This window comes from Prionailurus viverrinus, chromosome A1 (assembly GCF_022837055.1).
Source record: "Prionailurus viverrinus isolate Anna chromosome A1, UM_Priviv_1.0, whole genome shotgun sequence".
Classification (NCBI taxonomy): Eukaryota; Metazoa; Chordata; class Mammalia; order Carnivora; family Felidae; genus Prionailurus; species Prionailurus viverrinus.
The window spans coordinates 94,100,800-94,172,888 of NC_062561.1; positions in this window are offsets into that span (position 1 = coordinate 94,100,800).

The following is a 72,089-nucleotide window of genomic DNA, read 5'->3' on the forward strand; positions in this document are numbered from 1 at the left end:
TCCTAATACATAGATGGACATACAGATTGATTGACTTAGTTTACCCTTCTCCATCTCCAGTAGCCCCATCCCAAGGCCAAGCCACCTGAACTAGGACTGTAGTCTCCTGTCTCCATGCTGCCATTTTGATCCTTCCTTTACCCAGATTCTCCACTCAAAGGCCAGGGCAAACTTAAAAAATAAGTGATTTTTTCCCCCTCAAACAAATCCTTTAATGGCTTGCCTTCTGTGGGATAAAATTTAAACTCCTTATCATAGCTGCAAGATCCTGCATGATCTGGCTCAACCCATCTCTAACCTTATCACCTGTGTTTGTAATGCTATTCCTTCCTTCCAAATTGGCCTCACTTTCCACTCTCCAGATGGCTAGCTCCTTCCACCCTTTCTCAAATATAACACAGTTGCTCTGCCCCACTCTATTGCTATTACTTCTTATTTCAGATTCCTGTTGGTTTCTTTCATGGTATTTACCACAATTTACAATTATGTCTAATAATTCAGTGTCTTTTTTTTTTTAATTTTTTTTAACGTTTATTTTTGAGAGACAGAGAGAGACAGAGAATGAGCAGGGGAGGAACAGAGAGAGGAAGACGCAGAATCCGAAGCAGGCTCCAGGCTCCGAGCTGTCAGCACAGAACCCAATTCGGGGCTCGAAACCACAGACCTGAGCCGAAGACAGTTGCTTAACCGGATCATGACCTGAGCCGAAGTCAGTTGCTTAACCAACTGAGCCACCCAGACGCCCCTTTCTTTTTTTTTAATATAGGAAGTTTTTTGCTTTAAAAAAATTTTTTAAGTTTATTTATTTTGAGAGAGACAGAGACACCATGCATGGGGGAGGGCAGAGAGAGACAGAGGCACAGAATCCCAAGCAGGCTCTGTGCTGACAGGCCAGAGCCTGAAGAGGAGCTTGAACTCACAAAACTGTGAGATCATGACCTGAGCTGAAACCAAGAGCTGGACCCTTAACCGACTGAGCCACCCAGGCACCCTAATTCAGTTTCTTTCTTAACAGCATTTGCCTGTATTTCCCATTCAAATGCTAAATGCATATAAGCAGGCACGCGTCTGCCTGGTTCATCATGGTATCTCCAGCATCTATTCCAATGCCTGATACCAACTAAGAATTAAATTAGACATTTGCAAAATAAAAACAAAAGATTGGGCAAATAAGGTACAAGGGTCATAAGAGTGTACACACCATTTTCATAACTGTCAAAATCATTATGTACCAGCAGCCTTATAATGATTTACGAATCAATCCTAGCTGTTGCTTTGTGTTCTTTGGGATATAAAAGTTTTTTTCACCCAGCCTGTAAATATGCAGCATTCTGGGCTTTCAATTTAGTTTTGTTGTGCATTGAGCACCATGCCTGAAAACCCCAATTAACATTTTGTTCCTCATAAACAAGTAGATTAGAACATTCAGAATCCACCCTCAAGACTCTAAAGTAAAAGGAATTTCCTGAGTGTACAAGATCCCTTGCTGAAACAAATCAGAGTCTAGCGCACTGAGAGTCTGAAAGCACGTTCGACAGCAGGTACGACCGAAGCAATCGTTTACTGAACTCTTATAATTTGTCAGGCACGGAAGTGCCTCCTTCCTTGCAGAGTACAAATAGCCATTCCAACTGCCCAATGGGAGGGACCAGTATCCGCCCACTTCATGCCCATTTCAGGGGTGAGGAATCTAAGCCTTCAAGACTTGGCAAATGTGACCAAGTTCACAGACGGGTTATGTAGTAAAGCCATATTCTTACTCTTTCTGCTAGTCTTCCTCCCCAGCCCTGCAGAGACAAAGACATGACACATGTAGGGACAGAACTTAGGTCTCTTTTCAGTTCAGATAATAAGAGATAATGCAGAAAAAAATACAATGGGCTCCCAGACTCCAGCCTTCTATCTTGCAATTATCCTGTCCATTAACAAAAGTGGATCTTCTACAGTAAAGTTATTTTTCCCCCAATTTACCTCACTCATTGTTATGCAAGCCCCATAACCCACAGGGCACAAAAATCCTGAGGGACTTTCTCATGTGTGTATCATTAGGTCTTTAGAGTTACTCTTTCCTTTTCCAGAAGGCTTGGAAATGATAGGCTGATGACAGCTGCACTCCTGTAGCCCGGAAATGTGTTCACTGGGTCATTTTTCAGAATACCCCCCACAGAGAACACATGGGGCCAAGAGGCAGGGAGGCAGATGGGCTCCTTACAAACTGCACCTCTCAGCCCCAAACTAGACAAAGAGGAAGCCTGGCAATTAACAGGCACTAATGAGGCTAGAATTACAATTAGTTTGAAGCAGATTCCCTTTGGCCTATATTTTACTGTCTACAGAACCATTTGTTACTTGCCAGTTCTTCATCTTTTCAGTCCGTTCACATCAGAGCCAGCAAACGAAGAATTAAGTCAAACCATCATAACTGACAGGGACTTTGCTCCAGACCGAAAGGGAACGAGACATTGCTGATTATTACATATGGCAAACTAAACATAGGTATGTAGGGAAGTGTTACGATTTAAAGTTTGATTTCCTGCTTCTTTGGCCTGTTTTGTGTATTTATGAACAGCGATAGTGAACATTTATTGGGTACTTTTGTGGCAGGTACTCTTTACATCTTTTATATGTACAAACTTATTTAATCATCACATCAATCATAGGAAATGCTATTATTATTCCTGCCTTACTGTTATGAAAACGGAGACCCAAATTGTTAAAAGAATTTGCCCAAGGTCACCACTCAACCAGAAATTGGCAAAATTCTGAAGATGTGGTGTATACGTACAGTGGAGTGTTACTGGGTGATGAAAAAAAATGAGATCCTGCCATTTGCAACAACGTGGATGGAACTGGAGGGTATTAGGCTAAGTGAAATCAGTCAGTCAGAGAAAGACATACCGTATGATTTCACTCACATGTGGAATTTTGAAAAACTCAACAGATGAACACAGGGGAAGGGAAGGAAATAGAAGACAAAAACAGAGAGGGAGGCAAACCCTTAGAGACTCTTAAATGAAGAGAACAGACTGAGGGTTGCTGGAGGGGAAGTGGGGGGGATGGGTTAAATGGGTGATGGGCATTAAGGAGGACACTTTTCAGGATCACTAGGTTCTACTCTTGAAGCCAAGACTACACTATATGCTAACTAACTTGAATTAAAATTTTAAAATAAGAAAGAATTATACCTGGAGAGTGTGACCCCAAAGCCTGAGCTCTTAAACCCCTAATACTGACCTGCCTTACACAGACACCTAGTCACTTATCTATACATATCAACCTAAGGGCCCCTAATTCTAATCACTGACTCATTTTGAAGCAGCATTCTGAGCTCAGTTTTGAAATCAAGACTATCTGGAGTTAGAAAGGGCCCTAAAGAGACATATGGAGGAAGAGGTAGGTTTATCCTGTCTACTTCAGACACATAACCTACAATTAGCGGAGAGCTGTGACAGTAATATAGATTTTATTTGGTTGCAGAACTGTTCTAGCAAACATCCCAGGTGGTTCCATGGGACATGCCTGGGAGTGTACCCATCATTTCTCCTCTCGTGCCACCAGAGAGGACTTTGTTATGTGACCAAGACTAACTGCCAGTAAGGATGGGGAACAGCAGGGCCCCCCTACTTTGGAAGAAGGGGAAGCCAAGTTTTGATGGACAGGCATGTGCTACATCATTTTTCCCGTCCTTGTGTCTATTTTCTACAGTCATGGCAAATCCAATAAGTACTTTTTTTTTTTTTGCATGCTTTCGCCCAAAATACTATAGTTCTGCAAGCTACAGATGACGTTACTAACAAAGAGCTGAGAATTCTTATGGAAGGGAATTTGAAAATAATGTAGGCTTTTCTACATGCTGTGAGGTGGGGCATGGTAACTGCTGGAACACCAAATAAATGTCTCAGAGAATCTAAAAGAAAGAAGCAGCAAGTTAATATGATTATAATCTCTTAATGAAAAGACAACCACCTGCTGAACTCAATGCTTGAAGTCCCAAAGCCCCTAGACCTTTCAAGAACTTTCCAAATTGTGCTTACATACGTGCTTTCCTGAGCTCTTAACCAAAAATAGAGAAGACAGTGGGTTAAAAACCCGTTTCAGCTGCTTGCCAGTGAAAAATGGCATCACGCAGCCGATGGTTATTTTTGGAAAATCCACTCTCCTCTGGAGATGAAAACCAAATCAGATGGTTTTTCCACTTGATCAATTTGCAAGTGTAGAAGTCGGGGGAGGTGTGTCTCAGTAATAGACTCTAAGTAGGACTCCTTTAAAAATTTACAATTTGGTAAGAAGTGGGGTTTGGCTCACAAATGTTGGTACAGTTTTCATCAGAGTAGCCCATCTACCACTTTACATCCCCCCAAAGACCCAACTCCTGACTCGCAAGGGCTTCTTCTCTACTCCTTTCCATTTCTCACTCTCCTTTCTTTCTCAGAATCATTTCAAGTCGTCCTTTTTTTTCTCTCTCTCTGACCGTAAAAAGAATGGACACAAGCGCTCTCACTTTCTCCAGGATGCTCTATCCAACCAAGAACAAGGACCTGTCTTTTCCTTCACCATGTCCAGAACAGTCTTAATTGCTTACTAACTACTGCCTGATAATAGTGTCATGTCTGGGAAGAGAGCCCTGGGTCTGAGGAAAGAACCTAAGCTGAAGTATTAGTCAGCTATAGAAAAAAATAATGCTTCTTCCCTAAAATGGAACATTATATGGTCCTTTTAACAATCAGATTTTCAAAGAATTATTGATGAGAGCTAAAAGTAATAACTACTCATAGGAACATTTATAAAATGGCGAATCATAAAAATATTGAACTCTCGCTTTATAATTTAAGGTTAAAGAACAGTAAGCTTGGCATCCCTCAGTGAATCACACAAGAAAACTTGTAAAGATTCATCAGTTTAAACATAGCATGCTTTTGACGGCCCTTGAGAGGAAAGGCCATATTCGGGAGGGTAGTTTCCTAGCACTCAGTGGTTATCTGCTTTGTGAAGACAGTAATCTGCCACAGCGCAGCTCATTATGTTGTGAATTAAATTGCACAGTGAAAAAAAAAAAAAAAAGGTACAACTGCTATATGATGTGTTCCAAGTGGATTGATAATTGTATGTGGGCAGCATTCCACCTACTTTTATTAATAGCATTTCTACTCTTTCCTTCCATTGCCTATCTTGTGACATGAGTGAGATTCTCACTATAATTTTTGCTTATGGGAAAATTTGGGTAATTGAAGTAAGGATCAAAAGGGTACTAGTGCTAATAAGAATAATAGCATTGGTATTACTCGAATACGTCCATGAACTATGCCAATGACTTCATATATTTTATCACACGTGATCCACATACCAACCCCTACTTGAGAGACGAGAAACTAGAGTCACTGGTTTAGATGAATTTCCCAAGATCTTACACATGGGAACCAGGGACTCTGGGGGTTGAACTGGGGGACACTGAGCCCACCACCCATGCTGCTAACTCTATAGTACACAGCCTCCTAATTTTAGTGAGACAAAGAAGAGAGAAAATGTCGTGAAAAATAAATGTCTTACAGGGGCACCTGGCTGACTTAGTTGGTGGAGCATTCAACTCTTGATCTTGGGCTCATGAGCTCAAGACCCACACTGGGAGTGGAGGTTACTTTTAAAACAACCTAAATGAATAGGGGTGCCTGGGTGGCTTAGTCAGTTAAGCGTCCAACTTCAGCTCAGGTCATGATCTCACGGTTGGTGGGTTCAAGCCCTGTGTCGGGCTCTGTGCTGACAGCTCAGAGACTGGAGCCTGCTTCAGATTCTGTCTTTCCCTCTCTCTCTGCCCTCCCCCACTCATAGTCTGTCTCTGTCTCTCTCAAAAATAAATAAGCATTAAAAATAATTTTAAAACAGAACTAAATTAATAAATTTCTTATATTCTTACAGGTCTTTCCACTTAAGAACATAAGAAAAAAAAACATAAGAGAAATTTTGCCAGGAATCAAGGCAAATCTTTGCTCTAATTCTAGACCACCATTCCCAGTGGCCATTTGAAATCTGTTTATTGACTGACAGCACTGGTTTACCTTTAGAAATAAAAAGCTCTTCCACTTCAGCACACAAAAGAAATTCAAAAGGAGGATGTAAATTCAGATATTCCCAAGCATAAATATGACAACCTCTCTGGTAGTATCTTCCTTGCAAAGAAGAAAGTTAGAAAAGCAAATAGAAAAAGCATGGCCATAACTTCCAGCTGATTCCAATTAACATAGCTCTTGAAAAAAAAAGTAAATGGTAAAATAGGCCACAAGCTCGAATTAGAGATAGCAAGTCTTGGAAAGCATTCACATTTTCAATGAAAAGACAAATTAAGCATAAAATAAACATTAGCCCAATGGTTCAAACTCAAGAAGAAATAAAAATGGGTCAAGACCAATCAACTGTAAGCACATGTCATCTAGACTTATGGGGGAAAAAATGAAACAAATGGAAAAATCGTGCTGAAAAGCATGATCCACAAACAACGAAAGGAGACAGCACAGAAGTCAAGGGCAAGGTGAATAATCTGTTAACACTGGCCTATTTCCCCGATTTCACTGGAGTTTTTTCAGAAAAAAGCCAAGAAGCGACACTGCACTCAATCTGAAGGCCCATAAAAGTAAGAATACCCCCCAAAAGGTGAAGTCCGTATCTACTGAGGGGATAGGAAGCGTCAAGACAGAGGAAGACTGTCTGCCAGCCAGAGGGGTCGCTGGGAAAAAGGATCCACAAAGAACATCATCTAATATTCAGAGGTCTCTGTGGCGTGGGAGTTACAGGGAAAGGAGAAGGTTTGTGGTGAGTTCCAACCATCATTCTACCCTCAAACCTGGGGAGAGGGGGGATGAAAATCACAGAACAGGCAGCCGGTAGGAGTCACATTTTCCTCACCCAGTAGGGTCCTGTTAGAAAAAGAAGACATTCACCAGGCCACAAAAGGAAGGGTTTGTGTTGAAAAAGAAACGAGAGAGCTCTTTCAACATAATGTGAAGGATGGGCTGTCTTCAGCTGTTTGTGAACCTTAGCTCTTTATAATGGAAATACACAGAAGGGGATGTGTTCTTTTTCTGTTGGAACCTGAGCGATGGAAGCAGCAATTCTGAAACCTCAAAATATTGCCCTGGAGGCTGAGGCATCCTCTTCCTTAGCCACATCCATTCAAGCATCAGCCCCATCAACAGACCTCTTTGGAAGGCTGACTCAGTGACTGGTACGGGGACAGGGACATGGAGACGTCAAACAGCCACAGGTCATCCTGAAGAAGCTTACATGTGTCGGAAGTGCTTAGTCATGATCTGAATGAATGCCCTGTCCCTCCAGGTAAAATGTGCCAAATGCTGATAAGGAAGGAAAGGATCCTGACTTCTCAGGGGGAGAGCGTCAGCCATCCAGGGAGGAAAACCTGAGCCAGTTTCTGAAAGGAAGAGTTGCCCCAGTCACATCTTCAAGGAGGAACACAATTTCTACAGGGTAGAAGAGACAGGGTAAAAAAGCATACTGAAGGGACACAGAGCACCAATTAGGACTCAAGATGAAAAAATAATACTAATTAGGGAATGGAGAAAGAGGAAGGAGTAGGTTGCTTTGGCTATAGGTGACCAACAAAGGGTGATACAAAGCAGGAAAGGGAATATGGAGCTAAAAGACACAATTCCTAGAAAATCAATGCAAGTGAATTTGACAGGGAGGCACTAAATGTTTTTAGTTTGGGGAATGATAGGACCATAACTCAACCATAAGGAAGAAGTGCTCAGTAGCTTGGGGGAGGAGAGAATGCAGGTGAGGAGAGAATGCAGGTGAGGAGAGTCATTATCCGCTGACCTCAGGCAGTAAGAGCTACACTAGAAAAACAACAACAGAGGGAGAGGGGACTTAGTGGCTGATGGAATGATCCCACTAATAGCCCAAATTCTTTACCCCTCTCGGTATCCAGACTCTTCACCACACACCATGGCAGTGATTCCCACTCAAACGGTGGGGTGTGTTTCCTCGCCTCTTGAATCTGGACTCTTCCAGTGAAAGGAAGCACAAGGAAGAGTGTGCCAGTCTGAGTCCAGCCTTGGAGAAGCCTTGCACAATTCTGCTGGTGCTCTGTACCTTCATCTAGCCCAGCTGGTCCGCTGGAGCCAGCCAGCTATCACCTCAGCCAGCAGAGCCCAATTAAGGGAAGTGAGCCCAGCCAAGATCAGTACAGTGACCTGGCCAGCCCCCATCTAACCCCAGATTTAGGAGCCACGAACCTACTGGGTGCCAGTAAATAACGTTGTTGTTGTTGTTGTGAGTGTCTATTGTACAGCATGATTGGGGCACTGGATAACTGACACTGTAAATGCAAAGAGAAAAAGGGAGGAGGAGGGCAGATAAAGAGGGCAATACAGGAAGGAATATATGAAATCAGTAGGGTTTGTGCTTAGGACAGTAATGGTAACCAATAGGGACAGAGGATCCCCATTGGAACAGCCTCTTTTTAGACAGTTGCCTAACAGGCTAAAGAAGCATGTCCAAATATATAAACCAGGGGATGACAAACCATACCCCATGAGGCAAATTTAGCCTGTGGCCTCCCTGTTCCTATAAATAAAGTTTTATTGGAACACAGCCATGCTCATTTGATTACCTACTATCCAGGCCTGCTTTGGCACTACAACAGAAAGTACTTACTTACTATCTGGCCCCATACAGAAAAATATTTGCTAGCCCTTCATAAACAATTAAATTGTTTAATGGTTTTTAAATTGTTAAAAAATGTAACAGTTCAATGTGGGGCTTCAACTCACAACCCTGAGATCAAGACCTGAGCTGAGATCAAGGGTGGGACGCTTAACTGACAGAGCCACCCAGGCGCCTCAGAAATCATTTCTTATAAGAAGAGAGACCACACCTTCAACACAGGCAAACTGTGTCCCTTATTCTCTTTATTATGTTTACGGTGTAGTAATATCCTTGTGGTATTAACAGTGTGATGTGTATCAAGGAGAGAAATACTGAATAATTCAAATGATGAAAAAGTGGTCCGGCAACACTCCCAACAGAATTAGCCTTCTTCTTACCTGTCTCCCTGTTTGTGTCACTAGTGTTAGTACTAGTGAGGCTAATTAGGTTAGTACTGAAAAGAGCCAGCTTCACATCAGGTGTGGATAAGTGCAGAGAAAGTTCTGCTTTAACTTTAGCAAAGAAAAAAACAGCAGATAAGGCTTTGAGTCATTGGTTATACAGTCGAGGGACAAAATGCATAATAATAAATACTTATTTCAATTAAACATAAATATTATGTGTATGTTAGGTGCTTTATTCTATTATTAAATGACTTGTTTTTTTAAAAAGGTTGCAGAATCCCTCTGCATTTTGTCATCATGAAGGAGTATGTGTCATATGGGGGCTGGGGACTATAACATAAATCTCTGCATCTAACTCATTCAGAGGACATTCACAAGAATGACCAGAAATCAAAGCCACTGTGGGGCCTAAGAGAGGCTGAGGGTATAATGGGAAATGTATGGGATTTGGAGTCAAACTCCTGTTCCAGGGGTGAGCACCTCTTAACACCTCCGTGTCTCCATCTGGAAACTACTGCTGTGATAACATCTGTGCCCAACTTATTCTAGAGGGCATTCATAAGAATCAAAGCAAAAGGCATATCCAACACCCATTATAAGAAATCAAGTGCTATTCCAATGTTAAGGTATCTATACAGATATTTATAAATGTGCGAGCAAATGATGTCAGGAATTAAATATGCAGAGTAAAACCCTAAATTCTAGAAGACACTTATGACATTTTAATCAACAGAAGGCTTCTTTCACCGCATTCCAACAAAAGGGAAAATGTATGAAAGAATCTCAACCCTTAATAAGCTGGATTTCTAAAGCTGGTGCCTAATTTATATGCAAATCACTGAAAACATCTGCCAGTTGTTCCAAGCCCCATTTATGTTGATCACATTTCTAATTGTGGTTTCTTGGTGAGCCAGTTGACTCATACAAGCACATCAATAAAAGCTGACCTCTATAGGAAGTGATTCGGAAATTATGTGGGAACTGTGTTGTGATTGATACCCCTCACAAGTTGCTAATTAGCTTTCAGAAATCTCCTGGAGGTATTGATAGCTTCGCGATGTCACCTAAATGGTCGGTTGTTCATTCAAGAGCACCGGTCGTGTGAGTAGAAAGAATCCCTTTTGGTGGGTTTTTTAGCTCTTTGGTGAAAAACATTGTGATTTAATTCCTGGGGTGAGTTTATATAAATACACATAAAGAACAACCTTTATGAAAAGGGCCAGATGAGGCCAACCTTATGAAAAGCGCTGGGAATCAGGATATCTCAGTGTAGCCACTAATTAGCCACATGTCCTGGAGAAATTCACCACCTCTCTGGCCTGTTTACTTATTTATGAACCAGGGCTCCTAAATCCACTTCCATCCTTAGACTGGGGCAAGACGGACCTTGCTCTGGGCCCAGTTCTCAATGTGTTTGGCCAAATGCTCTCTTCTCCCACTTCCAGTGAGGTGGGGAGACCATGGGGTCAAGGTAATCCATCGACCTGAAGATGATACTTGGCACTTGCCTTCGACTCCTGAGACCCTCAAATACTCTGCCCAAATGCAATAATCCTATCTCAAAGGTCAGTATAGACCTCTTCTCTGGGTCCACCCTCCCAACAGAAGGACACACCCCATCATGTACACCCAACTGCCAAGGGACAGCTGTTGGCAGACAGTGCAAAAAGAATTTGCAAGGCCCCTTGCTGTGCACGACTGAGGGAAGAGACAGGGTAGGGGTGTGGAGGTACCATGGTAGTTTCCCCCATGCTGCCACATTCTGGTATTGAACTCTGGGAAGTTGGAAAATTCCAGATTCAAACTGGGACTTTTAGATTGTTGTGAAGGTGGTCTTGTCCAGGTAGGAGGACAGAACATCTTTCTTACAGTGTGTTGGCCTCATCTATTGTCTTTAAACATTTAGACAATTGCTATGTGTGGGTCTTCATGTCTTTTCTTGCCCTAGGCCCCACAAAGGTTAGTGGTATGCCTGCCAGAGCAAACCTCTCTAAGGTCCCTTCCAGCTCTAACTTCTTTCAGAGGAAACTGAAGAACACTGAGACTAGAAGTTTCTCTGGTTAAATGAGACTAGAAGTTTCTCTGCTTAAATCATCCGTTTGGGGCGCCTGGGTGGCTCAGTCGAATAAGCGTCCAACTTCTCCTCAGGTCATAATCTTGTGGTTCACGAGTTCAAGCCCCATGTCAGGCTCTGTACTGACAGCTCAGAGCCTGGAGCCTGCATCATATTCTGTGTGTGTGTCTCTCTCTGCCTCTACCCTGCTCGCGCTCAGTCTCACTCTTTCTCTCTCTTTCTCAAAAGTACATAAACACACACACACACAAAAAAAAAAACTTAAAAAAAATCGTCCATTTGTTCAAATGACTCCTTAAGCAAATTATTCAACTTCCCTATGTATCAGTCTCTTCTCATATTAAAAAATCATGTTGTGGGGGCGCCTAGGTGGCTCAGTTGATTAGGCGTCCAACTCTTGATTTCAGCTCGGGTCATGATCTCAGGGTTTGTAGGATGGAACCCCACATCTGGCTCTGCACTGTTAGCATTCTCTTTCTCCCTCTCTCTCTGCCCCTCCCTAACTCATACGCATGCTCACACGCTCTAGCTCTCTCTCAAAATAAATAAACTTATGTTGCAAAGTAATACTGAGGATGAAATGACAAAATCTACTGAAAATTCTGACACTTAAGGAGGACTTCAACATATGCTAGCTCTTTGCTATGGGAGAATGTGAGATTTACAAATGGATGAAGCAGTCCAGTAGTCATGTGCCTTGGGATTTACCCTAAAGACTTGAAAACCTCCACCTAAAAGCCTGCACACAGATGTTGACCACAGCTTTATTCATAATTTCCAAAGCTTGAAAGCAACAAAGATATCCTCCAGTGGGTAAATGGATACACACGAGCTATCAAGCCATGAAAATACACGGAGGACACTTTAATCCACATTGCTAAGTGAAAGAAGTCAATCTGAAAAGGCGACAGGATTCCAAGTATATGGTATTCTGGAAAAGGTAAAACTACGGAGACAGTACAAAAAAAACCATGGGTTAGGGAAGACGGATAAGTGGGCAGAACACAGAGTATGTTTAAGGCAGTGAATAAACTCTGTGTGATACTATAATGGCAGATACGTGTCATTATGCATTTGTCAAAACCCATATCATGTACAACATTGAGATCAAACTGTAATGTAAACTATGGACTTTGAGTGGTAATGATGTGTCGATGCAGGGTTATCAATTACAATTCGTGTACCACTGTGGTACAGAGGGCTGACAGTGTGGGAGGCTGCAGCGTGTGTGGGAACAGGGGGTATGTGGGACAGGTCTGTACCTTCCCACCAATTTTCTGTGAACCTAAAACTGCTCCAAAAAATCATCTATTTTTTAATAAAAAGGGATGAATAAATTCTATCATAAAACATACCTACTGTCACCCACTTCTCCCTCAACAACAATGAGCTTCTGCTAAAAGAATTATTCCAAAGATCAATAACGATGCTTTTATCTGCAATGAGGAACTTTAGCTCATCAAAAAAAAGAAAGTCATTCAAATTATGAAGCAGCTGTTCTTTACCAGCTGTTTGTGGATAATCTCACCAGCAGTGTCAGACATGGAGTTCCAGAAATACAAAGATGCTAAAACAGCAGTAACTCAGAGCATAGTTTACAGCAAGGAATTTAACGCTTGGAGGAGACAGAGGACGGTGCCATTGCTCGACATAGGGGTGTTTACCAGTTTTGAACCTGAGCTGACAGAGTCAGGGGTTCTTCTGCAATAAATCTAGTGACCAGTGTTTGCATACTACTCTGATGAACAAGTGGTTTTATGTTTAAAAGTCATCAATATAAAGAATGCATCAGTTAGTGAAGGCCAATGGAATTATATTTGTGTCCAGTTCTCAGTGCCCTTGAGGAGCTGAAGTGACTAATGCTCTGTGGAGAATATGCTGAGCATAGAGGGAACAGAATTAACCCTCTTTTTTCAGCCCTCTCTTTTCAGACCTCTCTTCCGAGGAAAGGGTGATATAGAATGTTCTATTCTCCAGTTGTCCAATACCCCCATATTCAAGGAAATCCCCAAGTTTTTAGGAGAGAAATATGGAAGGAAGGAAGGAAGGAAGGAAGGAAGGAAGGAAGGAAGGAAGGGAGGGAGGGAGGGAGGGAGGGAGGGAGGGAGGGAGGGAGACAGGGACGGAAACAGGGAGAGAGAGAGAGAGAGATTGAGAGAAACTGCTCTTCAAGTCTCCTCATAGCCTGATGCATTACTCAGATGAGGGTGATGCCTGGAGAAACAGGCATAGTAAGAAAACCATACCCTGGAGCACACAGGCGCCAAAATAAAGACACACCTAAGCATCCCAGATATATATAAAAATTCAGCTAAAGCAATGCAATGCTTCAAGGATGAACCAGGAAATCAACCTTGAAAAATATGCTCACTTTCACTGGCAAAATCTCAGACTTCCTATAGGAAACAGTCATTGTTTTAATGTTCAGTTGTTGAGTTGATCTAGTGGAGGTGTTTTTAAGGTTATAAAGAAATAAATGAAATTTTGTGGATGCTTGGAACTAGATTATTCCTCACTGGGAATAAGTCCTTCATGATAACACAGGATCTATAATTAGCCATGTAAGAAATAACCATGGATCAGCCTCCCTTCCCACTCAGCACTGGTCAAGCTTTAATTAATTGACCAGTTTTTGGCTCAGCAACTGAAGTCTGATACTGAGTATTTGGAGGGGGCCCAAGAAAGAACAATGAAAATGATTAGGAAGTATTCCCCATGAGGAAAATGTAAAGAAACAGGGCTTATTTAACCTAGAAAAAAAAAAAAAAGACTCAAGGGAAACTTAGTAATTTCCTTGAATAGATTAAAGGCTAATATAAGAATGACATGAACATGATTATTTTTACTGATAAGAGTTTAAGAGATGATACTGAAGCAGAAAAAAATTAAATTTGATATTAGGGGAGCTGGTATGATCTGTGATATATTGAAAATTAAAGGAATAATTTTTCTTACATGCATTTAAGAAAGTAATCCTTTAGTGATGCCTTGTACCTTAGGGAAAAGTAGATAAAGTGGGTCTCTAGAAGTCCATTGTCTGAAATGTAAAGTATTTTTAGGACAAATAATTCAGTACTACTACCTCATGGGTATCCTCCACATCAGAGTCTATACATAAGGATCCCAAGGATTTTTAAAAGTACACCAAAAAATCAAAAAGGAAAGAGTGGCTTTGAATGACACATTAGACCAGATGGACCTAACACATATACTTACAACATTCCATCAAAAACAGTGGAATACACATTCTTTTCAAGTGTATACGGGACAGTCTCCAGAATAGGTCACAAGTTTGGCCACAGAATAAGTCTCAATAAATTCAAAAAAACTGGTATCCTATCATGCATCTTTTCCAACCACAACAGCATGAAACGAGAAATCAACCACAAGAAAATAATATGGAAAAAACATAACTACACGAATGCTAAATAGCATGGTACCCAACAATGAATGGGTCAACCAAGAAATCAAAGAGAAAATAAAAAGCAACTGGAGACAAATGAAAACGAACACACAGCAGTCCCAAATCTGAGATGTAGCAAAAGCTGGTCTAAGATGCAAGTGTATAGCAATACAGGCCTACCTCAAGAAACAAGAAAAATCTCAAATAAACAAGTTAATCTTATGTTTAAAGGAGCTAGAAAAATAAAAAAAGACTGAAGCCAATAAGAGGAAGGAAATAATAAAGATAAAAGTAGGAATAAATGAAATAGACTAAAATGACAATAGAAATATCAGTAAAACCAGGAGCTAGTTCTTTGAAAAGATCAACAAAACTGATAACCCTTTAGCCAGACACCTCAAAAAAAGAGAAAACTCAAATAAATAAAATCAGAAGTTAAGGAGGAGAAATAACACAGACACCACAAAAATGCAAAGGATTGTAAAAGAATATTATGAAAAATTACATACCAACAAATTGGACAACCTACAGGAAATAGATAAATTCCTAGAAACATATAATCTTCCAAAAGTGAATCAAGAAGAAAAAAAAAATTGAACAGACCAATTACTATCAATGAAATTGAATCAGTAATAAAAAAACAAAAAGAAACTCAAACAGAAGTCCAGGACCAGATGGCTTCATAGATGAATTCTACCAAACATTTAAGGAGGAGTTAACTCCTATTCTTCTCAAACTATTACAAAAAATAGCAGAGGAAGAAAAACTTCAAAATAAATTCTATAAGGTCAGCATTACCCTGATACTAAAACCAGATAAAGACACTACACAAAGAAAACTACTCTGATGAACATTGATGCAAATATCCTCAACAAAACGTTAGTAAACCTAATCCAACAAAAAATTAAAAACATCATTCACCTTGATGAAGTGGAAATTATTCCAGGGATGCAAGAGTAGTTCAACATTCACAAATTAAACATTTTGATACATGACACTAACAAAAGAAAGGATAAAAACCATATGATCATTTCAATAGATGCAAAAAAAAAAAAAGCATATGGCAAAGCACAACATTCATTCATGGTAAAAAAAAAAAAAAAAACCTCAAAAAGTAGGTTTAGAGGGAACGTACCTCAACAAAATAAATATCACATATGAAAAAGCCACAGCTAACATCATACTCAATGGTGGAAAACTGAGAGCTTTTCCTCTAAGATCAAGAATATGACAAGGATGTCTGCTCTCATCACTTCCATTCAACACAGTACTAGAAGTCCTAGCCACAGCACTCACACATGAAAAAAAATAAAAGGGGTCCAAATTGGGAAGGAAGAAGTAAATCTGCCACTATTTGCATATGACATGATACTATATATAGAAAACCCTAACAACTTCACCAAAAAAACAATCAGGGCTGTTAAGTGAGTTCAGTAAAGTCACAGTACACAAAATTAATGTATAGAAATCTGTTGCATTTCTATACACTAATAATGATGTAGCAGAGAGAGAAGTCAAGAAAACGATCCCATTTACAGGGTGGGGGTGGCTGGTCAGTTAAGTATCCAACTCTTGATTTCAGTTCAGGTCATGATCTCACAGTTCATGAGTTGGAGCCCAGAGTTGGGCTCTGCACTATCACTGCGGAACCTGCTTGGGATTCTCTCTCTCCCTCTCTCTCTGCCCCTTGCGTGCACATGTGCACACACTAAGTAAATAAACTTTTTTTAAAAAATTAAAACTATGCCACTTACAATTACATCCAAAATAACAAAATACCTAGGAATAAACTAAACAAAAGAGGTGAAAGACCTATATTCTAAAACCTATAAAACATTAATGAAAGAAATTAAAAATGACACAAAGATATCCATGCTCATAGATTGTAAGAACCAATACTGTTAAAATGTCCATACTACCCAAAGTAATCTACACATTGAATGCAATCTCTATTAAAATACCAACAACATTTTTCACAGAACTAGAACAAGTAATACTAAAATTTGCATGGAACCACAAAAGACCCCCAAATAGCCAAAGCAGTCTTGAGAAAAAAACAAAGCTGGAGGTATCACAATCCCAGATTTCAAGATATACAACAAAGCTGTATCAAAACAGTATGATACTGGTACAAAAACAGACACACAGAACATGAATTTTAAAAAATAGTCATTGAGCCTGGGTAGCTCAGTCAGTTAAGCACCTGACTCTTGATTTGGACTCAGGTCATGATCTCACAGCTAGTGAGATCAAGCCACATGTCAGACTACACACTGACAGCATGGAGACTGCTTTGGATTCTCTCCCGGGCTCGCTCTCTGCCCCTCTCCCACTCTTTCTCTCTTTCAAGATAAATAAACTTAAAAAAAATAGACAAATCAATGGAACAGAATAGAGAACCCAAAAATAAACCCAAGCTTATATGGTCAATTAATCCATGATGAAGTAGGCAAGAATATACCATGGAAAAAAGACAGTCTCTTCAACAAATGGTGCCGGAAAAACTGGACAGCTTCATGCATAAGAATGAAACTGGACCACTTTTCTGCACCATATACAAAAATAAACTCAAAGTGGATTTAAGACCCAAATGTGACACCGAAACCATAAAACTTCTAGAAGAAAACATAGCCAGTGATTTGTTTTAACCATCGGCTGTAGAAACACTTTTCTATATATGTCCCCTCAGGCAAGTGAACAGAAGCAAAAAAAAATTAAAAATTAAAAATTAAAAAAAAAACACTATTGGGACTACATCAAAATAAAAGCTTCTGAATGCCACTCTCACTTGGAAAGAGCCTGCCAAAGATTGAAATTAACAGGAGAAACACAGAGATAAGAGGTGGAGAGAGACTCATCCTAGAGCCCCAAGGCCACACATTTACCTTGGTGTTTTTAATCATGTGAGACAACAAATTCTATCTTTTTTTTTAAACCAAAAGGAGAGAATGTAGAACTTAGGATTACACGTTTAAACTATGACAAAAGTAATTTATAAAGTTAGGAGCACCTGACTGGGTCAGTTGTAAAGCATGTAACTCTTGATCTCAGGGTCAGAAGTTCAAGCCCCATGATGGGTACAGAGCTGACATTTTTAAAAAATTTTTTATTTTTAAAATAATGTGTGGAGTGAAACACACAAAATAAAAACTAAAAAAGAAATGTAAAAACCATTTTGTTTGGTTCACAAGATATTTTTTAAATGTCCTTTTTTGCTTGAGGAAGATGAGGGGAGGAGCAAGAGGACAAATAGGAGACATAATCCAATAAAAAGGTCCAGAATGGAAGTGGTAAGGCAAGGGGGCAAAAAAAAAAAAAAAAAAAAAAAAAAAAAAAAAAAAAAAATGGCACTCACATTTCTGGCTTCAACAACAGCAGCTTGAACTGTTTTATTTATAGAGATGGGGAAAAAGTAAAGGAGAAGCAGGTTTTGAAGACCAAGAGTTAACATTGAGAAATGTAAAAATCTTTCCAACTATGAAGGTGAAAAGAACAGAAATATAAATCTAAATACCTAACAAGAAGCCAGCACTGAAGATAGAAACTTGGTAATACTGTTAAATTGACAGTATTTGAAGTGTCTAGAAGGAAAGAGCACAAGGGGAGATGGGAAAGACAGAAGGGGAGAAAAGCCCAGGATGGAGTCTTGATAAGCTTTTCACATTATATGAGGACAGAAAGGGGGTGGGCTAGCATCACAGAAGAGCAGCCAATAAAGTGAGGGAGGGGGTGAAATTTAAAAAGAGGGACCCTGGCAAAATCAAGAGATAAGAATCAAAAGGTTTTAAAAATATGTTTACAAATTCTTCAAAATTCTTCTCTTCAGGTGAGCTTAATTTCCTTACCCTTAAGCATGGGCTGGACTTAGTGACTCACTTCTAATGAATAAAATAAAGCAGAAGTAAGGACATGTGACATGGGAGACTAGGTGATAAAAAGACATTTCAGCTCCTGTCTTAGTCATTCCTTCTCTCTCTCTCTCTCTCTCTCTCTCGATCTGTCCCTCTCTCTATCTCTCTGTCACTCACTCCAAGAGAAGCTAGCTGCCATGTCTTGAGTTTAGCCATGCAGTACTATGGGGATTCCCAGGTGGCAAAAATCTGAGTCCTCCAGTCCACAATCATGTGAGTATGGCATCTCAGAAGTGAATTCTCCTGCCCCAGTCAAGCCCTCAGATGACAGCAGCCCTGCCCTCATGAGAAACCCAACTCCTAGATACCTGACCCTCATCAACTGTGAGATAATAAATGTATGTTCATTCAAACCACTAATTTGGGATAATTGGTTAAGAATAGACACAGGGTTGCCTGGATGGCTCAGTCAGTTAAGCATCTGACTCTTGATTTAGGCTCAAGTCACAATCTCACAGTTCATGGGTTTGAGCCCCATGTTAGCCTCTGTGCTAACAGTGTGGAGCCTGCTTGGGATTCATTCTCTCTCTCTCTCTCTCTCTCTCTCTCTCTCTCTCTCCCTCCCTCCCTCCCTCCCTCCCTCCCTCCCTCCCTCTCTCCCTCTCTCCTTCCCCTGCTTGCACACACTCACTCACTGTCTCAAAATAAATAAAATAAAACTTAAAAAAAATTTTTTTAAAAGAAGGTAACAGACACAAAGATACTACAAGAAGGCAGGAGAGGTATTGTATGTTGCAAAGCTCAACACGGTGTAATGGGGTGGGAGACAGGTTGGAAATGTATCAAGATGGGAAAGAATGATGAGAACACAAAGTGGACATTTCTTCTGAGAAGTTCAGCATGGCAGGGAAGCAGAGAAATTGGGCAACAAGCTGGCAGACCACTAGAAAGACACCAGAAGCAGCAAAGGCCATGGAGGTGAGCAGCGATGAGATCCAGAACCACAGTCAACGGGCTGATGAGTGACAGAAGCAAATAACTTGTTCCACTGAAACAGGAAGAAGGCAAGAAGACACGGCCAAAGTAAAGTACCCTCTTAGATGTTTTTAACACTAGTTTCTCAGTAATAGGAGGTAAGGCAAACCCATATTCCCAGTCCCCGGTGGGTAGACATCTGGCCTCTAGTAGAGTTCTTCACAACGTCACCAGGGACATGGTGTCCTGCCTCTCCCTGAAGGAGGGAACTGCCTTCCTGGGAAGCTACTCCTGGAACAAGGCAGCATAAATCTTCATTCCAACACCAGAGGAATATCTGAATCCTTACGCTGATTCAGAAAACTAAATCTTCTTTTAAAATATACCAAATTTGGGATACCTGGGTGGCTCAGTCAGGTGAACATCCAACTCTTGGTTTCAGCTCAGGTCATGATCTCACGGTTAGTGAGTTCAAGCCCTTCATCAGGCTCTGTGCCGACAGCGTGGAGCCTGCTTGGGATGCGCGTGCCCTCTCTCTCTCTCTCCCTCTCTCTGTCCCTCCCCTGCTTGCTCACTCTCTCAAAATAAACAAACTTTAAAAAAAAAAAAAAACACTAACCACGAGATCATGACCTGAGCCAAAGTTGGATGCTTAACCAGCTGAACCACCCAGGCGCCCCATGTCACCTGTATTGACACACTTAAGACTCTTACAAAAAGTCGACCACCAAACAGAGAAAACGGAGAGACCCAGGAACATATGATACATTACATTGGAAAGAAATCCAAACAAACATGTTCTGTATTTGGAAAATTAAAAAAGATAAAATCTACCACATTTGACTACATTTTCTCTATTTTTTCCCTCTAGCCTTTCAAAGACTGCTTGGCCTGTTTCTAGCTATGGTCTTGGGCTATTGTTTAAGGTCATGACGATGCACAAAATATTTGTTCTTGGTCCTAATCTCAGATACCTTTCTGCCCCCAACCTTCATTATTCTAATCTTACCCCAGCTTCCTGACCCAACTTAATTTCTTTTCCTTAAATGCACTCCAGAAGGATCTCACTTCTGAACTTGGAATAAACACTATCTGCTTAATTCACTTAACGCTTACTCATGTACTTGTTGCCTCTCATTGATTTCCCTATATTCCGGGACAATGTTTAGACACCACTTTCAAGAACTCCAAACTGTTTATTATGTAATTTGTGTCTCCCCATGCTTGGGCTTACTTCAAGAATCTTTAGGGCTTGCCTATGTGCACAAATTCAAATACTACAACCGCAATAATTACATGTTCCATTTCAGCTTGTCCGTTTAATCTTTTGTTTTAAATCCAGCTCAGTAGATTAACCTTTTGCTTCAGTTTCATTTAATATCAGGTGAGGCACTGAGGATACAAAGATGAGTAAAAGAGTGCCTGCCTATAAACGGCTTATCAGTCACTGAATGAATTTGTCGAGAGCCAGCTCTGCTAACGAACATGCAGAAGCACTTCGCATGGCCAGGGAAGATAAATAAGTACCGGTGCCTAGAAGCTCTCCATATAGAGTGCATGGGGCTGGGAGGAGAGAGAAGAGAGCAAGAAAAAAGCAAATACTTTGAAGGGTCCCTGAAGGCGGTAGAGAAGGACCGTAATCATGGGTTGGGGCCAGTTCTTCCCAGAACGAGGCACATGTCAGAAGCTGAGCATCATTCAGGGTACTCAAGTCAGAATCAGCTACTCACCCCTTTGAAACCTGAGTCCCGTGCTTGCGGGAATGCAGGCTTGGATTATTCTGATATAGTCTCTTAGCAGCTCTTCCTCTGCTTTCTATTTCTAGCTTTTAACTGGTTCAAAATACAGCTGCACCACTAACTCCCTGTCCATTTCCAGGGCTGCTCACATGACTTTCAATTTCTAATAAGCATTATTCCCTTTACTTTTTGAAATGGGCTTCTGGTATTGACTTTGATATTCCAAGCCCTCCCATAATTGCGTTGAAAGTATTTAAATGGCTCCACACCCATGCCACCGGCAAGCCCAGACGGGAGATCCAGAGGTGGTTCCCCTGGAAGATTTGCACCTGGGGCTAGGACTCTATCCAGTGAGTTCTTCACCTGTTGTGCAAGTAGAACACAACATCATTCTCAGATTGGGGCAAGAGTGCCTTGCTTCATTCTCAAAGGTAACACTACATAGTGATGCCACTCCCACCCCACCCCATCCACACCCTGCTGTTACTGTGTCCAGAGCAAGACTGTAAAGCAGAAGATCCTAAGTAAGCACGCAGTACCAAGATTATGGACTCCAAAGGCAGGCTGACCTGGTTTTCACCCGAGCTATATTAGAGGGGCGCCTGGGTGGCTCAACCAGTTGAGCACCCAACCTTTGATTTCAGCTCCAGTCATGATCTCGCAGTCCATGAGTTCAAGCCCCATATCAGGCTCCGCGCTGACAGTGCGGGGCCTGCTTGGGATTCTGTCTCCCTCTCTCTCTGCCTCTCCCCTGTTCACTCCCTACCTCTCTCTCTCTCAAAATAAATAAATAAATGTTAAAAATTTTTGTTTAACCTGAGCTTTGGATTCACACACTCCTTCATGAGTACCTTTACTGAGCACCTACTCTACGCCAGGATCGATGCCCTCCCTGCTTTTGTGGAGTTCAGACCATGGCAGGACAGATGATCATTTCAAGAGTGCAGTGGGTACCTGATGGTGAGGAGCAGAGAAAGCCCTGGGAGGACAGAGGAATACCTGTGCTCCATAAAGAGGGAGAGGCTTCCTAGCAGATGTACTGCCCGGCCTGAGCGCAAAGGGATAAGCGTGGGCTCATCAGCAATCGGGGATGGACGAATGTTCCTGGCATAGAGGGCAGCATGTACGGAGACCCCAAGGACGAGAGAGCACACAACAGGACAAGGAAACGCAGGATGTGGTTGAAAAGTGGCGGGTAGGAAAGAGCCTGGCAGAAAATGAAGTGGAAACAAGACCTTACCTGTTCCCCGCAAGCATCCAGAGGGCATCGTGATATTCATGGGCAGCTACTGAGTGCAAGAGGAGAGGGCAGAATCTCAGTTTTGTGTTTAGAAGGCTTAATCTCACAAGGTCTGTAGAGAAAGAACCGGAGGAAAGAGACCTAGCCAAACAGGTCACTTTGGAAGCCGTCACCATAGTGGCGGTCATAAATGTTAGGAGCCCCAGGGGCAGCTGGGTGGCTCAGTCGGTTAAGTTTCCAACTTTGACTCAGGTCACTACCTCACAGTTTGTAAATTCAATCCCCACACTGGACTTCCTGCTGTCAGTGCAGAGCCCACTTCAGATCCTTTGTCTCCCTCTCTCTCTGTCCCTCTCACACTTTCTTTATCTCAAAAATAAATAAGCATATTTTTAAAATTATATAAATGTGGGGTGCTTGGGTGGCTCAGTCGGTTAAGCGTCCGACTTCGGCTCAGGTCATGATCTCACAGTTCGTGAGTTCAAGCCCCGCATTGGGCTCTGTGCTGACATCTCAGAGCCTGGAGCCTGCTTCAGATTCTGTGTCTCCCTCTCTCTCTCTGCCCCTCCCCTGCTCCCGCTCTGTCTCTCTCTCTTAAAAATAAGTAAACATTAAAAAAAATTTTTTTTAATTATGTAAATGTGGGCACCTGGGTGGCTCAGTTGGTTAAGCCTCTGACTTCAGCTCACGTCATAATCTCGCAGCTCGTGAGTTCAAGCCCTGCGTCGGGCTCTCTGGGCTGACAGCTCAGAGCCTGGAGCCTGCTTCAGATTCTGTCTCTCTCTCTCTCTCTCTCTCTCTCTCTCTCTCTCTCTCTGTCCCTCCCCTGCTCATGCTCTGTCTCCCTCTCTCTCAAAAATAAATAAACATTAAAAATGTATAAAATATTACATAAATGTTAGGCCCTGGCAGAGGAGAAACAGAAGAGAGAGTGTGCATGAGAGAGAGTTAGGGACCAGAACCAACAGAGCCTGGAGACAGGTCGAATGTGAGGAGCAAGAAAGAAGGGAAGAATAACTTCCGGTTGCTGGCACACACAGCAATGAGCTTTCTAAAAGAGGGACTCTGGGAGCCTGGGCACACCTTGGAAAGACAATGAGTGTAATGCCAGATGTGACCAATTTGAGGTGCCAACGACACGGCCAAGTGCAGGGGACTGGTGGGCACTGGACTAACTCGTCTGGAGCTCAGAACAGAGATCCAGGCAGAACATGTGGAGATGAGAATCATCGGGACACAGACAGTGAGGGAAGCCAGGTACCCGGTGAAACTGGTCAGAGGAGGTGTAAATGGAGAGATGAATGACCTTGGAATCATCAGTCACAAAAGACGTCCAGATAAAGATAAGCCCACAAAAAATCTCATGGAAGAGTTTCTGGAAAGGAATGAAGAGGTAGAATTTCCTCCATAAAGCGCAAATAACAATACATATCCCAGAAGGTATATACATACGTAATGTATGCATGTAAGTCAAACAGAATGTCCCCGATAGACCAGTTATGTAAAAGGTACACAATAAATGGTAGCTGTCATCAGCATTAATGTTACAATTTATAATAAAAATAACCCATGAGTCTTCCTTAGGTGTTTAGGTAAATATCTGTTTTTTGTAATACATCTTAACAACACAGATGAACTCTGGAAATATAATTTATAATAGTCTGGGATACAAGCCTTGAACTGAACAATGTGCATTTATTCTAGAGGATATATTTGAAACAAATGAAAATTCTGGGGCACCTGGGTGGCTCGGTCGGTTAAGCATCCAACTCTTGATTTGGGTTCAGGTCATGATTTCACAGTCATGAGATTGAGCCCCGTGTCAGGCTCTGTGCTGATAACAGGGAACTTGCTTGGGATTCTCTCTCCCTCTCTCTGCCTCACCCTCATTCATGTGTGCTCTCTCTCTCTGTCAAAATAAATAAATAAACCATTTTTAAAGGAAGAAAAAATTCTGAAGTAAATACATGTAGTTTAACAAATAAGTTTACTCTTCTGTCTCTCTGTAACTGTATGGGGTCGGTTCATGGAAACAGCAAGGTGATCACACAAAGTTGAGAATAAACTTTGGAGAAATGAAACACAGAAAGGATATTCATTACTTAAGGGATGGTTAGAAGTGACAAAAGAATCATCTATAGTGGCTCAGGGGTTTGGGGAGAACCTCATTTAATCTAAGATATAAGGCACACGACACTTAATCAATATTCACCAAATGCATGAGTACATTTGAGTCATGCACACACAGCCAACTGCTGGGTCTCTCCACCATGGCTTCCCATGGACACCCCACATTCAATCAGTAAGGCAGACCTATCTTTTCCCCCAAATCTGCCCTCTTTCTCACTTCCCTAGGCAGGTTAATACCACTATCACCCAGCCAGCCAAAGACTCTGCTCTCTGCCCCCTCCCTCGCCCCCAAACCACCACATCTCATCCATGCAACATTCCATCCATGCAACACGCATGCTCCATCTGAAATCAGAGCACCCCCTCAAAACCCAAACATCCCCCACACCAGCCCCCTGCTTAACGCCTCCACTGGCTCCACATTGCTGCAGGAAAGATTTCCAACTCTTTGATAGCATAAAAGATCCTGCACAGTCTGACCGCAGCTTGTCCCCAATGAACCCACCCATTCCCTAGTCGTACAGAAGCCCTTGAGGCCCCCTGGAACCTCACAGGGGGCCTTCACACAGCCCTGCCTTGGGCAAGGAGTTTTCTTCCCGCCTCAGTTTCCAGGACTCCACCTCAGACACTCTTCTCCAAAGCCTTCCTGGCAACCATCCTTTCACATTGTCATGCATACAAAGAACTCCCCAATCTGCCCAGCATATGATATCCTGACACCTACAGTATTTCACTGCAATTACACGTATAAATGTGTGTCTCTTTGTTCCTTCAGGAGTATTAGCTCTTTGAAAGTACAGCCACTTCAAAATTAACAACACAAGAAACAACAGATGCTGGCGAGGATGGGGAAAAACAGGAACCCTCTTGCACTGCTGGTGGGAATGCAAACTGGTGCAGCTGCTCTGGAAAACAGTATGAAGGTTCCTCAGAAAATTAAAAATAGAGCTACCCTACGACCCAGCAATTGCACTACTAGGTATTTATCCAAAGGATACAATAATGCTGACTCAAATGGGCATGTGCACCCCAATGTTTATGGCAGCACTATCAACAATAGCCAAAGTATGGAAAGAGCCCAAGTGGTGTCCATCGACTAATGAATGGTTACAGAAGATGTGATGTACACACACACACACACACACACACACACACAGGTATATTACTCAGTAATCAAAAAGAATGAATTCTTGCCATTTGTAACAACGTGGATGAAACTAGAGGATATTATGCTAAGAGAAATAAGTCAGTCAGAGAAAGACAAACATCATATAATTTCACTCATATGTGGAATTTAAGAAACACAACAGATGAATGTAGAAGAAGGGAAGGAAAAATAAGAAAAACGGAGAGGGAGGCAAACCATAAGCGACTCTGTTTTAAAATTTTTTTTAATGTTTATTTATGTATGAGAGAGACAGAGCTCAAGCAGGGGAGGGGCAGAGAGAGAGGGAGACACAGAATCTGAAGCAGGCTCCAGGCTCTGAGCTGTCAGCACAGAGCCTGACGTGGGGCTCAAACTCATAAACTGTGAGATCACAACCTGCTCTGAAGTCGGACGCACAACTGACTGAACCACCCAGGTGTCCCTTTAAGAGACTTTTAAATACAGAGAACAGACTGAGGGTTGTTGGTGGGGAGGGGGTTGGAGATAGGCAAAATGGACGATGGACATTAAGGAGGGCACTTGTTGGGATGAGCACTGGGTGTCATATAGAAGAGATGAATCACTGGGTTCTACTCCAGAAACCAATACTACATTGTATGTGAACTAACTTGAATTTAATTAAATTAAAAATTAGAAAAAGTAGAGCCACTTCTTAGCCACCTTTGTATCTTCTACATAAGATACAAAGTGTCTAATATACAGTAGGTGCTTGATAAGTGTTTGCTTGCATTTATATCTTACTATTTATGTATTAGTACTTGTTATTTCTTATGGTAGGCTTTTTTATTTGATGGTCTGGTTTATTCAGTAGTCTTTTGCAAGCCAAATTTGGGTAGAGAAGTTCTAAGAACAGACACCTTTTCATACATTGATCAGATCATGATTCTGCCTTCAAAAACTGCAGAAATTCCTAGAACAAATCTCCTGAAATATGATAACCCCGTCAAGATAAATTCATCCAGTGAGAACCATCTGGTTTCTATAGAACACCTGAATTATAATAATCTATTGTGAGCTCAGGGACATTTAAAGTTCTCTGGAGCTAATTCTAGTAATACAATGGAGCTTTTATGAAGAAAATAACAAAAGTCTACTGAGAGACATTGAAGAAAACGTGAACTACCTAAAAGCAAAATGGGCATTGGATATAAACCAGCAATTCACAAAAGAAAGAGAATTGCCCACGGAAGCAGTCCAAGGATTGGAATCTGACAAGGATTAAGAAGACTGGTGTCAGTCAAGGGTAGAGAAACAGGCACTCTCAGGCACTAACGGTAGGAACGTAAATCCTAGAGCACTTTGGAGGGAAACCAACACGATCCAAAACAAGAGTAAATGTTTAGAACCTTCATCATTCTCATTTCGAGGAATTACTCCTGTAGAAACACTTGTATGAACGCACAAAATACATGCACATACACATGTTCACATACACCCGGCAGCACTTATTATGAAGACAGAACATTGGCCATAATCACATGATCATCACACACTGCTCGATAAGTGCCTTTTGGTGCTTCTATGAACGGAATTGTATACACCCATTAAAACAACCAAAATGAGTATGTTCTGACACAGACACATGCCCGGTACAGTTAGGTCAAGACAAATTACAGAATGATACCATTAATGATTATTATAGTATACTACTATGAGGGACGCCTGGGTGGCTCAGTAGGTTAAGCATCCGACTTGGGCGCAGGTCATGATCTCACAGTTCTTCAGTTCGGGCCCCACATTAGGCTCGCTGCTGTCAGCACAGGGCCCACTTTGGATCCTCTGTCCCCCTCTCTCTCTGCCTCTCCCTCACTCATTCTCTCTCTCAAAATAAGTAAACTTAAAAAAAAAAATACTACTAGGGGCACCTGGGTGGCTTAGTCGGTTAAGCAACTGACTTCAGCTCGGGTCATGATCTCACGATCTGTGGGTTCAAGTTCCACATCGGGCTCTGTGCTGACAGCTCGGAGCCTGAAGCCTGCTTCAGATTCTGTCTCCCTCTCTCTCTGCCCCTCCCCCAACTACGCTCGGTCTCTGTCTCTCAAAAATGAATAAATGTTTAAAATTTTTAAACAAAAAAAAGAATACAACCTTCAAAATCATTGCCATATTCTATCCGACTTGTGCTAGTACCTGCTTGTTTCTTAAAAATCAACCAATATTTTTCAGGGGCACCTGGGTGGCTCAGTCATTTAAGCCTCTGACTTCAGCTCAAGTCACGATCTCACAGTTTGTGGGTTGGAATCCCGCACCCGGCTCTGTCAGGCTCTGTGCTGATAGCTCAGAGCCTGGAACCTGCTTCAGATTCTGTATCTCCCTCCCTCTCTGCCCCTCCTCTGCTCATGCTCTTTCAAAAATAAATAAACATTTAAAAAATGCTTTTAAATCAACCAATATTTTTATACGAATGAGTGTAAGTTAAAAGTGATAATAACCATGAAATCCTAAATTCAGTAGGTATGTTTACCCAAAATATACGGAACATTAAAAGAAAATGTGTTCACCCCCATACTATCTAAAATTATCTCTTGTGCATCCACTAGTATTTTGCATACCACAGTCCTGGAGCCCTTGTGGGGACTGGCAAAGAAAACCAAACGTTGGGTGGTGGCGGGGAGGGGGGGGGGTGGCTCCTTCACCAAACAAGTTCACCTGGAAACTCTTGGGGGAGGGATGTATTGTAAGGAACTTTCATTTTCCCCGGTACAGATGTCCAGGATATTTAGGGTTTCACGATGAGCATGGAAGACTGAGTCTGCACTGCGACACCTGCCACAGAAGAATCGGGGGATGGACATTCTCCTCTAACACCCAGTCTCCTCTCCACCACCTCTGCCCTGTTCTCTGCATCCCTAACCCAAACTTCTATGCTGGACAACAGTGAGTCTAGCAGGGAAGGGGGCCAGGGCAGCTCACCTCCCTCTACCTGATGGAATCCAGAACTCTGGTTATATGCAGCCAAGGCCAAACTACCTGTGTTACATAAAGGCAACCGTTTGCATAAAATATCCCCTGCAAATGACTGCAGCCGAGCAACAAAGAGCAACCTGAATTTCTTCCCAGCTCGATTATGTTATCCAGCTAGATACCCCAAGGAGCTGATGCGTAAGGTATGAGCAAATGACCCAAGAAGAATGTGAGGACACTGAACACATAATGCCAGGCACCTAGAAAAGACTGGCAATTCTAACCCAAAACACACACACACACACACAGATTTATTTCAGTTTATTTTTCATTTATTTTTGAGAGAGAGATAGAGAGCAAATAGGGGAAGGGCAGAGAGAGAGGGAGAGAGAATCCTAAGCAGGTTCCATGCTGTCAACACAGAGCCCGATGTGGGGCTCAATCCCACAAACCATGAAATCATGACCTGAACTGAAATCAAGAGTCAGATGCTTAAGCGATTGAGCCACCCAAGTGCCCCAAAAGACCCACAAATTTTAATAATTGCTAGTCAAATAACATACTGTGTAGCTAGTCCATGAAACCTACTTCTGGGTAATAATTTTAAAGTACGTAAGTCCTGAAATGCATGGTAAGGGTATAAGGACATGTGTACTTCTATTTTAAGGACAATTTCCATGAAAATAAGCAAGAAAACAAATGACTAGAATAAGAGACACAGGCTTTTGATACCTACCACTGTCATCAAACAAAATTACTCCATTAAGTAAATTCATCTGACACAGTCATTCTTAAAAAGCAGAGGCAAGATAAGACCAATTCTCTCTCAAACGTGAAATAAAATCTTGATTGCTGATTTCCTAGAGCATAAGGCAGGCTCCAGTTTCCAGATACTGCTGGTTTTCAGTTTAATTGCTCTGGACATAAAGGTAAATCCTGAGAGGTGAAGACGTTTGCGCTCATGTTGCAAAAATGATATCTGACTTTTAAAAATCTTTTAGCAGGACACTCCTCAAACGACAAAAATTGTGCTTTTTATTCTCTGAAGTCATCCTCCCATCTTTAGAAAATTAAATGAGGCACTACTATCTTGTAGGAAGGCAAGTTAGAGGGGTCACTTACATAAAAGCCAAAGCACTTTTTTTTTTAATGCTTATGTATTTATTTTGAGAGAGAAAAAGAGCACGTGAGCAGGGGAGGGGCAGAGAGAGAGAATCCCAAGCAGGCTCCACGCTGTCAGTACAGAGCCTGACTTGGGGGTCAATCTCACCAACCATGAGATCATGACCTGAGGCCGAAATCAAGAGTCAGACACTCAACCGACTGAGCCACCCAGGCGCCTCAAAGCTAAAGCACTCTTAACAAAATATAACATGCACAACTGATTACCTTCAAATATTTTTGTAGTTGTTTTTATGTTAAAAACCTGATTTACAAAATGAGCTTTACCAATCAAGGCTTTCACCAACACTCAAACACTTATGAAATACCTTACTCTGTGCCAGGCTGAGAGATGGGGATTCTGAACTGAATGATGTCAAGAAGTATAGAGTCATACATAGGAGAGAGAGGAATATGTAAGTAATTATGGTGCACCAAGACGAGGAATGTAAAAATCCATGTAACGAGTGTGTGTTCATGGAGACCTTAGCATTTGCCAAGCATCCTATTATCTTCATATACATTATCTCAATTCACTCTCTCAGCTCTTTTCGATGTAAGCACAATCACTGAACTTACTTTACATACATGGTAATGGATAGAGATTTGGGTTAAGACACTGGACCATGATTATTCAGCTCTCAAGGGGCTGAGCCAGAACTGGAACTCACACATCTTTGTCTCCAAAACATGAATCACCCCTGGACAGTGAGGGAATGGCAGGAAAGGAGGTTGAGGCAGGTCAGGGAGGGCCCTGGATGCTGAGCCTAGGGTTTCAATGATCCCCTCGGGATCTTTTCAGGGGGATGTGTTCGGTCTGTAGAACATGAGATTCTTATTTCTTAATCAGGTAGGGGTTACTGAATAACCACAATAATGAGAGGAAGATTTGTTTTTGAGAAAAAGCTCTATATTCGTATGGCTAGTAGTAGAGAAAGACATCTGGAGCGGGGTTACTTACAGGCTATCACTATAAACTTTAGGAGTGGAAAATAGAACTTAACAGAATTTAGTAATTTGATGTGTGAAGTGACAAAGGTAGACGGTGATTCCAGTGAAGCAACCTGGGCACCCAGATGGACCGTAGGGACAGCAGCCCCCATCATTCACAGGCTCCCTTTCTGCAATTTTTAGTTCCCCGAGGTCAGCCACAGTTCAAAAGCACATGAACCCATTGTGGGAAGGTAGCAGCCTAAGGCTTTGTTACAACCCCTATGTCATTCACCTCACTTTACCTCAGGAGGTAGGTGCTGCATCATCTCTGCTTATCAGAAGAAGGATGAGGGGGCACCTAGGTCGCTCAGTCGTTTAAGTGGCTGACTCTTGATTTTAAGCTCAGGTCATGATCTCATGGTTAGTGAGTTTGAGTCCCAAGTCGGGCTCTGCATGCTTAGCTTGGAGCCTGCTTGGGATTCTCTCTCTTCCCCTCCCTTGTTTGTACTCAAGCACTCTAAGTAAATAAATGAATAAACATTTTTTAAACAGGATGAGTACAGTACATAAGATATTTTGAGAAAGGGGCGCCTGCCTGGAAAAGCATGCAACCTTTCATCTCAGGGTCATGAGTTCGAGTCCCCCATTGGGTGTAGAGACTAAATATTTTTTTAAAAAGGTATTTTGAGGGGCACCTGGGTGGCTCAGTCAGTTAAGTATCCTACTTCAGCCCAAGTCATGATCTCACAGTCTGCTGTCAGCACAGAGCCCACTTCAGATTCCCTGTCCTCCTCCCCTGTTGCCCCTCCCCCCACTTGCATGCATTCTCTCTCAAAAATAAAAAATTTAAAAAGATATTTTGAGAGAGAAGGCACAGTTCACATAAGTTTCATTACAGTACATTGCTATAATTGCTCTATTATTTACTGTTAATAACTTATGGTGCCTACATGTCATGATGAGTACCTCATGTTGCATGGAAGTGTTGAATCACTATTTTGTACACAAGAAACTACTATTACATTGAATGTTAACTGGAATTTAAGTAAAATCATTAAAAAATGATAAAACAAAAAGGAATGTGTGTATCTTAAAAAAAAACTTATGATGCCTGATTTACAAATTAGAATTAGAAAGGTATGTTTGTGCAGGGAAAAAACATAGTATACACAGTGTCCAGTGCCATCCACAGTTTCTGGCATCCCCTGAGGATCTTGGAATGTACCCACCATAGATAAAGGGGGATGAGTGTAATTCATGGAGACAAGAGAACAGCAAGGAGGACTTGGGAGGTAGGGAAGAAGAATAAGTTCATTTTTGTCTTGGCTGAACTTAAACTTTGTGGAACAGAGCACAGGCATCCGGTGGACAACTAGAAATCTCACTCGGGAACTGAGTAGCAAGGTCTGTTTAAAGATGAGTTGATGGAGCCTGGGTGGCTCAGTCACTTGAGGATCAAACTCTTGATTTTGGCTCAGGTCGTTATCACAAGGTTGTGGGATCAAGCACCACATCGGGCTCCGAGTGGAGTGTGGAGCCTGCTTGGGATTCTCTCTCTCCCACTGCCCCTCTATCCCACTTGCACTCTATATATATATAAAATAAATAAGTAAATAATAAATAAAAGATGAGTTGAGGAATCGCCAATAGAAAAGGTGACTAAAGCCACAAAAAGGCACAAGGGAGTTCTCTTCTGCCTCTCATCCCCTTGTTTCCTTTCCCTCTGACTGTCCCCACTTTGTTCTGTCCTTAACTATTGTAACTTACCAAAGAACTGTGGCTGGCCAAATAATCTCCCCCCTCCAAAGACGTCCACATCCTTATCTCTAGAATATATGTACCTTGTATGGCATAAGGAACTTTGTACAAGTGATTAGATTAAGAATTTGAGATGGGGATATGATTCTGGATTATCTGGGTGAGTCCATCCAATTGTAAGTTGCTTGTAAGAGGGAGACGGGGTTTAGAGTCAGAGAGGGGCGTCAGAAGATGCTATACTGCTGGTTTTGAAGACAGAGGAAAGAGGGGGCACTTCAGGTTCAGTCAGTTAAGCATCCAGGTCTTGATTTGGGCTCAGGTCATAATCCCATGGTTCATGAGTTTGAGCCCCACATTGGGCTCTGTGCTAACAGTGTAGAGCCTGCTTGGGATTCTCTTTCTCTCTCTCTCTCTGCCTCTCCCCTGCTTGTGCTCTCTCTCTCTTTCAAAATAAACTTAATTTTTTTTTTCAAAATAAAACTATATGCTTACAAGTTTCTAGATTTTTCTAGAAATCTTCCCCCAAAACTCAGTTTTCCTCTCCATGCCTCAGTTTTGCAGGTGTTCTAAGCACACTTTCAAGCTTCCTGTAAAGTACCTCAACCCAGCCCTCCAGAGAGGAGCTGGGGTCATCAGGCCACCTCCACTAATTCCACCCTATGCCAGATGGACAGGTAATGTGTGTGTTGGATGGTCTTCTTCTGGTAGTGAAATTGAAGACTAAGGTGTGAGTTCCAGGAGATAAAACCAAAAATGCTCACTAGCTTTGAAAACAAACTCCAGGTGGTCTTATCCAGCTTCCCAGAAGCCAAGGTTTGGGTTCAGAACTGGAGCCAACAGTAAGGCAGCAAGGTCTACCTTATTATTACCTTTGCTTATAATTACCTTTGCTCCTGATGTACAGATCATTGCCTCCTTGTGTATTCTATTTCTCTCCAAACCTAAATAGGGAGCAGTAACTGATGATGGGCATTCTTGGATCCCATCAGATAGTTCCAATTTCTCCATCGCTCCTAACAAACAAGTAACAAACTCGACACTCTGGCTACCTAGCGGGAAGATAAAATAACATGGGATGTAATTTATGTGAAAGAGCTAGCTGGGACTCTTCTAGAAGGCCAAATGCATAGACTCAAGGGATCCTCCTGATAAAACATACTAAAAAGTACGGTTTTCACAAAGCCACCAGCAGAGACCGGTGACTTCTGCATGCTCCACACCCTCTTCCTCTCAGTGCTTTATCATTATACTATCTGGGGTAGCACCCGGAAGGACACCTACATCCCTGTACTGCTTGGCTCAGCCAGAAGCTGCCCTGACATTCACTATATGCAAAGTCAGAAATGATTCTTGACAACCGCTAAAGCGACTCCACCAAATAGCTTCCCTATGAGAAGTCTCTCTGCTCATCAAGCCACAGCCACTGCACGGTGACACGACACAGGGAACGTGCACCGTGCCTGCAGACACTTCTCACATTCTGGGGCCTTTTTGTCTCTCACAGAGGGGACACCGGCTCTGAAGCACAAGGGATGACTGATCGGGTTTGTAAGAATTGGCCGCAAGCCCAGGAGCTACTGGATTTCCCCAGCGCTTTAGCTGAAGGATTCTGCGGGAAGGTTCTGCCATGGTCCTCTCTGCCATCTGAGGTTACCTAACAGCAAGCACCCAAATAAGTGATTGTTTGAATTTCCTCCAAAACCATCAAAGCCAATTCCTGCTTCGGGAGAAGGGAGGGGATGAAGGGGGTGACATTTCTGTCTTTGACAGCTGACAACGTACTAAGAAAGGCGAAGGGTCAAGGACCTGGCATTTTTTTGTTCCCCCTTCACTGACTTCACACACAAGCAGATGTGACTGGCAGCCTCCTGTCAGAGTCCCAGGACACCTGCCTGCAAGGAGAAACCAGTGCAGGTAATGAATTTACCCTCCTGAGCCTGGATGAACCTAAGCTTGTTTCAGAGGGGACGCCAGCGGATTAGAAAAGGACTTGCCGATGGGGCGCCTGGGTGGCTCAGTCGGTTGAGCGTCCGACTTCACTCAGGTCACGATCTCACGGTCCGTGAGTTCCAGCCCCGCATCGGGCTCTGTGCCGACAGCTCAGAGCCTGGAGCCTGCTTCAGATTCTGTGTCTCCCTCTCTCTCTGGCCCTCCCCCCATTCATGCTCTGTCTCTCTCTGTCTCAAAAATAAATAAATGTTAAAAAAAAAAATCCTCTTTAAAAAAAAAAAAAAAGAAAAAAAAAAAAAGAAAAGGACTTGCCGAGGCGCCCAGGTGGCTCAGTCGGTTGAGCGTCTGACTTCGGCTCAGGTCATGATCTCACGGCTTGTGATTTCGAGCCCTGCATCGGACTCTGCACTGACGGCTCAGAGCCTGGAGCCTCTTCAGATTCTGTGTCTTTTCCTCTCTCTCTGCCCCTCCCCCACCCCCCCCTCTGTCTCTCAAAAATCAACAAACATTTCTAAAATTTTTAATTAAAATAAAGAAAAGGATGTACCTCTCAAGTGAGCTCAGACCGACAGAGTTTATGGGAAAGAGGAAAATGCTCACACATCAGTGTGTTTGGGAACGTAAGTAGAGGTGGACCCTAGGAAGAGTCAGACGGCTGGAATCTGTGCAGGATATGTTGAGAAAGGAGGTAGGGTGAGGATAAAGACTTGGGGTTCTCTGACAAGTTCACAGTTGGCTGAATGGAGAGCTACTATGTCCAGAAGTAACATGTGAGGCAGCCACTGGGCCATCTCCACAGGTGCATATTTAGCTGGAGGAACTTCTGCAAGTATCCATGAACTGTATCTCCATTGGTGGACTTGTAGGCAGAATGCCATAAAGTAGGTTCTCTTCCAGTTTATTCTAAGTTTATTTATTTAAGTAATATCTACACCCAACATGGGGCTCAAACTCATGATCCCAAGATCAATAGTCTTGCCCTCTTCTGACTGAGCCAGCCAGGCGCCCCCAGAAGATTTTCTGACCAGATCAGGAAGTCTGGCTCCTTCCAACCATGTCCCTGGCATGACAGCATCATACGGAAAAAGGGTTTTCAGGAATCTTATCACCACACAGAAAGAAATTTGTGGAGAAAAAGATCCTCAAGGTCTTAGTTGTCCACGAGAACAGTATGTGCCAAATGTGTGCTGGGGTTATGAAAAAAAGAAAGGAAACAAGGTATCTCAGAGTGAAGTCCCATTTTTAGAAGCACACTGTATGAAATATCAGAGGTGGGATTTCCACCATTCTGGTTCTGTGTTCTCTTCCAAGGGCCTCACGTGGAAAGAGTTCCCCTATCAGTTAGGATGCCTTCAGCTGCTGGTAACTTGGAAACTCGAACAGAAACTACCACAGATGACAATGAAATGTATTCACTTGATTATTTTTTTAATGTTTATTCATTTATTTTGAGAAGGATTGTGAGAAGGGGAGGGGCAGAGAGAGAGGGACAGAAAGAGAATCCCAAGCAGAATGCACACTCAGTGCGGAACCCAGCACGGGCCTCGATCTCACAAAACATGAGATCATGACCTGAGCCAAATCAAGACCTGGACACTTAAACAACTGAGTCACCCAGGCACCCAAAAAATAGGTTCACTTTAAAACCCAGAAGTTCAGTGGGGTACAGCAGCTCAGTCGGCTGGGTGTCCAACTTTGAAAATATTTTAAAATGTTTATTTATTAATGAGAGAGAGAGAGAAACAGAGTGTAAGTGGGGGAGGGGCAGAGAGAGAGGGAGACACAGAATCTGAAACAGGCTCCAGGCCCTGAGCTGTCAGCACAGAGTTCGAAGTGGGGCTCAAACTCTCAAACCATAAGATCATGACCTAGGCTAAAGACCGATGCTTAACCGACTGAGCCACCCAGGTGTCCCTAGGCATCCAACTTCAGATCTCAGCTTAGGTCTTGACCTCAGGGTTGTGAGTTCAAGCTCTTCACAGGGTATGAATCCTACTTTAAAAAAATAAGAAGAATTTTAGAAACCTGGCCTTCCAATTCCTAGGACTGACCTGGCTTTGTTTTTTGCCATGTGTTGGCTTTACCCTCCAGATGACTTGAGAGCTGGAGGCTCCCATCCAGACACAGTAAGGTCCACAGGCAGAAAGTTGTCACTTCTTCCAGTGTCTCCTACTTAGGAGTAAGGAAACATGTCCCAGAAGCTCCTCTCCTCAAGGAATCGCCCCTCACATGTCCCAGAAGCTCCTCTCCTCAAGGAATCGCCCCTCACATCTCATTAATCAGACCTGGATTACAATCCCACACCTAAAGCAGCCCCTCACATGGGGACTGGGATTCCCAGTGCTTTCAGAGACCAGCTAGGACCCACCCTCAGGGCTGAAGCATGGGGACATGGGAAGGTGGGCTGGAGGCCTAAACAGATACAGGGTCTGTTAGCAAGAAGAAAGGGACTGGCTACCTGATGGGCTGCCAACAGCACCTGCTAGAGACATTCATCATTTGTACCATACATGAAAGAGGGGGCAACTACAGAGGCATCATCCCCTAGACAGCAAGAGTGAGCCCCCGCAGACACCTCAAGCAGCAGTCTATAGAGTCCTACAGATTAAGTCATACAAAAACAATGCCTGGAGACAAAAGTTGTTTGGCTCAAAGAAAGAAGATAAAGGGGGACAGATGCTGCCTTCCAGACCCTAAAAGGCTGTAACTTGCCGTGTGTACTTCTGGAGTTAAAACCTGGTTACCCTGAGGTGGCTGGTTGGCTGGCTGGCTGGCTCAGTCCATAGAGCAGGCAACTCTTGATCTCAGGGTTTTAAGTTCAATCCCTACGTTGGGTGCAGAGATTACTTAAAAATATTTTTAATTTATTTATTTTGAGAAAGAGAGAAAGAGATAGCACCAGCGAGGGAAGGGCATAGAGTGAGAGTAAGAGACAGAGAATCCCAAGCAGGCTCCAAACTGGAGGCACAAGGCTCAGTCCCACAAACCACGAGCTCATGACCCAAGCCAAAATCAAGAGTCAGAGGCTTGACCAACTGAGCCACCCAGGTTCCCCTATTTAAAGTTTCTTAAACCTTAAAATGTTTTTCACTAAAATTGATAACCAGGAGGCTCCTGTCCATTAATGAAGTGAGGATATGGGCTCATTTCCTCTGTGAGATCAGGCAAGATGGGCAAAACCAAAGTCATCTTCCTCCAAGTCAGGACTGACTCTTGATTTCCCTGTATCACCACCACTGACCTGGTCACCCAGGAACAAGTCCTTTGAGTCAGATCTCCTTTCCTCTCCTTCTTCAACTGTATCCAGCCAGTTAGCAAGACCTTGGAATGTGGCTTTTTACATGTCTGTAACATTCATCACTTTCTCCCATTCTGACTCACCCCCACTGGTTCAGAGGCTAATTCTCCAACTTTTGAGTGTCTTTTTAAAATTTTTTTTAATGTTTATTTTTGAGAGAGAACACATGCACAAGTGGATGAGGGGCAGAGAGAGAGGGAGACACAGAATCCGAAGCAGGCTCCAGGCTCTGAGCTGTCAGCACAGAGTCTGATGAGGGGTTCGAACTCACGAACCATATCATGACCTGAGATGAAGTCGGATGCTCAATCAACTGAGCCACCCAGGTGCCCCTGTAACGTTCAAATTTCTGCAACAATTTCCTAACATGTTTCTTGGACCCAAATGCAATTCCCAAAGTGCAGCCCCAATGACATTACTCACCTGCTCAAAAGGCTCCATCAGGTAAGGACAGCCAAGATGCATCCAGAGGCACACATTATCCCAAGAATAGCAGGGTCTAATTAAAGTCTATCTCATCCCCAAAGTGAGGGGTGGTCGTCACCACATCTGCCTAGAGGGATTTCCTAAGTGCCATGAACCAGTGATTGCTATAGGTCTACCGTGCTTTCCCCTTCCAAATGGGAGTATAAAGTAGCTCCATAATTATATATGGGGAAGGGAGGCAAATATCTTCTTTCTTTGGTTCACAGGACCAAGAGGGAGCCCACTTGAACTACCACTCCACCACCTGGAGATCCCAGACTTTGAGCTAGGTGAGGTGACTGGATCTGTGTCCTGTTCATCTCCCTTTGAGGTGCCGTATGATCTACTGCAAAAAAGATCATGGGACTGAGCAGGGACACTTCCATGGATTCACAGACTCTGGTGCACACAGGAAGACCACACTTCCCAGAAACCCTTAGAGTTGGTTAGGGCAATAGGACTGGGTTCTAGCAAAAAGCATGTTTGCAAATGTAAAGTAAGACACTTCCAAGCCCCGCTCTTAAAAACATCTTGCATGACACTCAACTCTGCCCTTCTAGATACAGCAACCTATGACTGTTCCAGCAGCTCAATCTCCAAGATGGCGGAGCTGCCATCAGCCCGATTCTCTGAAGAACTACAAAGAGCAGCGTTTTCCTCTCCCTTTGCCTTTGTTGGGTACACACCATGCTTGAGAAAGAACCCTTGTGACGTCTGACAACAAATGACACTTCAGGGTGAGCCTAGCCAGTAAAGACCACTCCATACACGAACCCCAGCTGGACATCTAATAAAAATGTAACTCGGGGTCAAAAAAAACTCAGAATAAAGAGTGTGGTAGAAATGCTACAAATTCACCCAACTTTCAGAAAAATTCCTCTCAGGGTCTTCCTACTGGTTCGAAATTAGTACACATCCGTTATCATCTTAATCACCAAAAACCCATTCTTGGGAAAAACTAGATTCTACCAAGATTGAAATTTAAGCTTTTCCTTACTTCACCAAACATGAAAAACAAGGAGGGCGGGGAGAGGAAGGGAACGGGGTAGGGGGAGGGAACCCTTTCCTTTAAATATCTGAGCAGATTTTTACTTTTTTGCACAACTTAAAAAAAAGCTCAAGCTGTTAGAAGAATATTATTTGAGCACCTCAAATGTAAAATTCACAGGCAATCAAACAAAATGAGGAGACCCATCCCCATGTTAGGCAGTCTTAATTTTTGGTTTAAAGGGATGTATTCTTTTATATCTTTCTGACAGTTTTTTTTAAAGTCATACATAAGAGGGGCATCTGCGTGGTTCAGTCAGTTAAGTGTCCGACTTAGCTCAGGTCATGATCTCACACTCCGTGGGTTCAAGCCCTGCGTTGGGCTCTGTGCTGACAGCTCAGAGCCTGGACCCCACTTCAGATTCTGTGTCTCCCCCTCTATCCGCCCCTCCTCTGTGCATGCTCTGTCTGTCTCAAAAATAAATAAAAACATTAAAAAAAATTATAAGTCACACATAAGATCATTTTGTTCCTGCACCTTCTCTACAAGGATTTCTTCCTTGTATCCGCCTAAAAGGATGAGCTCTTCACATTTATAAAATATCCAATCTGATTATGGCCAATGGGAAGTTTCACTCACCTAAAAGATAAATACAACTTGAATAATAGCATTGATCTGTTCTCAAAGAGCACTGTTACAGACCTTCGAGTAAATATTCAAGCCAAAGAGAGAGAGAGCTATTTAAAGCATTAGAGGTAGCAAATTTTAGATTGCAGCGTTGGGCAAGCGTTCTAATTTATGGCCACGGAGATTCCTCTTTGCTCGCATGTGCTCCAATGATGGCCCTTGGTACTGCCCTTGGAAACCTGACCCCTGTGTGTCCCAGAAGTTACCACTTTCATTCCAACATTAAGCCACTGCCAACATTCAGGCAGACAGACTTCATTTATACAGGCCCAAACCACCTGTGTAACAAAAAAAAGAAGAGAGTCAAGCAGAGAAAAAGCCTCCAGAATTAGAGGAATTGGGAGAAAGAATGTAGCAGGGAAATATGAATGATCAGAAGCACGTAGTATCCCCACCCCTCCAAATATACCAGAAAAGGGAACAAGCATGAAAATAAACAACTTGAGGAAAGCCTCCTGAAATCAGCTGGGCAGGAACATAACTGGAGTGTGATGTTGTATGAAAATTACCCCACTGGCTCTGGTCATGATCTCACGGTTTGTGAGTTTGAGCCCCACATTGGGTTCTGCACTGAGAGTGCAGAGCCTGCTTGGGATTTTCTCTCTCCCTAAAATAAATAAGGGGCACCCGGGTGGCTCAGCGAGTTAAGCATCCAATTTCGGCTCAGGTCATGATCTTGCAGGGTGTGAGTTCAAGCCCCAGGTCGGACTCTGTGCTGACAGCTCAGAATCTGGATGGGGCCCTTCTTAAATTCTGTGTCTCCCTCTCTCTCTGCCCCGACCCTGCTCACGTTTTGTCTCTCTCTCTCTCTCTCTCTCTCTCTCTCTCTCTCTCTCTCTCTGAAAAACAAACATTAAAAACTTAAAAAAAAAAGACCTCTTACTAAATATCAACAGTAACATTTATATATCTACATACTACTATTGCTTCTAATACAACAGATGTCCTCCTCTTTATCAGAATCCATCAGTCTCCCGGAGCCATCCTATCCAACCGTGGTTTCACTATTGTCTTTAGATGGACGGTGCCCAAGTCTATATCTTCAGCACTGATCTCCCTTCTAAATGCCAGCCTCTATTTTCAGCTATTTATCGGACACATCTCTGAGCCATGCTGCTGAGCTCGGCTTCCCTGGGAAACAGATCTGAGATGGAGATTTCCATGTGGCTGGTGTATTGGGGGCACTCTTCGAGACCACCACCACCGAAGGAGTCATGGCAGCAGGGCTGGACAAGGACAGACTGAATGGTGATGCAACCACAACAAAAGGCTGAGTCAATCCCACAGCAACTGGGATGATCTTTCAAATCTATTCCAAATTGGGGCAAGGAGGCTCAGACACTGTATCCGCGGACCCACCAGCCATTGGCTGGAGGCTGCCCCAGGGACATAAGGGCGTAGTCTTGAGTGAGGCAGCTCTCTTAAGCCCAGGGCAATTTCCAAGAAGGCATTAGCTTTTAGCCAGGGCCATGGACTTCCCAGGTAGCTGAGGAAATGAGTACATCTCAGCTCTACCTCCTCCTGATAATCAGAGGCACCTGTCCCTGCCAGGATGGTGGCTTCTCTCCTCGCCTCGTGCTCTCATAGCACAAGGAGCCTGATGTAACTAAGGGGAAGACAATCATAGCTTGGACCCTCCTAGAGATTCTTCTTGTGTTTCCTAGTGGAAACATGAGCTTCTAGGAACCAGGACTTCTAAACCCATGCAACTCAGAGTCACAGAAATGAGAAACAAATTCCACTGGGAATAATAGCAAGAGAGGCAACCTTCCACTTGTGCCCCTTTGATTTCCAGACTCATATATTCTACCTTCTTGAGACTTAACACCATGTGTCGGTTGTTGATGTAGAATACATGAGGCCCATCCGCACAGGGTATTATCAAGAAGCTAGAGCCACAGCTGTGTCCTTGAAAGACCATGCTGTTTTCTCTCTGGCTGCAGCTTCTAGGTTGGCATGGTTTGTTAAGACGAGGGTGTTGCACATAACCCTGGATCCCATGGTCACGGACCCATTGGTGTATTTCTTTTGCTGCACATTAGGGCCAAATGCACATCACAGCAACGTGTTCACAAGTGAACCTATAATCTCTCCCATTCCCGAGTCATTCCACAAACTGTTTCCCCTGTCCTGTGACAAGCAAATTGCCATGCCACTCGAATGGGATGTGCCCAGGCACAGGAGCTGGACACATGGTTCCATCACCCCAGATACACTCCTAGCACTTTCCTGCATTAGCAATTCTACTCCAAGGTAAAGATTTTTAATAGCGTTACTATACTACAGAAACAACAAATGTTATACAGTAGAATAAGAAATCAGCTGAGTTTTCCAAACAACTTTAAATAAATGTGGCATTTGTAGCAGACTGATTTGAACTGAATGCCCAGAATCCCAGGGGAATATGCACACTATCCTTCATCCTTAGAAATCATTTAAGAGAGGGGCACCTGGGTGGCTCAGTCGGTAAAGCATCTGACTTCAGCTCAGGTCATGATCTCAGGGTTCGTGAGTTCGAGCCCAGCACCGGGCTCCCTGCTGTCAGCCCTTCAGATCTTATGTCCCTCTCTCTCTTTCCCCCTCCCATGCTCATGCTCTCTCACTCTCAAAAATAAATAAACCTTAAAAAAAAAAAGAAATTATTTAAGAGAAACAAGCATCGGTCAGGGAATGAGCACTGCAGGAAGAATTGGGAGATCTGAAATCTTGTGTTGGATTTTCCATTGATAGGGATATAATTCAGTTAAGACCTTAGCAACTTAAACTCCTTCATTGCTTCATCTATAACCCTACCTGCAAGCATCTATTCAACATCTTCTCCTAGATATCTCAAAGGCACCTCAAACTCAACATGTCTAAGACCTGCCTCATGATCTGTCCCCACCATCCCAGTCCTTTTCCCGTATTTCCAGTCCCTACAAATGGTCCTACCACCCACTCAGCTGCTCAGGCCAGACATCTAAGAATTCTCCTTGACACCTGTTTTTTTCTTCAACTGCTATACTAAATCCACACTAAGCCCTCCTGACTTCACTTCCCAAATGGCTCTTGGATCCATTCTTCTGTCCCTCTTCTCCACTACCACCCACAATTCCATTCGTATGCTAGTCCCAGCCACCTGTCCTCTGGACAATTGGAGGGTGCTCTTAATGGCTCTACCTGCATTCATTCTACTCCCACTTCTTTTTCCTGGGATTCTGGGCATGCGCGCACGTACACATACGTACACACACACACATACACACACACACACACACACACACACACACACACACTCCAGTACAACCACAGTAACCTTTTGAAAAGCAAATCCCATCCAGCCACCACCTCCCTGTTGAACATGGCCTACAAGGCAGGACATGGCCTGGCCCTTGCCTCCCTCTCCAGCCGCGAGTGAAATCAGGCTCCTGCTCATTCTAAGCACACCTGCCTCCTTTCATGCTGTCATGTCCCTTTACTCTGTCCATTCACCCTCCTACCGCAGGGCCTTTGCATATACCTTTCCTCTCTGGAGTTCCCTGCTTTTCTCTTCACTTAGAAAATATCTAGTCATCCATCACTTCCTCAGAGAAGTCTTCCCTGACTACCCTGTTACAGATTCTCAGAACACCATGTACCCTCCTTCCAGTGCCTTCCAGAGATGCAAACTTACATGTATTTTGGTGATTGCTTGATTAATGTTCCTCCCTCAAATGAGACAATGGGTTCCATGAGGATATCAATGGCATCTGGTTTTGCTTGCATCTGCCAACACGGAGTATGTGACTTCCACTTTCTCTCCCATGAATTCTTTATCAAGGGGGTCCCCAGTCCAGGGACAAGACCCCACTGTCCCATCAACTGTTCTTCTCAGTCTCTGAAGATCCAGGGACTACACCTTCCTCAGCCTCAGTTTTCCTCTTGATAAATAAGGAGACGGATTCTGGTTCTTTCTTTCTGGTATGCAGAGAAATATTAGGTTCTGGGAGAACATTAAGATCAGGGTAAGCACAACTGTCCCTGTTGTTAAGTCACCTTTCTTTCTCCTCTTGTCCTTATACATGACGCCCCCACACACCCTGGAGGTGGCTACATGTTGGGGCCACAATATTCTGAAAAGGCAGCCTTATGATCAAGTAAAGCCACTGAAGGACTAAGATACTGTGTTCAAGCTGAGCCTCTGTAGGTTCACTTAGGATTATTCATGTCCTTCTGAATTTCCTTCTGAAAGTAATGACTGCTGTAAGGTGTTGCTTTAAAGCGTGAAGCGTAAAGTCACATAGGCCTGGGTCTGAAGATTGCTTCTACTACCTCTGTCTGTGATATCTGGGTGAGCGGTGTAAATTCTTCCAAACCAGTTTCCTCATCCAAAAAAAGTAGAGTAATTATAATAATATTATTATAGGGGCATCATAAGAATTAAATGAGGGGGCGCCTGGGTGGCTCAGTTGGTTGAGAGTCCGACTTCGGCTCAGGTCATGATCTCACGATCCGTGAGTTCGAGCCCCGCGTCCGGCTCTGTGCTGACAGCTCAGAGCCTGCTTCGGATTCTGTGTCTCTCTCTTTCTCTGCTCCTCCCCAGCTCACACTCTCTCTCTCAAAATAAATAAATATTAAAAAAAATTTTTTTAAAGAATTAGGGGCACCTGGGTGGCTCAGTCAGTTAAGCAACCAACTTTAGCTCAGGTTATGATCTCGTGGTCCGTGAGTTCGAGCCCTGCATCTGGCTCTGTGCTGACAGCTCAGAGCCTGGAGCCTGCTTCAGATTCTGTGTCTCCCTCTCTCTCTGCCACTCCTCCGCTCATGCTTGCTCATGCTCTCTCTCTCAAAAAAGAGTAAATAAAAAAAAATTTTTTTAATTAAAAAAAAAAGAAATGAGATAATATGTATAAAGCATTTACACAACACCCGGCACAAAATGCTATTAAATAAGTAGTAGCTATTATGAGAAATAATTTAGGGGTGCCTGGGTGGCTCAGTCGGTTGAGCGTCCGGCTCTTGACTGCGGCTCAGGTCATGATCTCACAGGTTTGTGAGTTCAAGCCCCATGTCAGGCTCTGTGCTGACAGTGTGGAGTCTGCTTGGGATTCTCTCTCTCTGCCCCCTCCCCCAATGCATGCATGCGTGCACTCTCTCTCTCTCAAAATAAAAATAGATATATATGAGAGGTAATTTAATGAGAAAACATGTTTCAGGTGGGTCTGTAATATTTTAGCATAAATTCTTACCTATTTTGGTTACAATCTTATAATGGACATTTCCAGTGTTCCTCCCAGATCCCCAGATTCCTTTTACTTTTCTAAGCACCTGTCCTCTGGTCCCTTTGTTCTTTGGCCTCTGACATTCACACCTGTGCAGCCAGAAGTGTCAAGGAGATCCCTTAGCTGATAGGTGACAGATACAGGAGTCTGAAAGCCCAGCTCACTTGTGTTGGGTGGGGACAAACTGAGTTACTTGGTGAGATCAAGTTGAGAATGACACTTTGCCAGAAACATCATTCTTGCCTCTTTCCCCTTCCCTGTCCACCTCCTCACTGGCTTCTCCTGGGATCATGTTCCCAATAAATCTCTTGCCCACAGACCCCTGTCTCAGGGTCTGATGCTGGGGGGCACATCCCAGGAAAGATCTGTCCTCCTGGATACTTAGGAGGAAGATTTTCAAACATTCAGCACTAGGGGCGCCTGGGTGGCTCAGACAGTTAAGCATCTGACTCTTGATTTAGGCTCAGGTCATGATCTCAGTTTGTGAGTTTGAGCCCTGCACTGGGCTCTGTGCTGGTAGTGTGGAGCCTGCTTGGGATTCTTTCTCTCTCCTTCTCTCTCTACTCCCCCATTCATTCTCTCTCTCTCTCTCTCTCTCTCTCTCTCTCTCTCTCTCTCTCTCTCAAAATAAATAAGTAAACTTTAAAAAGAAAAAAAAGGTCCAGCACTCAACCCACAGAAGAGGTAGGGTATGTGGGGCTCGATGACATAGGGTCCTGGGGTTCAGCCCCTCCAGGTTCAGGCTGCTGATCTTTACCAACACACTGGATAAAAAGGACATGGGAGCAAAGCACTCCCTTTTGAAATGATCTCATTTGAAATTTGAAAAACAGGCATTCTTACCCCTTGAGCTTATTTTTCTGATCATCAACTTATCTGCAAAACTTCCTTTTTAAGTTTATTTATTTATTTTAAGAGAGAGTGTGAGCTTGAGCCAGTGAGGGGTAGAGAGAGGAGGAGAGAAAGAATCCCTAGCAGGCTCTGCATTGTCAGCACAGAGCCTGATGTAGGGCTTGACCTGAGCTGAAATCAAAAGCCAGACACTTAACAGACTGAGCCACCCAGGTACTCCTCATCTGTGGAACTTTTTTTTTTAATGTTAATTTATTTTTGAGAGAGAGAGACAGAGCATGAGCAGGGAAGAAGCAGAGTGAGAGGGAGACACAGAACCCAAAGCAAGCTCCAGGCTCTGAGCTGTCAGCACAGAGCCTGACACGGGGCTCAAACCCATGAACCGTGAGATCACAACCTGAGCTGATGTCAGACGCTTAACCGACTGAGCCACCTGTGAAATGGTTAAATTAACCAGTTTCACAAGGACTTTATGGAGATCTCTGTAATCACATCTTAAAATATTTTTACGTCAGTGTATTTTCCCTCTACAACATCACCTTCTGCCATTTAGCCCACCATCCCCAAACATGCCACAACAAGCCAGGCCAGCTCATGGTTGGCTCAAGCAGGCAGCCACTCATGCCATGAAACGGCACAGGGTTCTTTACCATCAGAAGAACATGACCGCCAAGGACACCATGACCACAGAGGGGACCATTCTTTCCTCCTGTTGGTCTGTTCAAATTCAACACATCCTTGCTGAACACTTCCTGTGCACCAAGCACCCTGCTGTCTGCAGTAGTAGGTGCAACTGACAGGCTTTGCCCTGATGGCGTTAAAGACAAAAATGAATAACCAAACTAATCAACACGTAACTGTTAACCTGACTGTAAAAGCCAAGAGCGAAAAAGCACAGAGAGCCAGGAAGGCGGGTAAGAGAAGAGCTGACCTACAGTACAATTGAGGAAGGCACTCCTGGGAAGGCTGTGAGAAGGGGGGCGGTAGAGAAGGAGGTAAAGGAGTACTGAAGGGATCACACACAAAGGTCCTGAGGCAGAAACACAACTGCACTTTGGTGGAACTAGAAGAAAGAGCACAAAGTCAAGTGAAGGTGGTGGGAAGGGGCGCTTCAGAGGCCAATTGAAGCCTAGTCTCACAGAGTCACAGACCACCAAGCACCTTCCCAGTCACCACCTCCTGCCTAATAGGACCCCCTATTTCTAGGATGCATGGCCCGCCTATCTCTAGCAGGCCTGCCTGAAACCTAGTCTCTCCACCCAGGCCCTCTGGGTAGCTGCAACGTCCAATTTCTCCTATTACCCAAGACTGTATTTTCTTACGAACTGATACAGAGCAAAACTCGTGGCACATCCAAGTGCAGATCGTAATCAGCGAGGGCAGAGTAGTCTAGCATAACAAGTAGTAGTCTGGTCACAGACAACCATTTTCCAGGGGCAGCAATTAGGGGGCCATGGGGAGAGGCTGTGGATCATGCCCCCCCTCCCCCACCTTTCCTAGAGTAAGTAACACAAATGCTCCCCAAACAGTCTCCTGCGTGGCTGGTAAAACCAGATCAGAACAGCACTTATCAAGAGACCTCTGAGCACCTGATTTTTTTTAAAAGGTCACGAGCAGCATCCAGCATTAACACTTAAAAAAAAAAAAAATGCAGCAGCTTTGCCAACAATAACCAAAATGAATGCGAAGGACTCTGTCTTTATAGTGAATGACGTCTGCAAGGAGGAAGGAAGTTCAAGGGCAGACAGCCTCCTGCAGCCCTTCAGAGATGAAAGGCGATCTGGAAAAGGAGCAGGCCTTGAGAGTCAGCACATGAAAGGCAGTATTATCCGTTCACTTTAGACGTTTAAAATCCTCACACTGCAATTCAGGGACAGTGACGGTAATGAACCCAACGAGGCAAAATGTAACCCAGGGAGCCCCTTGTCAGGTCCCAGGATTCCGCCCCCACCAGCAGGACTGCACCAAGCAGACCTCAGACGGGCAGGGTGGTCATTCTCCTGCTGGAATCCCACCAGCACACGCAGCTGGACCGGGACCACCAGAGGTGAACGTCAAGGTCACCAACAGAGTCTACTTTAAAAGATACTATACCTCCTCAAGAGGTGTGTGGAAAGGAAACAAAACAAAAACCCTATGTAGATATGGCTTTGTGGAATCCATCAGAAGTGAAAACACAAACAGAAATAGAAGAAAGGCATGGGGCGCTTGGGTGGCTCAGACGGTTGAGCATCCAACTTCAGCTCAGGTCTTGGTCTCTTGGTTCCTGAGTTCAAGCCCCACATCAGGGTCCCTGCTGTCAGCACTGAGCCTGCTTTGGATCCTCTGTCCCCCTCTCTCTGTCCCTCCTCCACTTGCACTCTCTCAAAAATAAATAAAACATTTTTAAAAAATAAGAGAAGAGCAGAGGCTTGTTCACTGCTCAAAAGAAAGACAGGAGAGGAGACCCCGGGTGGCATAGTTGGTTAAGTGTCCAACTTTAGTTCAGGTCATGATCTCGTGGCTCATGGGTTCGAGCCCCTCGTCAGGCTCTCTGCTGACAGCTCAGAGCCTGGAGCCTGCTTCGGATTCTGTGTCTCCCTCTCTCTCTACCTGCCCCGTCCCTGCTCGTGCTTTCTCTCTCTCTCTCAAAAATAAACAAACATTTAAAAAAATTAAAAATAAAAAGGGAGGAGAGCTTTGGTTTAGGTTTGTAGGGCTTAACTTTTATTTTGAACCAAAGTTGTTTTTCCATCATAAAAACAAAAAAGCTCATAAAGAGAGATAACAAATATTCCTAACTCATCCTGAGTTTCATGAGGTGTGTCCACGATGAGACACACACTCAGCAGGTCTTCAAATGAAGGGTCATCCTGCTGGGGGACTTGTCGGGCCCCTTGGCAACTCATGTATTCAAGTTTTAGCTGTTTTAGTCAAGCCTTTTTTGTTTTTGAGAGAAAAAGAGTGCAAGAGGGCAGAAGTAGAGAGAGAGAAAGAGAGAGAGAGAATCTTAAGCAGGCGCCACAGTCAGCAAGGAGCCCAACACAGGCTCAGTCTCACAAGTAGGGGATCATGACCTGAGTGGAGATCAAGAGTCGGGCGCTCGACCGACTGAGCCACCCAGGCTCCCCTAACTGAGCCTTTGTTTATCCACAGCAAGGGGTTACACAAGCCATGCAGCAGAGTTAGTCCAGGAAAATCCACACAGCTCCGTTTTCAAGGGCTCTTCTGGGATCACTAATTCACTCTCCTGACAACACAGAATCACACTGGAGAGTGGGATTCTGGGGGAACCGGTGAAGATAAACATGGTACCACAGGTTGGGGGGGCTAAGAGAAATTGGGCAGCTGGGGCGCCTGGGTGGCTCCGTCAGTTACATGCCCAACTCTGGATTTCGGCTCAAGTCATGATCTCACAGTTCATGGGTTTCAGCCCAGCTTCAGGCTCTGCACTGGAGCCTGCTTGTAATTCTCTCTCTCCCTCTCTGTCCCTCCCCTGCTTGTGCTCGAGCTCGCTCGCTCTCTCTCTCTCTCAAAATAATAAAAAAACAATACTGCACTTAAGCTGGATTCATGTCACCAGAGCCCCAGGTGAGTTTACAATTCCCACCTGCTGTGGCTCATGAGGATAAACAGGGCAGGGAAGGACACAAAACCCCCAAGACCCCCTCTGCCTGTGCCAAGTAACCCCCAGACCCTTTAGTGGAGCAGAAAACAAGACTCTGAGGGTGGGGCCAGTGTCCAGGGGTCACATCCACACCGTGTAGCAACCATGGGGGCCAGGGCAGAAGTTGTGACCCTCTGAAGGAAGAAACGAGAATCCCTCTACAAGGACACTTACCCTCCATTACAGGATGGATGTCCGCTAAGCCCACAAAGGCGATGGAAGTAACATGGGACAGACCGCAGGAGGCCAGGACTGCGGCCGCCACCACACAGCATCAGAGCTGCTGGTAGAAGCTGAGGGTTGATAGCACAGAGGGGGCCTGGAACAGCAGAGGGAGACACACGGGGGGGCAGCAGAGGCCCCGACTTAGGAAGGGCTCAACAAGACGCTTGGTGAAGAAGTGAACAAGGAACAAACAAGACCTCAGGCCTGGATATGTCTGCCTCAACACCACTCATGAGGTTGGTCACTGAAATGCTTGTGGCTACAGCAGAAACTTAGAGTCAGGTTTCTAGATGGGATGGGTCCCAGAAAATGGCAGCATTTTCAGAAAAGTCAGAGATAGTTAGGAAAACAGAAGTGCCTCACCTGAGTTCCTAAAGATCGTAGAGAGAAACATGGTGAGATGTGTCCCCCATGACCTTCCCACCCTACAGGGGGTCCACACTTGCCTAAACCCTGAGTCACTGGGGCACGTGGTTTAAAAATACAGATTTCTGGGCCTCTGTCAATGTTTACTGAATCTGAGTCTCCAGGAGCCTGGGCATTTTGTTAAGGCTTATGGGTCTTTTTTAATTTTTTTAAGTTTATGTATTTATTTTGAAAGAGAGAAAGAACAGGAGAGGGGCAGAGAGAGAGAGGGAGAGGAAGAATCCCAAGCAGGCTCCATGCCATCAGCACAAAGCCCAACGTGGGGCTCGAACTCACAAACCGAGAGATCCTAACCTGAGCCGAAATCAAGAGTCAGACACTCAACCGACTTAGCCACCCAGGCTCCCTGTGGGTTCTGAGAATCACAGCAATAGCCCGGGCCCTTCTCAAGATGGCCTCTCTGACACCAGACACACAATGGCCTGACAATTTTGCAAGCTATTTCCAAGCTCAAATGAATGCTTGGTGGTTCCAGGTCGAAGAGAAGAGAAGAGAAGAGAAGAGAAGAGAAGAGAAGAGAAGAGAAGAGAAGAGAAGAGAAGAGAAAATACAATGGGAAACTTGAGAGGAGAACAAGGATTCCATTAAAACGAACCACTTAGCAATTACTTTCAAAAGCCAGATGATTTTGAATAAAACCACCAGCACAGCAGAAGAGAACGTCCTGCGAAACATCAAGCATGCTCATAAATGCGCTAATAGAGAAGGCGTCTTTGGAATTCCAATAAGGGTAAAAGAATAAGGTCACTTAAGACCTGGCTGTATTTTTAGAGGCTGTGCTCTCATAGGAACTTCATTCCTGAAATGAGGAAAAGGAAGTGAATCCTCTGAGCACATCATTGAGAAAGGTCTTGGTCCCAGCCCACCTTGGGGAAGGGGACACTATCCAGGCCCTCTGTTCCTACTGGCTAGCCTGTGCTTTGGAAACAGGCCAACCTGGGATGAGTTCAAGTCCTGCTTCCAGTACTGTGTGTCCTTGGGCAAGGAATTTAAACTCTGCGAATCTCGACTCCACCCCCAATAAAACAGGGTAAGAATGGGAGCCAAATCTTAGGGTTGTTTTAAGCACGATGTGGAAAAGTAGGTATCTCAGCATCGGCACAGAGTCAATGCTCTGCAAGTATGAGCCAGGTTCATTAGTATTTTTACTGTGGAGTCTTAACATCGCTCGGCTTTTTAATTAGCACTGGCCTTGCCTGGGCACCACTGCTGAAACATTTTCTATTCCTGGTTTCCAAATTTGCCTGCTGTAAACCTGACTTTGGAATTTTCCCCCCGAGCAAGCAGCAGCATCCACTCTGGGGTTATAGCTAAAAATCTATTTCCAAGCGGTAAGTGGTTCTAAGTCGCCCCGTGAGTAAGTGCCCCTTAAGGGAAATGGCCTGGATTTTCCTCTACTTTATGCTGAAAGGTCAGATTTCACAGATGTATTGATATTCCTGGATGGGTTTCCTTCATTCTCCATTTAGCCAACTCCTACTTTTCCTTTAAAGCCTCCCATATGAAGGCTTTCTTCCCAGGGGAGCTAACACACCTCTCTGATAACCTAAATTCATTCAGTCATTCATTCATTCAATAAGGACTTACTGTCTGCTGGGCACCAACATTTCTTCTACCTGTATCTTCTGACACTTGTGTTTATTTTTTTATTATTATTATTTCCTCTCTACACTAACTTGAACCTCCCTCACCATCAGAGACCATGCTGAATTCTTCTCTAAATTCTTGGTGCCCAGCAAGTACTCATCACATAGCAGACTTCTAAAAGTTTTCTTGTTGACCATCGTGCTGATTCCTTAACCATGTGGGGCAGTCTCCCTCAAGATCAAGAAGATATGTCGCTAAAGCAGCTTGCTTGGACTTACTAGTTAGTTGTAGGACCCTAAGTAAGTCACTTTGTCTCTGCGATCCCCTCAAGCTTTAAGACTTGATGCACCTGGAATCTGTGTATTTCTATTAAAATTTTTTTAACGTTTATTTTTGAAGGAGAGAGAGACAGAGCATGATTGGGGAGGGGCAGACAGAGAGGGAGACAGAGAATCCAAAGCAGGCTCCAGGCTCTGAGCCATCAGCACAGAGCCCAAGGAGGGACTCGAACTCACAAACGGTGAGATCATGATCTGAGCCAAAGTTGGATGCTTAACCAACTGAGCCACCCAGGCGCCCCTCTGTGTATTTCTAAAGCTTGGCTATTCCACCCAGGGCCTCCAAATTTCCAGAAAGGAAAGTCACTCTCCAGGGATCCCAACTTAGAGCAAAGCCAAGGGACAGACCTGCATATACTCATAGAATGGTTTCTGCATTTTCCCAGTAAAGTCACATATTGTCTTGTTTTCTTTTAAAATTTAGAAACAGGAGCCTGGGTGGCTCAGTGGGTTAGGCATCCAACTCTTGATTTCGGATCAGGTCACGATCTCACAGTTCGTGAGTTCGAGCCCCATGTCGGGCTCTGCACTGACAGCACAGAGCCTGCTGGGATTCTCTCTCTCCCTTTCTCTCTCTCTCTGCCTCTCCTTCTCAAAAATAAACATTTACATATATATATATATATATATATATATATACATATATATATGTATGTATATATACATATATATACATATATATGCATATATGCATATATACATATCCTTTAAAAATTTTTTAATTAAAAAATAAAAACCTTCTACTGATAATCTGATCCACCTCCTATCTCCCTTTTGAACCTGCCCTTCCCCCAAGAAAAAGACATATAAAAACATATTAAGATAAAATTGACTCTTGGGGCACCTGGGTTAAGCGTTTGATTTCGGCTCAGTTCATGACCTCACCGTTCGTGGGTTCGAGCCCCACGTCGGGCTCTATGCTGACAGCTCATAGCCTGGAGCCTGCTTCGGATTCTGTGTCTGCCTCTTTCTTTGCCCCTTACTCGCTCACTCACTAAGATGAATAAACATTTAAAAAAAAAATTTTTAAAGATGGAGTGGACGCTAGTCAACATCACTGTCTGCATTCCCTGAAGAACAATGAACTAGGAGTTGGCCAGCTACGAAAGATAAGAAAATCGCAAAGGTAAGACGTTCAATGTCTGTCCTGAGACACACTGAAAATTCTCTGTCCATTGGAGCTGTTTCACTTCCCTCCAGATGATGTGACATCATAGAGATGCAATTTTTTTTTACTCTATTTATATTCTTGTCCTTCAAAAGCAACTCATAAAAAAATAAAATAAAAATTTTACAAAAGCAGTTCACAGGCCTTGGATGATGAGAATTTCATTAAGAAATTATTTGTTAACCTAGACTTGACACCATAAATTCTGTGTGAATCTGATGTTTGGATACGTCCATCAATTTTCCTAGACTCTTCAAATGCAGAAATTTCATGTTATTTCCTTCTTCACTCACAGATAAGGTCCAAAGATGTTTTAAGTTGGTGATTCAATTACTATAAAAGTTGCCTGAACTGCGAAGCCTACTTGAAGACCAAGGCCAATGGTGTTCAGGCTGCTCTGTGAGGGCATGCTGTACCTATTACCCTGCACACAGACCTGTCCTTGAGACCTGCCGGACTCAAGGCAGAGAGTGTGGGTAGATCGCCACTAAACCATCAACCTGACTAGAAAGCCAAGTACAGATTGTGCTCGAGGTGGGTGAAAAGCATCTTTGGACTCCAAGGACAGAACACTTTGTCTTCCCAAGATACCACTGGGATGTTCTCAAACAATCAATGATGCATTTGATTCCCAAAAGTCACCATCTTGGAAACACCTTGTTGCTTCCTAGCCTCTCTCTGTTTCTCTCAGGTTGAAAGCCTTATTGTAGGTGTGGAGCGGATCAGAAAACCTATAACACCCTTAATGGAAATAACCATGCAGAGGCTCTAAAAAGGACTCTGGGTCATTTTTCCACAACATAAATGAACTCTTGATGCTGGTAGAGAAGAGTAGCTAAGTCTTCCCACTCCATCCCAATCACTGGACTCTTGGCTCTTGTTCTGCCTGGTAGTGAAATTTGTCATGTGATTTTAATGCCATACACTAGATCTATCATCTGTCCCTAAATTTAATAACTGGGATCCACAAACAAAAAATAGTAAGGAGGGACACCTGGGTGGCTCAGTCAGTTAAGTGTCCGACTTCAGTTCAGGTCATGATCTCACACTCTGTGAGTTCAAGCCCCGCGTCAGGCTCTGTGCTGACAGCTCAGAGCCTGGAGCCTGCTTCAAATTCTGTGTCCCCCCCCCCTGCCCCTTCCCTGCTCATGCTCTGTCTCTCTCTGTCTCAAAAGTAAAAATAAAAACATTTTTAAAAAATTAAAAAAAAAACAATAAGGAAAACAACAAAAACAAATAAAAAATAAAATAAAATAAACCTACTCTACAGCTAGAGTCTGGTCTTTTCTCCAGTTCTGTCTGGCTGGAAATGGTGCTAGGCAGACTGGCTTTTTAGGTACCATGAGACAAATTCATTCTTCCAAAACCCAGATAGCCCCCTGAACCAATAATTACTTCATCCATTTGGTTAAAAAGCACACGCGGCCATCAGAAGGTCAAAGTCATTGGAAACTCTTCCACTTCCTTGTCTAAATAAATAAGCCCAGCAGGCTCAGGGAGCAAAGAAGGGATGTGTTGTAAGAAGTAAGAATTCATTTCTCAGGGCACCTGGTGGCTCAGTTGGTTAAGTGTCCAACTCTTGATTTTGGCTCAGATAATGATCTGTTCGTGAGATTGAGCCCTGTGTTGGGCTCTGACAGTGCAGAGCCTGCTTGGGATTCTCTCTCTCCCTCTCTGTCTGCACCTCCCTTGCTTGCTGTCTCAAAATGAATAAACATTAAAAATAATAATAATAATAATTTGGGGCACCTGGGTGGCTCAGTCAGTTAAGCATCTGACCGGCTCAGGTCATGATCTCACAGTTCGTGGGTCTGAACCCCTGTTGGGCTCTGTGCTGACAGCTCAGAGCCTGAAGCCTGCCTCGGATTCTGTGTCTCTGTCCGTCTCTCTTCCCCTCCCCCACTTAAAAAAAAAAAAAGAGAATTCATTTCTCTATTGTTCTTCAATGACATCTACTCCCTCTTCTTTCCCCTCCCACCAGTTCCTCTCTGACCCTTCGATCTGCCATTCTCACACACAAAGGACAGAGTGTTCCTTAGAACAGAGCAGATGTTTATGAAGAAGGAGAATAAATTGGGCCATGAAAAGATGACAACCACAACTCAATTCTTCAGGCAGCAATATGACCCAGCTTCATTCCCTACCTCACAAACACAGATGGGTGGAAAAGAAGGACTATAACGGAAATTAAGAAACCATTGTAATCCACGTAAGAGTAATTTCATGACTGTTCAGCATCATCCAGGGTTCAGTATGGCTTTTCTGACCCTCCTTTCTGAGTAGCAAATAAATTCTGTCAAGGGAAACCAGATCACGTCAGTCCCACCTAGGAGCAAAGAGAGAGTTAATACATTTCCAGTGAGGAAGGACTTCTGTCAAAGGTCAGTATGTCAGTAAGTAGATAGAATGAAACAATGACAGAAAGATAGAGTGATAGACTGAAATCTATTTGTCTATATAGATCATGCATAGGGTATTAGTGGAGAATTCACAAAGAGTTACTGCTAGTTAGTTATTGCTAACATATGGGGCACCTGGGTTGCTCAATCAAACATCTGACTCTTGATTTCAGCTCAGGTCATTGTCTCCGAGTTGGTCAAATAGATCCCACACAATGGGCTCTGGGCTGTCAGCACAGAGCCTGCTTGGGACTCTCTCTCCCCCACCTCTCTCTGACTCTAGAGCGTGCACACGTACTCTCTCAAAAATAAATCAACAATGGGGGCGCCTGGGTCGCTTAGTCGGTTGAGCATCTGACTTTAGCTCAGGTCATGATCTGGCCAATTGTGAGTTCAAGCCCTGTGTCAGGTTCTATGTTGACAGCTCAGAGCCTGGAGCCTGCTTCAGATTCTGTGTCTCCCTCTCTCTCTGCCCCTCCCTTGTTCACACTCTTTGTCTCTCAAAAATAAACGTTAAAAAAATTAATAAATAAAAATAAATCAACATTTCAAAAATGATTTTAAAAAGGAGAAACATATGAAGCCAGATCTAGAAAGAAAGAAAGAAAGAAAATATTCAGGTGCTTCCTAGAAGTTTTCAGGGAAAATATTTTCTTTCTCAAATATTATCAGGAGGAGAACACTTGAAGCCAAACCAAATAATACCAAGACGCTTCCCAGAGGTTTCTACGGAGAAATATTTTTCTTCTCAAATATTAGCAGATGGAAAATCTAACAGCCACACAAAGAAGATCACATTGGTTGCCACAACCCAACTTCCCATCAACAGGCTTCTGTTGTCCCCACTACCGTGTTTCTGCAGATCGTGATGGAGTTGTGAGGAGAAAGCAGGTCCAAAAATTGAAAAGAATATCTATTACAAATGCACTTTTCCTCCTTCGTCTGCCTAGAAAGAAATCAGCCCAGAAGGAAACCAAGTACCCCATCACAACTTGAGATTTTTCTCAGATTCCATTGACGGAGGACCAACACCATGGAGTGGCTAACAGCATGATCTCCACAGACAGACAGAACTAGGTTCTACTTCTGCCCCTCCCTAATGGTGGGACTAAAGACTCGGGTTCCTCTTTAGATAAATTGGGCTGTTATTTACTTCACAGTACTGTTAAGGCACACAAGATGTAATGCATGTGAAGGGCCTAGCCCAGTGTCTGGACTTAGTACATTCTCAATAAAACTAGCAATAATTATTGTTATTTTGACAATAAATTGATTATAAGACTTCCTATTTAGATGTTATAAACCTCGGTGTTGTCATGAAAATTACAAAGTTGGTTAACAAGATCAGGTGTAGTACGAATTTCCAGGAAAATCTCAGTTTCTGCTATCTTATCCTGTGGTCATACATCCCAAGTGTTGGTTTTTAGTAACTAGGGTATTCACTGATAGATAACACAGGTTATTAGGAAGGGAGGGAGGGAGGGAGGAAGGAAGGAAGGGAGGGAGGGAGGGAGGGAGGGAGGGAGGGAGGGAGGAAGGGAGGAAGGGAGGGAGGAAGGAAGGGACAGAAGAAGGAAAGAAGGAAGGGAGAGAAGAAGGGAGGGAGGGAGGGAGGGAGGGAGGAAGGAAGGGAGGAAGGAAGGAAGGAAGGAAGGAAGGTTATTAGGAAGGAAGGGAGGGAGGGAGGGAGGGAGGGAGGGAGGAAGGAAGGAAAGGGAGGGGAGGAGAGGGGGAAACTAGGAGAATACAGGATGCACTGAACGAGGTAGTAGCCACAAAGATGCTTCACCATTACTTACATAATAGACAAGCATATTTGAAGATTTAATGAAAAAGGAAATGAAAAATGATTTCATAAATACAGCTTCCCACTGAGGTCCTGGTGGCAAAGAGAGCCATAAAACAGACGTTTATTGAGGCACCTGGCTGGCTCAGTTCGTAGAGCATGTGATCTCCAGGTAGTGAGTTCGAGCCCCATGCTGGGCATAGAGCTTACTTTAAAACAATTTTTTTAACTTGAAAAAAGATGTTTAGGGATAGAAAACTTAAGAACCATCCTTTCATTCAGATCAAGTTCATCTATGACTTCAGGGGACTAGACAGCCAAGCTAGGTAGGTGGCTACCTCAGAATGTTCTGGCCTATCTGAAATTTGCCATCTAAGTTTTTGATCCAAAGAACAAAACAAATGCCAGTCTCATAAATCCTCTTCAAGCTCCTCTTACATCAAATCAGCAATTGCCTTCTTTTCAGACCATAAATAGACAGTGACATTTTCACAGAGCTGGTTCAATAAAACCACATTGTAAAAGCAAATCGGAGGGGCGCCTGGTTTGGTTGAGCGTCCAACTTCGGCTCAGGTCATGATCTAACAGTTTGTGAATTCAAGCCCCGCATCAGGCTCTCTGCTGTCTTCAAGCCTGCTTGGGATCCTCTGTCTGTCCCCCTCTCTCTGCCCCTCCTCTGCTCATACACTCTTTCAAAAGTAAATAAAACTGTTCAATGAATGAACGGATAAATGCAAGCAAATTATTAATGTAAAAATGTATTCTAGCAGAGGGTGCCGAACTTTGCACAAATAGAGAACATTCTACAATGGAATGGTGGTTTGCACAGTGACTTATCAGGGAGACCTGGGTTCACCTCCTATGCTTTCATCCTTATGGCTCCTTATGATCAAACCACACACCTTCGTTGTCTGGATTCAACAGGACCCTGCAGCTGTGGGGTGGAGCTGACCTCTGTGGGGTGTAACTGATGGGCACAGGGGGTGGAAGTCTTCACCTCCAGCTCACTTCCAACTCATTTGTGCCTTCCTGTCATCATCAGCAGAGCCTTGGCACAAGATTTGGAAATAGAAGTCCACAGGTGCCCCCAAATATATAAGCTTACAGGTTGACCATTATTATCAGCTTTTTTTTTTCTGTTTTTAAAATGTTTATTTATTCATTTTGAGGCGGGGGGTGGGGCAAGTGTGGGGAGGAGCAGAGAAAGAGGGAGAGAGACAATCCCAAGCAGACTCCACTCTGTCAGCACAGAGCCCGACGCAGATCTCGAACTCACAAACCGTGAGATCATGACCTGAGCTGAAAACAAGAGTCGGACACTTAACCAACTGAGCCATCCAGGTGCCCCTGTTATTATCAGCTTTCCAATAAAGAGCACAAGTTGGAGCACAAGAAAATTAAAATGTGAGATTTCAAAACCAGAAAGTCCCTACCCCACGTCCATGAGTTAAGAGCTGCCTGTGACGCTCAGCACACTTGCACACAGAAGAAATTCCATCCACTGAGGTATCCAAATCTTTCCACAGCTTAGGCTGGTGTGGGGTCTCAGGGGTGATGCTGTTCACCCCAAAAGAGAGGAAGTGGAAGGAAAGCCTGGAGGGAGGAAGGGAGTATTGTCCCTGTTTCTGGTGTCTTCTCTCCACTATGTGGCTTCATTATATTTATTTTAATTAGATCCAAGTCAGTTAACATTCAGTGTGGTCTTGGCTTCAGGAGTAGAGCCCAGGGACTCGCCTCTTACATACGACACCCACTGCTCATCCCAAAAATTGCCCTCCTTGATGCCCATCACCCATCTAGCCCATCCCCCACCCACCTCCCTCCACCCACCCTCAGTCTGTTCTCTGTATTTAAGACTCTCTTACTCTTATGGGTTGTCTCCCTCTCTGTTTGTATCTTATTTTTCCTTCTCTTCCCCTGTGATCATCTGTGTGTTTCTTAAATCCCACATCTGAGTGAAATCATAGGATATCTGTCTTTCTCTGACTAATTTCGCTTAGCATAATACCCTCCGGTTCCATCCACGTAGTTGCAAATGGCAAGACTTCATTCTTTTTGATCACCGAGTAATACTCCATTTTATCTATGTACCACAGCTTCATTGTATTTAAAAGTATACTTGCGAATGCTCTGGATATACTCCTTTTTCCTTCCTAAATGAGGCTACCTAGGTGTGGACCAAAAAACATTGTATCGTCACTATGTGATTAGAAATAAGACACAAATTAAGAGTGAACCAAGGGATGTAGCTCCATGTGAGCTCAACAGTGTTTTTACTGCCATCTTTAAGGCACAGAACTTCCCCACCCATCACACAGAAGTACCGTACTGCCTTCAGGAAGATGGAACTCACCCTCCTGGGGCAGGACAGGTGCACTGAGCACTATTTTCCCAGATTTCTTCCCCTTTGTGACCAAATATTTTATTTATGACATGCCTTTTATTTTTTCCTTGGCATTATGCTTTCATAAATGACTCATTACACCACAAGATACCGTTTACAAAGCACCTCTTCGATTCCAGAGACAGGAAGAAGAATTTTGCATCTGACGTGGACAACACCCCTTGACTATTATCAACACATCTGGAAGAGGACAAGTCAAAGGCTCAGGGAAGGTGTGTAACATGTCCCGACTCACGGTGCAAGGAGCTATCAGAGCTGAATTCGAACCCATCGCTCCCTCACCCCAGTACGTAACTTCTTACAGTCTCACTCCACACGCCTGGCAAGAGGCTGACTGGCAGGCCCAGGGTTCACAGGTATCAAGGACACCCCCAGACACAGCCACTCCTGTGCAGTCATGGACAGTTTGTGAGCCCACACCGCCACATTCCCCTCTGCCATCCTTGACAGAGGCCCAGCTTTGACTTGGTGAACCGATTCCACTCTCTGCCTCCGGCCCCAATCCTGGTCTGCTTTATCCCAACCTTGCCTCTAACCTGAGTTTCATCAACTCCTCAGAGGACCTTTGTCGGTTACACCGTCATCCCTTGACCTGGATGCCAGCAACGATCAGAAAGTGGGAGCTAATGGGGTTTTCATATTAAAGATTGAGGCGTGTGTAGGGAGGAAGGGGGAGAGAGAAGAGAGATGCAAACACACTCTAAAACACAGTGAAGACAAGATGACCCTCTGTCCAGCCTGAGGGGATCCCTACTGGCAATCCTCCTTGGGCTGCCTTCAGGGAATTTCTTCGCAGCACCGCCCATCTGGGGAAAACCGGCCCTGCAAGATCAAACCAGCTGCTCACAACACAGTTCTTGTTGGTTTTTGCCAGGCCTAGCATGCCACCTACTGGCAAGAAGCAGGAGCAAGAATCCAGGAGCAAGGACGCAGAAAAAAGAGGGACTGAAACAAGACAGCTGTCCTCCACTAAACACCAGTGCCCTCGGACCTTCCAAAGCCTGGATCCACTGGACAAACAGGGCAAAGCTGAACAGTCAGAGGTGGTTCTCACCCACCCCCCCAGCTGCTGTCGATGTCTGTGTCTCCCTGAACAAACATTTGGAGCAAGTGAATGGTCTCTGGGCACCTCATCGGTGCCCAGGAGCAAATTACCTTCCATTCAGAAACGGCGCATAAAAAGCAAAGCAGCAGAGAGCAGGGGCAGGTTTGAAGTTCAAGGGGAGGCTTCTAAAGACGGGCCAGGAGGAGTTTCAGGATTCAGAGTCTACAGCAGACGGCATTAAGAATGCCTGATCCTGGGGCACCTGTTAAGCACCTACCTCTTGATTTAAGCCCAGGTCTTGATCTCACAGTTCATGGCATCCAGCCCCATACGGGGCTCTGCACTATGTGGAGGCTGCTTGGGATTCTTTCTCTCCACCCTTCCCCAAATCACACACTCTCTCTCAAAATGAATAAACAAACATTAAAAAAAAATGCATGAGTCCACAGTGGTGGGGCAGTCTCCACTGTCCCCCGGGTTCATCCCAGGAACGTGAACTTGCGAGCCCCAACTCGAAAGCATGCCAATACTATGCCAGAGTCGACACTATATCCTAACTTTGATCTTCAAACGGGAAGATTTTCTAAAACATGAAAATAACCTTACCCAAGTGGTATAAAATAATAAGTTTCTAAATCTATCAAACACATCAAAAACATATCATGCAAATCAGATTTCAGTGTGTTCTCACCATCACACCCACACCCTCGAGACATCATGAACATCATATGAACAGTGGGTCCTTCCAAAAATGAGTTTCTTTTTCAAGCTTTCATTCTGTACCCTAATTTTCTCCACATCTTGAGGAAAGAGAGTAAGAAAGAAAGACTGACCCATCCTTCCCACTCCCCAGTGCTCCCACTTGTCACAAATTTGCAGAAATGCCCGATGGGTTTTAACTGAATTTTAAATGTTGGGGCCTTTTCTCTATTTAAGGAGCATGTGAGTCTCAAGTGAGTTGTGACAGATTGACCACACGTACACGCTTCCTTTCCCTCCCTACGCTCAACCAGAACCATAGAGACCAAATTAAAAGGCTATCATCCACAGGACAAAGAGAAAGGAAACAGTGACAGACAAGGGATATTAGCACATGTGTGGATGATCAAGGACCATAGATGTTACACGCACTGGCATTTCCACCCAACTGCCCAGAGATAGCCACACTGTGGGAAGCACAGGAATTCACTCTGCAGAGCCCATGTGTCGAGAAGCATCTAGAATCAAAGGCAGGGGGATAGCAAAGACTAGAGACAAAGGGACGGGTTGCGAGCAGTTGGGAGCCAAGCCCACGGAGCCAGGGGACTACAGTCCTCACCCAACCCTGGCTTCCCCACCCCGCCCACACTGCATACAGAGGGTTTGTCTCTAGAGAAATCAAGCCTTAGCATCTCAAAATTCTGGGACACCAAGTGGATCAAGAAAGCCCTGATGGGGCTCTAGACACCCCCCCAAAAAAAATTAAATAAAAAACTTCAGAGTGACTCAGTCTTTCTCTTTCACCTGAACCCTGAATGCAAGGTTTTTACATCACTATGAGCTCAAATGGTATAAACCCTAGTTATTGACTGAACCACAATGACATCACGATTATTACTGATTGAACCAAAACTCAAAGAATCGCTGTAGGAAGGACTGAGAATAAAGGTGGTAGAGAAAAAAAAGCCAGAGCTTCCACTAAAGTTATGGAAGTCTGTAGACAATGTTAACCTGATACATTTAAAAATAGTGGTACCCTTGAAACTAATATCACATTGTGTATTTTAATTCCAGTTAGTTAACAAAAACTTCAAAGGAAAACAAAATAAATAAATAAAAATAGCAGTACATGTGTGTCAACTCTACTTCAGTTTAAACAAATGTAAAAAGTAAAGTAAAATCAAAATAGCAGGAAAAACTCAGTATTTGTAAATATGGAGATAATTATCAAAAGCAACTACGAAAAGAGAATGTAACTGCCTGTAGGTTGAGACAAGGAGATGGGGAAGGAATGGGAAACTGAGCTTTTTCTTTAGAACATTTGTGGTACTGGGTCACCTGGGTGGCTCAGTCGGTGAAGTGCCTGACTCTTCATCTCAGCTCAGGTGGTGATCTCACGAGTGTGCACAGGTAAGGGGCAGAAAGAGGGACAGAGAACCCCAGGGAGAGTCCACATGGTGAGCACAGAGCCCGACACTGAGCTCGATCTCCTGAACCATATGATAACCTGAGCCGAAGTTGGATACTTAACAGACTGAGCCACCCAGGAGCTCTTCAAAAAAAAATAAACTTAAAAAAATATATATATATGTACATATATATATATATATGACTTATTGTACTATATTATTCTTAAATTATGTGCACATGTTACTCTGATAAATACTTTTTAAATTAAAATAGACAAGGAGTCGGGGGGGATTTAAAAAAAATAAAATAGAGGAGTTCCATTTTGGAAACATGAAAAATTTCTGGAGATGGACAGAGGTGACCATTGTCCAAGAGTGCAAATGTACTTAATGCCACTGAACTGTACACTTAAAAATGGTTAAAAAAAAGATTAATTTCAGGGGTGCCTGGGTGGCTCAGTCAGTTAAGCGTCTGACTTCAGCTCAGGTCATGATCTCACAGTTCATGGGTTTGAGCCTCACATCAGGCTCTATGCTGACAGCTCAGAGCCTGGAGCCTGCTTTGGATTCTGTGACTCCCTGTCTCTCTGCCCCTCCCCTGCTTATGCTCTGTCTCTGTCTCTCAAAAAATAAATAAACATTAAAAAAAAAGTTTTTAAAGATTAATTTTATATTTTAGATGTTTTACCACAATAAAAAAAATTTTAATTGAAATAGCATTTGGCCATTACATCAGGGAGGACTGAACGGTCAACCATTAGTTGCCATGGACCTTATGTGACAAGGCAAAGTGGTTTTCCTTCTATCAATAAACTCACAGATTCTAGCTGGTTGGTCCAGGGCATCTGTTGATTTCACTCAAAAGTTGTCAAATGACAGGATATGTACAGAACTGAAAATGAAAAACAGAATAAAGTTTGGCCTGGAAGAGTTTAGAGCGGAACGGAGACAAAAAGCATATCAAGAATTGGAATATAAGAATCTAAGGTGTAGTATGAGGACACCCCTAGATGGTGCCTTAGAGCAACGACCCCATGAGTGTTCGTCTGTCTAAATAAAAACAGGAAACAGAGGGGTACCAGGAGGCTTGGTAGGGTGAGCATTCGACTTCGGCTCAGGTCATGATCTCGCAGTTCATGGGTTCAAGCCCCGTGCTAGGCTCTGTGCTGACAGCTCAGAGCCTGGAGCCTGTTTCAGATTCTGTGTCTCCCTCTCTCTCTGCCCCTCCCCCGCTCATGCTCAGTCTCTCTCTGTCTCTCAAAAATGAATAAACATTAAATTTTTTTTAATTTAAAAAAAAAACAGTAACAAAAACAAAAAACAGATAACCGCTCTAGTATTGGTGGCTGCCGAGTCTTATAGAAACTTAATTCTACCCAAAGCACCAGGGCAAACTTTCCAGAGGAGACACCTTTTGAACGGTGGTTTACAGAGCATTCCAAGCAGAAGCCAGTGAATGGCCACACATGGGGGTCCAGGCAGTTCAAACACATCACAAGCCCTGGAAATGGGAAAGCTGAGGAGCCCGGGTCACTCAGTCGGTTAAGTGCCCAACTTTGCCTCAGATCATGATCTCACAGTTTTTGAGTTCAAGGCCCGAATCAGGTTCTCTGCTGTGCTGTCAGCACAGAGCCCACTTTGGATCCTCTGTCTCCCTTTCTCTCTGCCCTTGCCCCACTTGTGCTTTCTCTCTCTTAGAAATAAACAATTAAAAAAGATTTCTTTAAAGAAAGAAATGGGGAAGCTATCGCTCAAAGCTACAACAGCTTTACAATAAAGGCTTTGAAATAAAGTCGACAACAAATGATTTTCCAGAGCAAAAGGATGCATGATCTGACCCCATGCTACCCCCAAATCAACTTCTTACCCCAAAATTTTTGACTAAGGTCTACTTTTAGGGGAAACCCGGGCTAAGACCAAAAAAAAAAAATTCAAAGGAAATTCTGATACAGTCAACTAATTAGAATAATATGTGACCAATGAAAATAAGGATATGGGAATATGGAAAGACACCTGTATTACAATGTTAACTTGAAGACAATTGTTGATTCTGATCACAACTGCAAGCAAGTGAGAGTGTATGTTTATAAAATATGATCATTGCTTTTCTGGGGCTGAGAGAATGTCTTTCAAGGAGGGAAAACAAGAGTGTCCAAGTGCCGAGGGCTGACATTTACCCCGGATGTTTTATGTGCACAGTGTTGCTAATTTCTCAGCAATCACAAATCCCAAGTCAGTGACACGTTCACTACCACCCTGCATGCTGCCAGGCTTTTTCCCCAAAGCCATTACAGGTGCCCAAGCCAAAGGAATGACCTCATGTGACCTCTGTCATTGGAAATTTCCTCTTCGTGACTGGGAGAAAACAGATGAGCATATGTCATAGGCCAGACTATAACTGAAAAGGATGAAAAGATTTATTACATAAAAAATATAGGGACACTTGTGTGACTCAGTCAGTTAAGCAGCCAACTTCAGGTCATGATTTCACGGTTCGTGGATTCGAGCCCCGCCTCGGGCTCTGTGCTGACAGCTCAGAGCCTGGAGCCTGCTTCGGATTTTGTGTCTCCCTCTCTCTCGACCCCTCCCCTGCTCATGTTCTCTCCCTCTCTCCTTCAAAAATAAATAAATATTTTTTAAAAAGTAAAAATAATAATAATACAGTATTTGGGGGACAAAACATACCCTAAAAAGTCAAAAGCTAAACAATCAACCGGAAAAAAAAAACACTTGTAACATATACAGAAGGGTTAATATCCTTAATAAAAAACAGGAGACAGATGGTGATTAATCTTTATTCAAAAGCTTCACCAACATAGTTGCCCTGAAAGAGGTTGTCAGCTCTCAGCAGATACTTGGAACACTGTGCTGATTGAAGAGAAAAACGTAAATGTTTTACTGGTTAAAAATCACTCAGAATGTATCAACAGCAGTGGCATAGCTAGAAATTGTGGAAAAATCCAGGAAAAGTGGGGGCTTATTTCCATGGTTTTACACTGAGCAAAATAAGGAAAAGGGAATGTCATGTTGGGGCTGAGGTCGCATATTTCAACTACAGGACAGTGTAAGACTCTGTGACCCAGGACTTCGCAAAGGTAACAAAATCCTGGCAAGCTATCTAGAGAAAACAAATTATAGGGAAATCATTCCATAAGAGCTTTACTTATTTTTTTAAATTCTTTTCTTTTAGAGAGAGAGAGAACAGGGGAGAGGGACAGAGAGAGATAGAGAGAGGGAGAGAAAACCCAAGCAGGTTCCATGCTCAGCACAGAGCCCCACGCGGGGCTCAGTCCCACCAACCATGAGATCATGACTGAACCGAAATCAAGAGTTGGATGCTTAACCGACGGAGCTACCCAGAACTTTATTTTTAATAAAGGTAATATTTTGAAAACTCTGTAGGTTGGTTGGTTGGTTTTGACAAGCTTGGAAAGAATCACAAAATAAAACAGGAGATCATTTTTTCGATAAAAACAACACTGGTCACCGATGGTAACCAGACACACTGTGGCGACCATTTTGTAATGGGTATAAATAGCAGACCACTCTGTCATACACCTCAACCTAACGCAACACTGTATGGTAATGATTCTTCAGTTAACAAAATTAAAATTAAATTAAATTTTCGAAGTAGAAATAAAAACAACAGAATGCACGATTTCACACAGAACGAAGGAAAGCAAGCTCTCGTACTCCTCAGAGACTGACAACCACACAGAAGCAGATTCCCAGTAAAGGCTGTCGTTGGAGGGACCCTAGAAAGATTCCAGGGGTGATAATTTCCCTAGTTTCCTGCACTGAAATGGAACCTTTGCAATTTAATTCGTTGAGATGCCCAAGGCCTTTGGTTTCTTGTGCCAAGAGTAGCAAGGCTATTGGTATAACCAGTGCTAACTATCACCTTTCCCAACTTAGGGTCAGGCCCCAAGGGCAAGAAGATCGAGACCAGAGAAGGAGAGACTCACACAAGGGCAAATACACATTTCTAGCCATTCTAGTGGTGCCGGTAAGCATTCCTCTTGGGTACCAACACTCACATCTGACAGGCATATAGCTGGGAAGAAAACTCTAGACTCCAGAGTAAGCTGATTGCTGAAGTAGGCCTTGCCGGCTGGGGTTAACATCCACCTGGGGAGACTTATCACCAACAGACACACGGGGTCTTAACAGACCTCCCCCTAGTCACCCTGTCAGCCTCTGGGGCCTCCCTAGAATTCTAGGACCACACCCTTTTTTAAATATTTATTGATTTTTGAGACAGAGGGGGAGAGAGAGAGAGCATGAGTTGGGGAGGGGCAGAGAGAGAGGGGGACAGAGGATCTGAACAGGGCTTTGCTCTGATAGCAGAGAGTCTGATGTGGGGCTCGAAATCACCAACCATGACATCATGACCTGAGCCTAAGTCGGACGCTTAACTGACTGAACCACAACCATTCCAGGTGCCCCAGGAATACACCTTTTCCTTAATATTTTAATTTTTTTAATGTTTATTTAGTGACAGACAGATTGTAAGTGGGGTAAGGGCAAAAAGATAAGGAGACACAGAATCGCAGGCTCCAGCATCTGAGCTATCACCACAGAGCTTGATGCGGGGCTTGAACTTGTCAACCATGAAATCATGACCTGAGCCCCCCAGGTGCCCCAAAAATGAACATTCTTTAGCACCCACCATGGTGAGGCACCATGGAAGGAGACTTATGCGCATATAATCCTCAATTTACCTCCAGTTGGAATGTGGGTGTAACTGGCTCTATTTCGTTAAAGAGGAAACGGGTGTTCTGAGGACTCAAACCCCCTGTGCAAAGCCAGCAACTGGGCAGAGCAGGGCTAAGGAGAGGGGAAAGAGTGAGTGATTCCGGCAAGGGTGGCCAGGTAGGCCCTCTGCACAGCGCCCTACACAGCAAGGAGGGAGCCATCCGCACGGCTGGGGAAAGAGGATGGAGGCAGAGGACCCACAATGGCCAAAGCTCTGAAGATTCCAATCGTCATGTCCCAGGAGAAGCCGGGCCAGCAAGAAAGGTGATAAGCAAGGGGGCAGAGGACCAGCCCCGGGCCAGGCCACGTAGACCCACGGAGCCCGCCACACCATCACCCAGGGGGCATGTGAGGACCACCCCTCTCCAGAGCTCTGCTTCAACCGGTGGGGTCTGAAAATGCACCTTTCTACCAAGTTCCAGCTGACACTGACAGCCCAGGAACACACTTGGAGAACCACTGACATGTTGCCCTAAAAGTCATGATAAGACTCGGAATTATGGTCTAAACACAGCAGGAAGCCAGCAGGGGCTTCTGAGCAAAGGATGAGAGAGAACTGTCTGTCAGGGACAAGGGAGGAACAGGGACCCAGCTGGGGAGCAGTGACAGATGCCCAGACAGCAGTAGCAATGGTCTGGACCTAGGGTGGTTGGGGGGCGGAATATATTTTGAAGGTTGGCTTGACAGCACTTGGCAATGGACTGATGTGTAGGACGGGCAAAAAGAGACATCCAACAATGACTCCTCAGTCAATATGAGACCGACCTCCTGAGTAAACGGTGGAGGCATTCGCCAAAATGTGGAAGATAGGTTTGGGATTGTGTTTCATTTTATGCACATTTTTTTTTCTTATATATTTTTTTCATTTGCGTTGACACACAACGTTACATTACTTTCAGGTGTCTGACACAGTGATCCTATAAGATCTATACATTATGTTGTGCTCACCACCAGTTGTACCCACCTCTATCACCATACAACACAGCAATATCACGGACTATATATTCTCTATGTGCCTTTTATCCCTGTGGCTTACTCATTCCGTAACTGGAAGCCTCTATCTGTGAGTGTAGTCATTTTTTTGTGAGATGCTGATTAGACAGCCAAGCAAGATAGTGAGTAAGTCAACAACTTACGTGTCTAAGGCTCAGGCAGAGGTCCAAGCCAGGGGTGTGAATATGGGACCCATCCTTTTATAACCAGTACATACAAGGACGAGGCAGGACGTGATCACTCTCAAGAGTGAGTTTAAACAAGAAGCTGCCCATGGGCGCCTGGGTGGCTCAGTCAGTTGAGCGTCCGACTTTGGCTCAGGTCATGATCTCATGGTTCCTGGGTTCGAGCCCCACATGTGGCTTTGCACTGACACCATCTGCTTTGGATTCTCAGTCTCCTTCTCTCTCTGTCCCTCCCCCGATTGTGTGCGCACACGCACTCTCTCTCTCTCAAAAATAAACAAACATTGAAAAAAAAGTTTAAATGAGAAGAAGCACAAATACCAAAACCCTGTGGCACAGAGTAGACAAAAAAGGAAGAGTCTATGACAAACGAAAAACCTAGGAGACTATGAACTCGTAGAAACCAAGAGAAAACCTATTTCCCTGAGAAGGGCGTGACCCAGTGCTGATGAGTAAAAGCAGGACTGATAAATGGCCCCTGGGTCTGGCAATCTGCACAGTGAATAGTCACGCAGCAGAAGAGATGAAATTTGAAATATATTGGAGCAAGAACCTATCCATGCAAAATTCGTCATTATAAGCAAGCTATTTGTTCTCATCCACACATTGTCAAAATGAAAGTTCGCTCCTGTCAAGAGTAGATGTGATAATGTTGTGAATATACTTATTAACATATGCCTTTTATGTCCTTTTGTATGTGAATGTGACTCATGCAAAACAGTTTGAGAGCTTCCGTGTTTGTTGGGTACAAACCTGCAGCAGTGATACAAAGGAGGAGGATATCTTTGTGTAAAGTTTTAGGTTTTATGCATCCCCATTATCAATAATCAAACACAATGATCAACTATGCTAGAGGAAAGACTAAATTATCTTTATGTTCTATCTTTAGAAGTTTATAAGATTTTATCATAGGAGGAGACCAAGAGCATGCAAAACCCACAGATGTCGGGGAAAAGTCATGTAAAAAATATATGTCACTTACCTACTAAGATATACTGCTATTTTCCTGGAGTTTGTAATATTCGTGGTATTTACCAGCTTTGAATTCATAATTTGTCATCACTGTTTTCATTCCACACATTTACTTCCATACCTCCTTTTGTCTCATAATCTGATATTCTTTTTCTTACAGAGGTTTCCCCACCAAAAACACTGTACAGTAAAACCTTGGATTGTGAGTAACTTGTTCTGGAAGCATCCCACAAGATGAGCAAACATTTCTAATTTTAACTTGATAAATGAGAAATGTCTTCAATACGTGACGCCGAACGTCGCACGATCACAATTGAGCCAATGGTTCTTTAAATTCGGTTTGATACGCAAGTGCTTTGGATTACAAGCACGTTGCCCGAACAAATTATGCTCGCAAGTCAAGGTTTTACTATATAAGCTTCAGGTCCAGAAGACCTGCAACCATCTGTGAATGGAGGGGGTAAAAGCTAGAAGGCACCACGTTTAAGACACAGTCAGAAGAACAAAAAAATAGCAAGTATAGAAGCTCTTCAGCAGTGTTCTAGAAGTAAGAGAACGGGGGAATTTCCATCAAAGAAGTGAGTGAGAAATGATACGAGATAGTGTTTCACATATTTTTCTGCAGATCCTTGGCTACCCTATATGGTGGAATGCTCAGTGATGTGATGGATGCTAAGGCAGTTAGGAGCTTGGGAGATCCACCAAATACACGGACCCTGTATCTCCAGAGTCTCTCCTGGGACCAGCCCTCTACTCTGATCTTGGGTGGGCACCAGGGATAAAGGGAGGTTTGCATCTTAACTACCTATTTACCTACACACTTCGTTAGAGTCTTGCAACCATCTAACAATGGTACTTGTTTTTAAACTGTAGGAGGCTGGGGCACCTGGGCGGCTCAGTTGGTTAAACGTTTGACTCTTGGTTTCAGCTCAGGTCATGATATGGTTGGTGGGATGGAGCCCCGAGTCTGGCTCTGCACTGACATCGTAGAGCCTGCTTGGGATTCTCTCTCTCCCTCGCTCTCTGCCCCACCCCCCTCCCCGCTTGCCCTTGCTCTCTCAAAATAAATTTAAAAAGTAAAAATAAATAAAAAGTTTAAAAATGAAAAATAAAGTAGAAGAGGCTGTTCAATCAAAACCTCATCAGCACACCCAATATGTTTATCAGAGACAAAAATAAACATCAAGGAGATGCCAGATGTGGTGTTTAGGGGGAGGGCTGGCTTCCTGGTTCCTAAATAGCCATGTTCTTGCTGAGTCCCCACATGAAGGAGAGGGAGCTCTGTGGGGTGTCTTCAATAAAGGCAATACAGTCATTCATGAAGCCTCTGCCTTCTTAATCTATTCATGTCCCCCAGTCCCTACCTGATCATCTGCTAATGCCATCACAGTGGGGCGGATTTCAACTATGAATTGCAGGGAGGGGTCCACAAACATTCAGTCTAGAGCAGCCTCTTTCATGCATCATGCCATCCCGCCTCAATGAAGTCATCATCCCCCTATAATTTTACTTTCCTGACCTTCACATGTCTTTCCCGCCTGTCCAAAGAGTTTCCCAGAACTCATCTCTGCCACTGGCCGCCCTTGGCCAAGGTTACTTATGCATGGAGGGGGCTCTTCTCCACCATGAACCCATGAGGTTGACGTCACAGAATGCTTTATTCCTGGGTGTATCCTCAGTGCCTGGCACCTGCGGCTTCACAGGGGCATGGCGGGTGACAGTCATCAGATCCCTCTAAAGGCTCTGTGACACTAAAGATGGACGTACCTGGTCTGCAGTCAGTTCATTGACTCAGGGGTCCAAACCCACCCTCCATGGCCGGCTCCGTGAAGAGAGAAAGGAAGCTGCGTTTTGGCTGTGCCAGCTGGCACAGTGTTAAGCTTCGTCAGTAGAGGGCGTGGGAGGAACACTGGCAGAGGAAGACTTATCTTCCCTGCTCCTCGGTGCTCCTCAGCAAACCGTACCCCCCCACACACACACACACCCCACACAGCTGCCAGGGCTGTGGGCTCAGGCAGCATAGGTAGCAGGCAGCTGGCAGCCAGCAGCAGCTCCCTCCGACATCCGCTTAGGTCCCAAAGCCTGGTACCTCCCTCTGAACAGCTCCCCTTAGCATCCTAGAAGACCTATTTCTAGCAGGTTCCACCAAGGTGGCACTTCAGTGATTTATTCCT